The sequence below is a fragment of the Pempheris klunzingeri genome, chromosome 6, assembly GCF_042242105.1.
Source record: "Pempheris klunzingeri isolate RE-2024b chromosome 6, fPemKlu1.hap1, whole genome shotgun sequence".
Lineage (NCBI taxonomy): Eukaryota > Metazoa > Chordata > Actinopteri > Acropomatiformes > Pempheridae > Pempheris > Pempheris klunzingeri.
The window spans coordinates 226790-298878 of NC_092017.1; the positions used below are offsets into that span (position 1 = coordinate 226790).

At 41.5% G+C, this 72089-nt stretch overlaps 2 protein-coding genes across 2 annotated transcripts; one reads left to right on the forward strand and one right to left on the reverse strand.

Annotated features, from left to right (window-relative positions):
* Window positions 1–302: 302 nt before the first annotated feature.
* On the reverse strand, window positions 303–33358 carry slc1a7b (solute carrier family 1 member 7b). Its single transcript, XM_070832907.1, has 11 exons — window positions 33218–33358; window positions 20437–20516; window positions 12758–12973; window positions 7729–7771; window positions 7371–7602; window positions 7180–7279; window positions 5977–6210; window positions 4816–5010; window positions 1142–1276; window positions 898–997; window positions 303–563 (listed from the first exon to the last, which is right to left on the reverse strand). Exons 1-11 carry the CDS (start codon window positions 33356–33358, stop codon window positions 303–305), a joined length of 1737 nt encoding a protein of 578 aa, XP_070689008.1.
* A 23131-nt stretch (window positions 33359–56489) lies between these two features.
* On the forward strand, window positions 56490–63432 carry LOC139203232 (protein shisa-like-2A). The gene is made up of 3 exons (XM_070832925.1): window positions 56490–56671; window positions 61428–61564; window positions 63245–63432. The coding sequence occupies exons 1-3, from the start codon at window positions 56490–56492 to the stop codon at window positions 63430–63432; spliced, it is 507 nt and encodes a 168-aa protein (XP_070689026.1).
* Window positions 63433–72089: the final 8657 nt, after the last annotated feature.

Sequence of the window (72089 nt, forward strand, 5' to 3'; positions counted from 1 at the left end):
CATGATGCAGGTCCACACCTCGCAGGGCGAGTTTTAAGAATAAAATCATAATGTTGTCCTTTTGGTGTCATTAAGTCCACTGCCAGTGTGGTACTTGTTCAGTCTTAACAAAAGCATTTCACTGCTAACGACCATAAACCAAAAGTTTTCCCAAAAGGAGGCCTTCCTCTGAATTTCCAGGACAGGACCCGTTTTGACCCCATAATAAGCTGAGAGATGACACGTACACGTGTCCTTTGCTCTGAGGTTCTGATCAGCACATCTACACAGACGACCCATCAGGATGGGTAGCCAGGAGGAGGCTATACGTTGGTCTCAAGGCCGTTCATGTCAATGGTGCAGTGTTCTTTACTCTTCTTCAGGTGCCTCGGGGGAATCGGAGGCTTCTTCCTCTCCAATGGCGGCCGGATGCCCTCCTCCAGCTGTATCAGCCGGGCCACGTCGGAGGGGATGAGCTTGTGTTTGACTCCTGATGAAGGGGGCCGGTAGTTGCCGTTGTTGTTGTGGCAGTTCATCACTGGTGGGGTGTTCATCACGGGTTTGGTCTCACAGATCAAAGGCACCTGGGGGCCGACAGGATCGCAGGAAGGGAAACAGGAAGTGGAAGAAAGAATGTAAGCGTGTCAGGAAGGAAATAGACATTTGAAAAAGGTGCAACATGTTGAAAGAAGCTGGACAGCAACACACTAACCTTTTCAACCTTTTCCCAATAGTTACAATACTTTGAAAAGATATTATGTAATTTATTATTTCAGTAAACAGACAGAAAACATCCTTCCCCTCTAAACTAGTGTTCAGCAAATGACATGATATCATGAGGATTTCAGGAAGTTAGCGTTGCAGCATTTCTGCATAGAAAAGAACTCTTTCAGGACTGAGGCCACAATTAAGACTCACTCCATCTCCTTCTTTCATGAAGTCTTTCCTGCAAATGTGTGCCATGATGCCTGTGGCCAAAGCATCCCCCATTACATTCACCATGGTGCGGAATCTGTCTCTGCAGAAGAGGAAGAGGAATATGAATTTGGTGCACTCAAATCTGAAATATTTCAGGACACTTTGGCCAGTCAAAGAGCACATAAATAGATGGGACTCATGTGTTTTTGTATGATTAATGGAAGTGAACACACAAGCTACTTACAATGCCCAATCTACTGCAATGATGAGAGTGATGTCATCGGTTGGCAACCCAACGGACGTTAGCACTATCACCATGGTGACCAGTCCGGCTTGTGGTATACCTGCTGCACCAATGCTGGCTGCAGTGGCTGTGATACTAGAGGGAAGGAAGTACAATACAATACAATATCACAATATGACAGCTGTTGACCTCAGCAGTGGTTCCTGTTGGGTGCTATGAGAAGCCAATTACTACTATAGGTCACATACTACGTTCAGTCCTTTCCAATGGAAATGTTTAGTCATCTATTTTACTCCAACCCTATATTTTCTATGCTAGAAATGTACTGATACCTTGTTGTCTATATATTTATGCTATTTTGCCATCGTACATAGGTAACTGCTGCTATGTCTATGTATGCCACACAGATAATTAAGTAAATATGTATTGTTAACTGTAATCACAACCTTACTCTAATCTAAATCAAGTGTTTGAGTTACCTAATCCAAACATACCTAACCATAGTTTGGTTAACCATAATCCCCACAGTCGTATCCCGGGACATTGAGACAAATTTTAATTTTCAACATTTTTCTGTATCATGTCATACGTGTGATCAGAGTAATTTGAAAGATATAAAAACATATAAAATTCTGCACATAATCCACATAATGGGCTGGATAATGGGATCAATTATTATGAAAACCGAGCACATACACCCTAGACTCAATTAATGGAGTATATTATTCTTAATTTGTTCTTGGGATGTAATCAAAACATGAGGTCAGGTTAATATTTGTCCAAAACAAAATAAACTAATAATATCTCCATGGCAACTGTCAACAATGGCAACATCTTCTCTGATGTGAGATAAGTTTGTAACAGCAGAGACTGTGTGGAGAGTCAACTACATGTTGTTGTACATCTGATATCTGGTACAGATCCAGAGGTTCAGGATGGGATGATCCCACCAGTCCTGATGGTGAGAGACAGTGGGGGGTTGGGGTCGGAGGTCCAGCAGTGTCGTGACTGAGATGTGGTCGTTTATTGAGGCCAAATGGCTCTTTTCAGATAAGCGGATAGTTTCAATCTACAGTTGCTATATGGCATTATGGACAAACATTGAGCTGCAAATATAGGGGAGGCTGACTACTGTTGGAGAAAACACAACACTACCTGTTACAGGTTTCACAACACAACAGTATAAGATTTGTGAATCTGAATGCCTGAATGCACCAGGCCTGTCAGAAACCAAATGTGCTCCAACAGTATTGATGCCAGCTGGACAAAATATTAAGCGGTTTTCCTTACTGAATTGCTGATAACATTAGAGGGAAGTGACACTGAACTATTTTCAAGATTCATTCCCTGGTTTTCCAGAATTTCTTACATACCAGACATTTCCATCATATGTTTGTAATTCAGGACAGGGGGAAATACAATGAGTCTAATCGTTTGCTTTACAATTAAAGCACAACCTGATTTTCTATACTAAGACATTACAAAGAAGAACAATAAAGATTCTTTGTAAATACAGAAACCATTCATGGTTTATGCTGGTGACAATGTTGGTGATTTATTGAAAATTCAAGGCACACTGAACCAGCATGGCTACCACAGCATTTTGCAGTGACATACCATCCCATCTGGTTTGTTCTTAGTGGGACCATCATTTATTTTCCAACAGGACAATGAGCCCAAACACACCTCCAGGCTGTGTGAGGGCTGTCTGACCAACGAGGGGAGTGATGGAGGCTGCGTCAGATGACCTGACTATCACCTGACCTAAACTCAACTGAGATAGTTTGGGATGAGTTGGGAAAAGCAGCCAACAAGTACTCTGCATCTCTGAGAAATCCTTCAAGACTGTTGGAAAACCATCCCAGGTGACATGAAGCAGATTGAGAGAATGCCAAGAGTGAGTAAAGTGATCAAAACACAAGGTGGCTACTTTGAAGAATCTAAAATATAAAACATATTCTGGTTTGTTTAACACTTTTTTGTTTACTACATAATTCCATATGTGCTCCTTTATAGTGATGTCTTCAGTATTAATCTACAATGTAGAAAATAATTTAAAAAAGCTGTATATGTGAGTTGTGATATCTGGATAAGAGCCATAAGAAGACTGGCAAATAGAAAAAAAAACAAATCCAAGACACCTAAAGGCATCAGTACGCTGTTCCTCAGGGGTGTCCAAACTCCGTCCCGGGGCCCAACTGCGGCCCATGCTCCAATTTTCATCGGCCCGCAGGAAATTCTAAAAATGTATTGGAATGCGGCCCACACATGGAACCTGCCCTGGACTGTGTTGTACTTCTTAGTCTCACCACTAGGGGGAGTAACTGTCTTGAACGAGGCAGCTTCTCTATAAAATGAGTAATAGAAGAAGAAATGTGCTACAGGTGACCCAAAATGGCAGAATCAAGGAAACGTAAGAGAGCAGAAAGTTTGAGATGCGGTGTGCGATGAGAGCTCAGCTAATAACTAATGAAGATCACTTCTGCATTACGGAGGAGCTGCTTGATGTTAGCAGGCTAAAGAGCACCAGGACGGGTGAGGATGTGTTTGAAGCTGTGCCAGATGCAGTTGGCATGATCGGAGTTAAATGGGAGGAGCTGTGTGGAGGTACGACGGATGGAGCTCCAGCTGGGACAGGAGAGCGCAAAGGAATCTACGGTGTCCGCCGAGGGGCAAGAAAGTGGAGGTAACAGACTATTTCAAGCTTCCCTCTCTGATGCTGATATTGGTGTTGTTTTTGTTCAGTTATCAAGCAGAGTTTACCTACATTTGATTGATTTTTCCAACTTTAATCCACGAGAGGTGAGGAGATATACACCACCTCTAGTGGATTAAAGTTAGCAGCATAGCTCACTTCTAGTGAGTGGCCCAGCTCTTTGTATGTTTTTCTGTATGTGGCCCTCAGTGAAAAAGGTTTGGACACCCCTGCTGTACCTGAACTGCTTGTTAGATGGTCAAACCACATCTGAAATCTGCACCCTTCAAATAGGACTTAACTGGGCTGCATCCAAAATGTTTTATCATTTTCCAAGGCCGGATTTATACTTCTCTCTCAAACACCCTTTTTTTCAATTCTTCATATCATCATTATTCATTTCTATCCGGTATGTGTGTATGTTTATGTGTGAACTGCTGCTGACAACAATGTGAATTTCCCCACTGTGGGATAAATAAAGGCTTATTTAATCTAATACAACCACTTGTAAAAAATTATTTAGAAAAATATATAATATAGCAAAAATATGTGAAGAATGAGAATTATTTGTCACTCAAGCTTCCAAGCAAGAGACGAAAGATAGCAGCCAATAAAAACGTCAAATCTGTGTGGACCAATAAGGAGACTCATGACACATGAGACAAACAGAACCACCATATTTCCATCATGTTTTCCACCGTTTGAAGTTTGGCTGATTTTGAGTGTGGCAGTTGACAACAGGCGTAATTGGTTTTGCCTCGATATGTGTTTGTGCACTTACTGAACCCTTAAGGCAGGGTGAGAAGTGCCAGAACACTCAAAAAGTGAAGTGGACATGTAAACACCAGAGACATGGAGATATGGTCCAGTGTATTTCTGCTCTTAATTTCAAAGGATTCATTGCTTTAAAATCCCAGTGATATGTTAAGCATGTTAATGAGCTTAGAAGCACAGATGGTATGCAGCGTGGTCCACTGACCTGATGGTGATGATCTGGCCGAAGTCCAGCTCATAATTATTAACTTGTGCGATGAATATTGCTGCCACAGCCTCGTAGAGAGCGGTGCCATCCATATTGATGGTGGCGCCCACAGGGAGCACAAAACGGATGATGCGTCGGTCAATGTGGTTGTTCTCTAAGAGGCACTTGAAGGTTATAGGCAATGTGGCAGAGCTGTGGAAGACAGAAAAAGACAGAAAGCTCAAAACATTTAAAGGTCAGGCAAAAAAAAGGTTATATAATCTCCTCCTAATTTCCCCTGGGCATGTGTGTTAACAAGTGGTATCTGTTTATGATTTGCTGTGGTGAAATTAACTGCTGAAACTAACAAGAGGGGATGCAATAATGTTTTTCAAGACATTCAGCATGCAGCAGATGCTTCTTTTTTCTTTTTTGTTGGCTGATCTGAGTCCAGAACACATGTGTGATGATGGCTGCAGTGACAAAAACTAAAAATTAAATGCTACACACTGCATTCTCCAGTCTGCCTCAAGAGTAGGGATTGATTCCACATGTGAAGACTTTAAAATTCACCGGACCGTGCCAAAGGTTTGTGTGTGTTTTAACCAGTTCACGTCAATTCACACAACTTTACATCGCTGAGGAGCATTTTCCAGAGCATAGTGTTGTGTTGTAGATTTTCAGTTTGTCACTTTCCTACCTTCAGGCAGCCACTGGTTTTCATTCATGTCTGTTTGGGTTTAAAAAGAGAAATCTGCCACAGCGAGTATCATCTCTGCTAATGTGAACAAGCTAAAACACGCAAAAACAGACACTGTAATTTAAATTTACAGGTCAGTTTATAGAGGAGCTATATCAAAAGCATGTGCAAGCACACATGCAGACCTGAACACACACAGACGCACCCACAAATGGATAGGCGCCAATCTAATCAAATGCGTGGACTGCTCCTTTATGTTCGTGTCTCTTCCCACACACACCAGATGTTTTCTGATCTCCCAACTTCCCTTTGAGGCTTTTCATTGAAATGTCCAGTAAATGGATGAGAAAGGAAAGGATGTGTGGCATTAGGATACAATACAAATCACTGACTAATCTTTTCTTTGTACAACACATCAATACAAACAAAAAGGAGGTTAAAATAATTGAGTTTGTATATCCTCTAATCATTTTCTCTACCTGGAAGAGGTTGCCAGGGCGATGAGCAGGGCTTGCAGGATTCCCCGAATGTAAACGATGGGGCTCTTTTTGGTGATGAAGAAGTACATGGCAGGCAGGATGAACAAGCCATGCAACACCAGACCAAACACCACAGTGACAGCATAGAAACCCAGCTTTTTTCCCATGGCTGATGGGTCACTCATCTCTAGGATCTTACCGGCCACCAGGAACACGATACCAAACGGGAAGTACCTGACAGGACAAGGAGTATCTCAGCAACAGTGGCTGTCTAACAGTAGTTATACAACTGTTGGATCTGTTGGCCTAAAGACAGGTTTCCAAGTGACGTCATCGTCACATTGGCAATGCGGGATAGAAAGCAAATCATAAACCTCAACACTCACAAAAATGATTTCCCAAGAAGAAAACCTCCCTTTATTTTAGAGAAATCTGGTCAGGGCCCTGGATTATGATATGGTGGTGACAGTTTTACACAGAAACTGATCAAACTGAGCAAATAATATCTGTTAAGGAAAGTATGTAAGATGCATTTATGACTGGTTATGGCATATTCACAGTGTTTTTCAGCCTCTACAATCAATGCTTTGGTTGATCAGTTTGACACGTGTTTAGAGTTTCAGTGCGTATGTTGGTCACAGCTGACAGAGGTGACTAACGAATGGCTTTGGATGCCATCAGGTTGTTATGCTTAGAATTGTTCCTCTGTACTCTTTTGCTGTGTTGATATTACTTAGTGACAAAGCCATAAAACATGCTACATTGCTGCAAAGTTGACGCTGAAATGTAGCTCACGTACTCCTGGTGGTTATGTTATCATGGGCTTGTGTGCCATATTCATTTAATATCTTTGATTCCTACTAAACATGATTTAGTGTTACTTGCATTCTTGTTGGACAGTTATGCTAAGCTAAAAAATAATAATGTCATTAACTCTGTTGAATTGAGTTGCATATAAACTAGTTAGCCAAGGTAAGCAATATGCAGACGCTAATGTTAGCTAGCATGGCGTCTGACGGTAAAACAAAATGATATGATTGGTTGACGCTTCAGCGTGTCATTGAAGTGCTGAACAAAAGCGATCCCCGCTCAAATTTCATTGACAGTTTTGGCCCTCCTGTTTCATGTGCAGTCTTTCTTGTATATAAAAGGGAAACCTGTCTCTAGCTTCCTGAAATAAAATAGTATATCAAAAGTCATTACCATATAACAATGGCCACGATTCTGAGGACGGCCTCATTCAGGCTCTGGCAGAAGTTCACCAAGGCACTGCCATTTGGCCCCATCCTCCCCAGCATAATACCTGTGAACATTTCAGCACAATCTTTAACAACCTTTCTCAACTTATTTCTGAGACCAGGAGGTACATATTAGAGGACTATGCAGGTCTTTACCCATGGTGGCAGAAAAAATAACAATTCCAAGAACATTCATTCCATCGCTTGTTCCTTCCCGAGTGCGTATGAGCACATCAGGGGGTGGAGTCAGGTCAAGGGCGAAGTTCTGGATGTCAGTGCCATTATCATCCTGGATGCCATAGATTAGTGCTCGCCGCGTGGTGGACTCTGATTGGGTCTGACTCACCGTCGGCTTGGTTTTCACAATGTACTCGCTACTTGTTCGATACTATTGCCAGAGAAAAGAAACAGAGAGAGGCCAAGGCCCCACATTTAAGTCATAAAAACTCTTAAGTCTTAAAAAAAAGCTAAGCCTTTGAATATGAAAGTGCTTTGAGTGATGTAAACGTCTTACCTGCTGAAATGTGGCCTGGACTAGATTGGATGGAAACATGTTGCTGCAAGGTAAAAATACACACTTAATAAAACACTCAGCTGCATGCTCAAAAAGTAAGCAATCTATATTGAAACTGTATGCCTTTGGGGTTATTGATCTTTTCCCATCAGATGAATGTGTGTTAGTATACTGGGTTTTGTCTCCCTTAACAAACTGTACATTATCTTTTTCATATAATTAGATCCTTCTTCAATACAAAGCTGAAAAGAACTCAGAACTCAGGAAGTTCTTGCACTGGTTTACATGTAAAAGCAGTGAGTCACAATGGGCAGCTTCCAAATACAACATGCCAGGGTTTTGGACAATCTCACATAATACAGAGCAGGAGGCTGACACAGTGAACAGTGCAGCTTTCACACTGTGAGCTCTCCAGGAGAGGTGGTGGCAGGGGGCATAATTATTCACATTTATACAGAGAAACATAATGAAAACAAACAATCAAAACCAAATGAGAAACTGCAGTTCCAGGGTAAAACAATCTCCTGTTCTGTCATTTGATACAGTCCAGTGACATTCACCCTCCAGCCTAAACAAACCATGCTGAAATAAATTGTATGCTTGCTGTTTGACTGCAGCTGCTGAAGTTGTGCAATTCAGAAATTGGAGGTGCCAAATGTGCAAGCTTGACCTCCTCTCATGCTCCTGCTTATTTAGAATGATACTTTCAAATTCTACACTTTAAGAAAAACAAGAGGCAGGGTTCATTTGATTGGACCCAAAGCTTTCATCCCACTCAAGTATGGAGTTGTCATTTTAAAAGTCATTTTGAAAGCCATTCACTGCACTCCACCCACCAGACAGCCTGCTGTTTGGAGAGACGGGGATGTGTACAGTTAGATGGGGTTTGATGACACAAACAGATCATTTTATCTCTGCTCCCGACTTCATCAAAATAACCATCTACTGCACAGCTGTACAAAATATGAACCCAACTGCACACTGAATGTGGATCACTTAAATAAGACACTATATTTATAACTGAACAGTTTAAATGTGGGTATTTTACATCTTAAAATTTTAAAAGAAATGGCACATTTGTCCTCTTACAAATCCAAAGTTAAATGCACAATTCAATTAACAGTGAGGGTTTTCCTGCCACAGCCCCACGAGGTTTGGTATGAGCGGTAGATTATAGCTGTGGGATCCAAACCAGCACTTAAACCAAATTAGATTTCCTAAGAGTGGACCTATAAAATAATAAGATATAACCTATTTTCTAAGACCCGGCCACATCCATTATCCAGAGAAACTCTGTTGATACAGGAACACATTTTATGTTGTCTAGTATTGACTGGCTTGTATCCTTATTGAAGAATGTGGAGCTCAACCTCTAATGCAGAACAGACAGTCTATCTGAACCTGCAAAACCAAGGCAATTTCATGTGCACTCAATTACCATATGCTGAGACAACAATGGAGGCATTTCAACCCTTACTGACTATTATTATGACCCAGCTCATCAGATCTGGTGAGTCAGGTTCAGTGTTTTTTACAAGCTCACAGTACAGCCAATCCTTAGATCAGACCCAGAGCCAGCCCGACACCACACACAGTGGATATAGATTGATCCATTGATCAAAGCACAATTTAAATTCGTCCTCACGACAGAAAACTCCTGGTGACATTTACACTGATTATTGAGTCAAAGCAGGACTTACCTTGGGAAGCAGGTAAGTCAAAGCAGGTGACTTTGTATTGTGAAAACAATATGAAGTCACGGAAAAAAGTCAAGGAAAAATGGCTAAATGTCCCCAATAATGTAGGAGGAATAGCCAGAGAAATCAGAGATGTTTAATCAACCATAGCATAACTCTGCTTTTCAAACTATTACCCCTTAAAAAAGAAATTGTGAATTTTTTTCTCGTAATTTACAACTTTTCTTTTCAAATAAAATTTTTTATTATATATTATGACTTTTCTTTTCAACTTGTTGTGACTTTTTCTTGAAATATTACAACTTTTATCCCTCAGATTGCTTTTATAATGTTTTTGGAAGCATTTCTTGATTTAGCCAAACTAGTTTTGAGCACAGTTATGAGCTATATGGCAGATATAGTACAAATAAATGGGCAAAAAAAACCAAACAAGCATTAATAGTATGAACACAGACATAGAATGGCACAGTTGTCACTTTTATACAAAGGACAATTCAATTTTGTGAATATTTAATAAGTGGTCATAGACTAAACTGCTCTTCCTTAAGACTTCATTTAGGCTCAACAGAGACCAACAGATAGAATAGAATAGGACAGCACTGAATCATAACTTAAAGCTGCACTAATCAATATTGCGATCGGAATCATGACCCCAAATGAAAAGTGATGTTGGCCCGCTGCATGTGTAAGAAGGCAAATAGACCTTATGAAATATAGTGATGATGTATCAGTATTGTGTTTACAGCTTTTTGTTACAGGTTTAAGTTCAACTTAAGCTGCTACTAATATTGTATTCATCATTACCTTTTCAGCAAAAATGCATGTGTGAGCCAGCCCTGCTGCTAGATTTCAAACTGACTGCATTCTTAAGGTCAGATGCTGATCCATTCAACCTGCCTACACAGCTCTTTGCTGAGTGATTAATGGCCTGAACTTAGACTTCCACTGACAGCATGAAATGAAATGCTTGGATTAGACTACCAAACAAGTACTTACAGAGGCACAATGTATGACAGGTGACAGTTAATAGTCCTGTTTACTGATGCTGGGTCTGAGAAACAGAGTAACATCTTCTATTAAAGAAGATTAAATGTTTTTAGTCAACAATGAAGTCATCCCAGAATACGAGAACCGAAAAGCTTAGGACAACCAATGTTTTTAATCCTGTCTCAGGATTTGTGGCAAATCCACCCAGTCTGAAAAACTAGGATGCTAGGATGTGAGGATGACGTTATTATTTACAAAATGACTCTATGTGCACATGGGCTGAAGTGTGAGGTTTAAAGGGTTACGGTGTTACTGACCGCTAGACGTTGGTGGCATCTTACCTCCCATTCACCTCAGCTAGAATAAGACGAAGTAAACTCCATTAAAGAAAAGAAAAGCGGGGGGGCCACACCCCACTGACGAGGTCATTAAGCAATAACCGTGGTCCTCCTCTTAAACCACCTCACCTCTCCTCTTAACCCTTTCATGCATGAATTATGATAACCTCAGTCAGGATTTTTTTACTAACCCATATTTTATAAAGATATATTTACATGTCCAGTAGTTGAAATATAGCTACTGATGCATGATGTACAATTCAGTGGACATGTGATTAATCATAATTTCCTCCCAATAGAAAATCAATACTTGGTAAATTTAGCAATTGCATGACTCCTTAGATGTTACTTGATGTCCCCATATTTTTCTTACCTGTAAGGGTCTCTTTTTATAGAAGGTTTGAACAGAAAAAATGAGCAACTTGGTGTTTCTGGCTGTCTGTCGGCCATCTTGGTTTCACTCTTTTTTTTTTTTTTTCACTTGCAGTGTCTTCCCACTGGGTAGCAGTCAGTGTATGAGATGATGCAGTAGCATCCACTGTAGTGGCTGATGTGCAACGATGCCATCAAAACTCTTGCATATACAAGAAAACAGCTTTTGCATGAAAGGGTTAAACCACCTACTCCACTGTTTGGCCCAACTTTTCTAACCAACCATGCATGATGCTATCTTTGTTCCACCCTGTACCAACAGCCTGACCAGATGCGACCACTGCACAGCATCATTATCCCTCATCCTGCATTGTGACTGGCTACAGGACACTTTTCTAAAATGGCTGAAGAAAACAGGGAAGGCAGTCATCAGGGAGTCTAACAACCAAACTGTGCAAACGTTAGTTCAGGCTGCCTTTGCTGATTGAGCTACGCCCAATGTGGAGACTCGCAAGTCACCATTAAGTCACAAGCTATGTAGATTTAGGCAGAAAACAAGTGCAGAATATCGAATAAGAGCCTATGAACTGTAAAGCATAAGCTTCCTTTTATTCTCACTGTATTTACTTAGTGTAGGAGCTACAAAAGTTGCATTTGAATTAAATATGATTGTGAAGTCACGTTTTAAACCATAACCTGCATAATCTCATGTGTGCTGCGGTGTTACAACTGGCAACAGTCCACAGGCAATGTCTCTAAAATCACTCAAAGAATAGAATAACATAAGTAGCATGTTGTTTTCCAGCAATAAAATGCTACGTAAGGAGTCTCAAGAGGTCTGCCTCACAGGCAGAACTGCTCTTTCTCATCTTTTTGTTGACAACATGCCACAAATATCAGAATGACAGCGGAAGTATTGCCATGGGAGCGTGCTATGTGTACACTGTATGAAAGTGAAGAGAAAATATTTGGAGAAAATATATTTGAGGATTTAACAGCTAAAATGTTAATAACCCATTTTCAATACAGTTAACTTCTGCAGCTGCTCCAGCTGCGGCTTCATGCTTTGGGGCTTATTGGAGCACTTTATTCAGCACCCATTTAGACAGTGAAGTTGGAATCTCTAATCGTAGAACGTATTTCTATATGTTATCATCACTAAATGTGATGTATAGAGCAACATACAGCGTGTCTATGTATACATATACTGTATTTATTTACACATACACATGACAATTAAAATCTCCTGCAGCACAGAAATCATCCGTGTGCAGCTTTCAGTGGTTGGTAGTTCTGAGGACAGTGACTCACTGCAGCCCTCCCAAGCCCTTTGTGTTCTCTGCTAATTATCTTCTCCCTGATTTGAAGGAAATACAGACCACCATCAAGCCTTTCCTGTAGTCACTGATCAATGGAAACACTTGGCATGGACTTCTGCTGCCACATGTAGTTGTGTAGGGAGCCAGACATTTGAACAGCACATTCTCCATTTGTACTATTTCAGTCTGTGAAAGTGACTGACACAGTAATTGGCATTAATTTAGTGTTTACTCACACATGTTACAATCATGAACCAGCAATCAGTTATGTACGGTGTGCACGTGTGTAGGCAGATGGACGTTACGACAGCCTTACCGGATGAGGTCCAGCAGGGCGTCTGCAGAGCTCATGATAGGTTTGCTGCTGTCCTCTGAGTCCTCTTTCTGGGCTGCACCCCCTGGGTGGATGATGGAGACCATGATGATCCCCACAATCACAGCAACAAATGTGGTCCACAGATAATAAGACACTGTGATCAGACCCAGACGACTGGAACACTTGGCATCGAGGGCTGCTAGTCCTGACATCAAGCTGGAAGAAGAAGTTTGATGCAATCAATGCAATCCATAATGAGCAGCTTGGTAACAATTGATTCCTGAGTGAAGCCAATGCATTTAGAAAGAGTTTTACAACCCTTCCATTTATCTGAAAACTTCAAACATAAACCTCACAACAAGGTCTATCATTTCACACTCTTTGCCCAGTTTTAATGGAATTCTCAATGTTCAACTTTTCCTTTGAGAACTTGCGTTGAGATTGTTTTGCCACTTTTTCCTTCCAAGATCAAGAATGACCCCTACATCTGCATCTAAATGACAAGAGATGTCACCAGCAAAGCCCCCCCACACCATCGCACCTCCTCTTACATGATTCACGATGGGAACCACACATGTAGAAACCATTTTTTCTGTGTTTCACAAAGACATGCGGGGGTGAAACCAAAAATCTCTAATTTGGACTCATCAGACCCAAGGAAAGATTTCAACTGGTCTAATGTCCATTCCTTTCTTGGCCCAAACAGTTCTCTTCTCCTTGTTGTTCTCTCTCAGTAGTGGCTTCATTGGAGCTATTTGACTATGAAGGCCTGATTCACACAGTCTCCTCTGAACAGTCGCTGCTGAGACGTGTCTGCTACTTGAACTCTGTGAAGCATTTATCTGGCTCTAATCTGAGGCGCTGTTAATTTGCGGTGTCTGAGGCTGTTAACTCTAATGAATTTATCCTCTGCAGCAGAGGTAATTCTTGGTCTTCCTTTCCTGGGGGGTCCTCATGAGCACTTGAGGATACATTCAAAGTTCTTGAAACTTTCCAGACCGACTGACCCTCATGTCTTAAAGTAATGATGGACTGTTGTTTCTTTTTACGTATTCACTGTATAGAACTGTGTACCAACCCTGCCTCTGCTCAACACAACCGATGGTCTCAAACACATTGAAAAGGCAAGAAATTCCACAAATTAACTTTTGACAAGCCACACATGTTAATTGAAAACCATTGCAGGTGACGACCTCATGAAGCAGATTGAGAGAATGCCAAGAGTCATCGAAGCACAAGGTGGCTGCTTTGAAGAATCGAAAATATAGAACATATTCTGGTTTAACACCTTTTTGTTTACTACACAATTCATAATGTTCTTTCATAGTTTTGTCATCAATATTAATCAACCATGTAGAAAATAATAGAAATAAAGAATCCAAACTTTTGACTGGTACTCTATTTACTTATTCTAAAATCAAAGTAGTCTCAGGGTCTCGTCTTTATTTCTACCATGACAACTGAACTTTACATTTGATACAGCAGATTAAACAGATTCAACTGTTTCATAATGAAGGAGACATGGAAATTACTTTTTTGGCCAAATCAAAGCAAAATAAATTGTATTGACTGAATGCTCTTGGTGATAAATAACAATAGACTAATTAATTTTCTAATCTGTTTTATTAGCTGCGGTACCAGCAGTGTAAAACAGACTTGGCAGGCGATCAGGACCAAGTATTAAATCGTAACCCAGGGTGGTCTGTAGCTGCTGAGCATTCATCATTCTTAAAGTGCATGGATGATGTGCTGTGCTGCATTTGCTACACAGTTGTGTTGGTTCATATTACAGATTTTCTGAATATGTAGGTTCCCATGGCGACACAATGAATACAGTTTGCTCTACCGTAACTTGCACGGCTTTGCTTGGTAGCATTTTCCCTCAGAGAATATTGAAGGGAGAACAATGAGTGAAAGGGTGAAGCTTTTTATAGTTGATTTAAACCAAAACAATGAACACAACCTCCACCGCAACAGGTAAAGGTGTGCAGCATCAGTTACCATGGTGATCTAACCAGGTTAGAAGAGAGCCACCTTCCTCACAGTGAAAACTCTGGCTTTAAGGTCAACATGTTTTAGTAACCCATTAATCTCACTTCATATTATACCCCTCTGGGCACTGGCACAAGTCATTTTACATTTAAATTCACTTAAACTAGAACTGTCTCTGCTCTGTTCAGAGTCTCCAGATGATTACCTCTATTTATCTGCTTTAGTTAGGTTTCTGTTTATTCAGGTCAATTCAGCTTTCAAACAAATAGTGGCGCATCAGTCTTACACAGCATTTTTCATCAGCCCAATGAAGGAGTGCTCGGTACTAGAGCCGTGAAACTGCATATAGAGTAAAAGTTCAAAACAGCAACAACATTTTTCAAGAAAAAATGTCATTGTGAAATCACATGTCTGAGTACTGCCTGTCTCTTCACGGCTTTGCTTTATGAAGAGACATGGTCTACAGAGGTCCAACCTGCTGCTGCTGCTGCTTCTTCTAATCCATTCAATAATTCATCGGTTTTACCCACAATGTGTTGGACATAGCGTAGAACGTTTCGGGAAGCATTAACTTCACATCTCATACGTGAATAACCAGTGACCACACAGACAGCCGAGCTGGACTCACATCAGTGTGTGTTGGATTTCTCTTGTGAATGTAAGGATCAATGCCTAATCCCCCACTGCTTTCATTCAGGGACAAAATTCAACACACACACACACACACACACACACACAAAGCAGCTGTGCAGTATGAGTGAGAGTTTCCAACACAACACATGTAGTTAAAATATTAAAGATAGAAGGACTATACAGTATCACATAATATGAGGTCACCAAATCAAGCTGATCTGAGTTCAGTGTATACAAATATCTGAAGGTTTGTCATGTTAGCTCTTAGTGCTAATGGTATACATGTGTTCCATAATTAGTGACAAGTCAGACAATACCAGGTTCAGACAAAATGATCATATCTTGCAGTGACTTGGCCGAGAGAGTTGGGATGTTGGGACATTGTGAGGCGTCCCAGATGCAGCATTGGTTGTCGTCAGATATACACTACACAAGATAAAACCATAAATTGTCAAACCAGATGCACATTTTCATTCCCTACATCTGTTGGGTCAGGCTGTTAAAGTGCATCAGAGGAAAACCAATATTATACAACCTGTCTTCAGTATTTTGGATTTGGTTTATATACTTTAGAACCAATGCTATATACTCTAAATATAGCATGCACTTCATCTGATGTTGATTTTGTTATGTGGGCCTTTTTTAGGAGGCTAAACTACTGCCCCGTCCACAGCAGATTAGCATCCGTGCAATGACTCCTGCCAGTTCTCCAAGCTGGGAGTGTGCCAGCAACCGTCTACTGTCAGCAACACACAGACTACAGACAAGCTCCTCATACAACCCCACTTTCAGAGCTCGATTACAGGAGAAAACCAGGGCTTACAGAATATTAAGACTTTCTTTATTGACTGAAATTTTCTCAGAGCTGCAAAGGTGTTTTCGCATCAAAACATCAGTTAATTTGCATATTAATGAAGTAACAGATGGCCTCTGATCTCCGGCTCTGTTATTATCATTATCAGCATGATCCTACAGTCTGGGCTTTCATTAAGATAAAAAGGCTGTAGAATGCTTCTATCTCATTACATCAATTAGAGACTAAGTATAACTCAGCAGGCAGGATCAAATGTCAGCCATATTTGCTGAGGGCTGAGGATCCAGAGTCTGACTTCTGATTAACTCTGGTACAGGTAATAATCAAATGAAGATCTTTTAGCAACGAAATGTCCCTGCAGTGGCTAAAGGTGTTTAGTATTGTATATTTACACCGAGCTCCAGCTTCAGTGTGTCTTATTCAAAACATGTTACACCCATCTCCACACCTGATCCTACTGCTCTTCAGCAGCCTGGCCTTCCCTGCCCACCTCCTCACCTGCACCTCATCCCATAATCAGCCTCTCACTGGATATACCTGCTCAGGCCCATTGATCTGTGAGCTTTCCTACCTCTGTTTTGTAAATAAATATTGAATATCAGCTCTGCTACAGTTGTCTGAATTCCTTTACCCCGCTGCCTCCCACACACCGTCGTGACAATGTCCAAACCACCTAAACCGTCTGTTGATGTCTTAGTTTGGGGACCTTAAACATGTGTTCCCTCCAGTGCCAAACCTCTCAAAGCCAAACTGTGAAAGTGTTCTTGCTGACAAAGTTTGTGCATACATTCAGTGTTTTTCACCAGAATGCATTATGTGCAGCCTTGAACTTGTACTTTCAACCATCCTCACACTGTCAGTCACACACAAATGGTCCCGTGCACTGGTCTAACCAATGGGAGCAGCTCTGGGTTCAGTGGCTTGCTTAAGGACACATGGACAGAAATGTGATCGCATCCTGCAGCCAATGAAAGATCTGCTGTTTGAGCCAAGGCTGCCAGTTTTGGTGTGTAATAAGATGGTTTTGAATTCATCATACAGTGAACCCTAACCCTAACCCTAACCCTAACCCATATAGAAAAGCAGAGAACGACAATGCGTGATCATGACATAATTCTTTTGTTATTTGGAGAAATCGACCTTTGTTATCTTGACAATGAGATGATCGATCCAGTATTACCTGAAAATAAAAGTTTGTTTCCTCTTATTATTAATGTTTGTCACAGGCCACTTGGACCCACCCTCTGTCACCCCAGCAACATGAGCAAAAGGAGTCTATTCATTGTTTTCCTGCTGCTAGTGCGTTACTCTGTACAGAATCATGCTTTTTGTGAGCAAAAGGGACCTCAGTCCAGCCGTTGCTCCATGTTTAAAGATGGATTTAGATTAGCCATCATCTAAAAAGCTAGCACCATGGTTGTTGCTTTGTTACCTTCTTGATAAAATACTTCTGATCTAGATAACAGCATTAAAAAAATAATGGTGGGCACAGGCATTCTTGTATGAGGTTTGCCATTTTTTATTTTTTATTTCATTTACTACTATGGCCTATGTGAGGCTTGCTTTTTCTCTTGCCTCTGATTGGTTTGGTTTAGGAATGACCCGCCTCTTAATGGTTTGTCAAAAGGAAGCCCCACCCTAAAGCATACCCAGTGTTATCGACTATTCTCTTCTAAATGGTACCATAATTTATTAAACAAGCAAGATGCTGTATTGAAAACAAACTCATTAGGAAAGTGTTTACTGAGACTTCCACACAATCTGACCTCCTGGAAACAGTGGTGTCGCCCCCTCTTGGCCATTAGAGAGAATGCAGGTTTGAAGCACTTCTGCATTGGCTTCACTTGTCAGACCTGAAAGCCACGTCCACTTACTGCTGCCTGAGGTATCAGAATCCAGATGATGGTGTAGTGAAAAAAGGGCTGTCACATTTTATCCATAGTTTGGGCGTGGGAGACATTAAATATTTGGTCTATAATGGTTTGAATTCAAAATTCTCAATGCAAAAGCATAACAGGTCGTCCCTTCAATTTCACAATGATCCAAAAATACATTATCAGCTGCCTGTCATAAGCTTGTCACTCAAGTGAGGAAGTGAGTGAAAAAAGGTTTCCCGTTTGCCTTATTGGCCCCTCCTGCATTACGTGACTTTGTTTACTTACGTGCAGAGAACTCTTGTAACATCCTCAGGAATATATTCTATAAGACACTGTACTGTACACTTTCCTCACACTTTGGACAATCAGCTTTTTCTGTGAGTTCTTTCAGTGGCTGTCAAATAGAAAATCTACAAAAGCTGCTCAGCCCAATAATGCCTGACTATTTATTTAAGTTTGTTTTGCCTGGTATACAAATATGCTTGGTTCATTGTCTAACATGCCGGCATGGTTCATGAGTTATGCACTACTGTGTGTGATTTGTAGTGTGTTTTGTCTGGGCAGCCTTGTAAGCATAAGCTGTGGTAAATGGTAAATATTCGTATAGTGTCTTTCTAGTCATTTCAACTACTCAAAGCATTACATTTTACATTCACACATCATTCATTCAGGAGGAATCTAAGTTGGAGGAGACTATTCTTTCACACACATTCATACACTGAAGCTATGAAGCTATGCTTCAGGAGCATGGGGTTCAGTGTCTTCGACATGCTGACTCATAGCTGGGGGATCGAACCACTCTACCTCCCAGCCACCCCCTGTGCAGCCTGATCTCACACAAATACGTGATATATCCACGTTCTTCACTCCGTATTCTGTGGTGGTGGCACATTATGTGTTAGTATTATGTGCCACCACCACCACAGAAAAAATGTCAATGGAAATCAGCAACCCATAGAAGTTTGTGAAATAGTCACAAAGTTTTATCTATTGATTGATTGATGCTCATGGGGATGCTAAACACATTTTGTGATCAGATTTTAAATAGGCTATTTAACTGATTCTAACCATATTTTACCCATATTTGACAACCCACCCACTTATTGCCTATACAGACATGATGCCTGAGGTCAAGAGCTCTCTGTAATAGTTGGTCACATGTGTGTAGCCCCTCACAATGCTGAATTATAAGCCTTCAGAAAAGATCAAGGTTCAAAGGTCAGTATTGCACAGCAGCAGCCACATAGAACCTTCATACTGATATATGGGACTCACGAGGTCGAGACCTTTTTAATTATGTATTTGGTTTAGTTCTATGACAAATTTTCTCATTTCACGCACACAATGCATCCCAGACCTAGTTTCAGAGAGCACTTTGAAGACCCACTTTAGAAGATGAAATAAATAAAGTGGGTCCAATATTGAAATGATATTGAAAATTTCAAATGTATTCGCAGAGTGGAGTGGTAGGTTAATAGTTATGAAATGAAGAGACTTGAAATGAAATATTGACTTTACAAAGGAGATATGGACTGTACCATGGATAAACAAATGAGGTGTAGACCTGTTAAATATAGGAATTAAATGTGACGCGTGGATAACTAATTCAATTGTGTAGCAGTGGATGTTGAATGCATTTCACAGTCTAAAGTCCAGTGGACAGTGGACCCTCTGGTTTTATGCCGATTCTTTTTCGAGTTCGATTCATACTGGGTCAGCGCTGATGTGCATTGTCTCCAGGAAATAGCCATATGTTTACACGCACACTATCTAACACAGTCTACCAGTGACAAACTCTCACACTGTGTTACCAAACTGGCTGCCAGCTACCACTGGACAGCCGTAAACATTGTTGTATGTGAGTAGTGGCTGACAAGGGTTTAGTCAAAGTGGCCTTGGGGCTTCTGACCTCATCAGAGTGGGTTATGTACCAGGGAGTGGGCTCAGTGTTTGTTAGCCTGTGGATATTATTCCAGCTTACTGCAGACTTCTGCTTCAGTTTGATTGACAGCTTTTAGTGCTGGTTAGCGTCAATAATTATTAAATGCAACAAAGTACTGGAAGAGAGTTTTTACCAATCTGATCTTCATTAGCTGACTCTATTATGTGTAGCAATCTTCATCTCTTCTAGTGATAGTGATAAACAAATGTATTCATACCATTCAACATATTATGGTCAAATTTACTTCACTTCACATTCTGTTGCTGGTCACGTTTTTCTCACTATCCCTGAGAAAGCTATAATTTTAAGCCCCGCAGTATATGAATATGCACTTACATACAATAAATGAAAACTCCAAAGCGTGAATGAGCTGTTCGAGCTGTGAGGGTTATAACACAGTGCAGAAGACAGACATCAGTACCTGGACACGACAAGCGGGAGAATCAGCATCTTCAGCATCCTCATCAGCAGCTCTCCTGGGAACTGAAAGTACTTCACCTCCTGTCAGAAGGGGAACAGAAGAAGTGATGGTAAATGATAATAATTTGAAGAAGAGAATTAGACAGCTGATGAAAAACAACTTGATGTTATTCAAAAAAATAATGAACAAGAACAAGGCATTGTTAGTCTGGAGCACTGGCAGATGTGGAAATGAGTGCACTGACTACAACATCCTGGAGAGGACAGGGAGAATCTCTTATTCTATCAAGAAATGTCTGATTACAAAAGACCCATGAAATGGTAAGGAAATGAGAAAAGCTGATTCAATTCTTACAGTGTCTGTTCAAATCTATAATGAGAATCATTAAGTTCCAAAGGGGTGAATGAGACACTGGACTATTTTCCTTAATCTTTTGGCCATTATACCAATATTCTGTACTGGCATGGTAAATTAATTGTTGGATTTGTCTGAAAGATTAGATTTGTCATTGCGAAAGTGAGAATCAATAGTTAAAGGAGGCTAGGTTCAAATTTCTAATATGTGCCTTAAAACTGTGCATGCCCATATGGATATTAAAAACAAAATCCACAGCCCCCTTTCTGTGCAAAAATAAGTCCAAAAGTTCAGCCAAAGCAAATATGGATGAATCAAATAGGCGTCTACCAACTTATTCAGTACAAAATGCCTTCCTTTTATTACTATCCCTCCACCGCAGCACAGCGAGGAAACACTGTTTCACAAAGAGGCCGTTTGGTATAACCAAGGACAGAAGTGAACACATACTCTACACACATACAGTTTCAGTTTCAAAACAGATCAAGTATTTTTCTCATGTCAAACTACATTTTGTGCCTAATTTCAGCTCAGTAAGCAGAACATTTTCCTGAATTTATTGTGCCCTATGCATCTAATATATATTTTTTGTTTTCCTTCTAAGCTCGATATGAAAAGGACGCTTTCAAGTTTTTCACACAATAGAGGAGAACCTTTGTTATGCTTGGCTGTGGTCACAATTACTCAGACTGAAGCTGGATTTATACTTGAGTGTGAAATGATTACTATGTGGATAAGCTTTGCTGCTTATGTGCACACCCTAAAAATGTACTACTCACCAAGGCAACAGTGGTTATGAGGACACATGAAGAACTGTGATTGGTCAGCTTGGGCTGCTTGTGTTTGTTTGTTTGTTTGTTTGTTTGAATCAAGCTGCTGAAAAAATGTATTTTCTCCTTATAAAGCTAATAAGGCTATTGTGTTGCCTGTTTTCGCATCCAGCAGACATAGAGGAGCACTGGCATTTAAATAGAGTGCTAGAAACGGGTTAATGAAAATGTAAATGGTCTGTATTTATATAGCACCTTTCTAGCACCACTGAAAGCGCTTTGACATTAATCCTCATTCACCCATTCACAAATCATTCCTTGAGGAGGAATCTAAGTTGGAGGCGACTGTTCTTTCACACACATTCACACACTGAAGCTATGCTTCAGGAGCAAGGGCACTTCGACATGCTGACTCATAGGACCTTCTGATTGATAGACGACCCACTCTGCCACGTCTTTGTTTGGGGACCATAACACCAAAACAATGAGTCAAAAATAACTAATAATGTCTGTAGACCTGAGGAAAACTACAGAGTCTGGTGATAATTCTATGTCGGTTCATCACTGCAAGTGACATCTGCACATTACACAGCCATTTGATTCAGTGACAATATAAGAATATAATAATTAGCATAAATCCACCTTTAGTGCTATCAAACACAGCGCACAAACAAAGTAATAGGTGAAATGTAACCCAAGATTGGGTAGCACGATCAACCACAACCACCGTCTTGTAACTGGGTGGGACTTTCTGGCAATGGTTTGAATCATACCTGAAGGACAGAGACTACTTTTTGTCCAAAGGTAATTACACATCTAAATGGACAAAAATGATGTTGAGTGCCCCAAGGCTCCATTCTGGGGCCTCTTCTATTCAACATCTACATGCTCCCACTGGCTCAGTACTTGAATGTGTCAGAATTGTCTTCAATTAAACACAGACAAAACTGAAACTGTTGTTTCTGGCGGCACGGAAAAACGATTAAAAGTAAGCAAAGAGAGAGCTAAGCTCCAAACGGTAATGTTTAAAACCATAAATCAAGCCAGAAATCTAGGTGTGGCCATAAACTCAGACATTAACTTCAACAGCCACATTAAGACAATTAAGAAGTCAGCTTACTACCACCCAAAGAATATATCTGGGATAAAAGGATTTATGTCAATGCAGGATTAGGAAAAACTTGTCCATGCATCCATCTTCAGTAGGCTCGACTACCGTTTTTTTGTATATATTTGCTTACATATATTCTTTTTCTTTTGCACTATTTTGTATTTCTTTTGCACTATTCTGTATTTTGCACCTTCCGTTGTTTGCACTGTCCATGAGAGCTGCTGTATTTAAATTTCGTTGTGCTTCTTGCACAATGACAATAAAGGAATTCTGATTTTGATTCTGATTCTGATTCTGAAGAGTCCTCACTAAGACCAAGAAAGTAGATCATATCACTCCAGTTCTCAGATCTTTACACTTGCTTCCTGAATGTCAAAGAATGGATATCAATATACTGCTGTTAGTTTATAAAGCACTGAATGGTTTAATGCCAAAGTACACTTTTGATCTGCTACTTTGCCATGAACCTCTCAGATCACCTGAAACAGGCCTGCTTTTCTGTCGCCAGTGTCAAGACTAAACATGGAGATGTAGCATACAATTTTTATGCAACAATTTTATACAATCTTCCAGAAAACTGCAGGTCTATTGCAACTCCTAGCACTTTATTTATTGTAATTTCATAAATGTCATTCTATTTTAGCTTTTAGTTATTGTCTATTGTCTTGGCTCTTTATAGAGTGCTTCTGTAGCAATTTGTCACAACGCTTTTAATTTCTTACGTAAAGCATTTTGACTTTCCCCTTTGTTGAAATGTTATATATGATGTGATATATATATATATTAAATGTGTTATATATGTACTGTATGTTTGTCATATATTAATTTACATGTTACTTTTTTTTTTAGTATTTTCACTCTGTGCTAATCAAATGGATGTCTGCTCTGTCTGTTCTTCAAACATTATGTATGTATGTGTTGCGGATGAGTTGTGTAAAAAGCCTACAACCTTTATTGAATAAAACACAGTCCCAGTGCAGCTCCATGAACAAAATATATGATAAAGTGTTGTTCTGAATAAAAATGCAAATCCATGAATGCAAGCCACAGAACTACTGCTGTAGTGCTGTGTGACAGACAGACGTGTTCATCAACTGACTTTGTTTTCGAGCAAGAAATCCCTTTCCAGCGACTCCGAAGCACTTCTAAAGCAGGATAACAAGTCTCTCATTTATTCCAGTCACAGGCTTTTATTAGTCAAAAGATTGTGTTCTTTGCTAGAGACTTGCCTAGGTGGAGGCGATGTTTTTTGGCAAGTGACAATTTGTATCACTTTCCAAAGGAGACAGAAGAAGGTTATAGATATATAATAATAATTTAGAAGAGAGCCACAGTTTTATACAGATGGATAATTTGAAACGAATTGGAGAGCAGCCCTAAAATATCACAGGGAAAACTCCAGTGACATGTATGCATGGCTCAAGAGTGTTTGGTGACAGTTTGGCAGATGTCTGCAGATCTCACAGGCTTTCAGTGCATTTGTTTCACTACCCGCTGGGCTTAAAACTGGCCTCCATCCAGAGCAGCAGTGGAAAGCTGTTCTGTATTGGCCGTGCTGTACCGTCTCCTGCTGCGGCCACACCTCACATCTCCTCTCTGTCAAAATGAACTTGGCAGCATATTAAATGTCTGAAAAAGCTTCTTTCCTTCCAAGTCATCTCTGTGGTCGCAGTGTGGTTTAGGAGTCGGTGTTTGATGATCGTGCACTTAAATGAGTAACTGTCTGTCACACACTTGACAACACTTCATATGGTGGAGGAGACTGGACTGACAGTTTACATTCTCAGTGACTGAATGAGCCACACGCAAGAGATTAAACAGACTTTTCGTTTTGTTTTTCACTCTTTCAATACACTCCAGCTGCAGTTTTGTTAAATTCTTGTGACCTTGAAGAATTATTTATTGGCATAATGGACACACCAAAAGCTCATGATGCAGCATTGGTAACCAATGGCATGAGTTTTTGTGAGAATACAGTACTCTGCAAAAGTCTTAAAAAAAATCCATAGAAAATGTAACTGTTTATTTTTTTTAGCAACTTCAAAATCCAAAGTGAGCTAACAGAAGAAAAATCTAAATCAAATCAATATTTAGTGTGACCACCTTTTTCCTTAAAAAGCACCAATTCTTCTGGTCATGGATTTTTTAGGATCATAGCAAGGTATATGATTAACCAATTATACCAAACAGGTGCTAATGATGATCAATTTCATACGTAGGTTAAACACAGTAGTTAAGTGAAACAGAAACAGCTGTGTAGGAGGCTTAAAACTGGGTGAATAACAGTCAAACTCTGCTACCAAGGTGAGGCTGTAGAAAACAGTTTCATGTCATAGGTCAAACACCACAGGTCAACACAAGACTGAGCATAGTAACAAGACACAAGGTGGTTATACTGCGTCAGCAAGGACTCTCCCAGGCAAAGATTTCAAAGCAGACTGGGGTTTCAAGATGTGCTGTTCAAGGTCTTCTGAGGAAGCACAAAGAAACGTGCAACCTTGAGGACCATAGACAATAGTGGTCGGCTATGGAGACTTAGTGCAGCAGATGAAAGACACATTTTGTTTAATTCCCTTTGAAATCAGAAGATATCCAGCAGTGCCATCAGCTCAGAAACCTGTGGAACCCAGGTACACCATCTACTGTCCAGAGAAGTCTGACCAGGAGTGGTCTTCATGGAGGAGTTGAGGCCAAAAAGCCAAACCTCCGACGTGGAAACATGGCCAAACTTAACTATGCACGAAAACATAGGAACTGGGGTGCAGAAAAATGTCAGCAGGTGCTCTGGACTGATGAGTCAATATTTAAAATATTTGGCTGTAGAAGGCAGTTTGTTCCCTAAAGGGCTGGAGAGTGGTACAGTCAATGCAGCATGGTGGAAGTTCCTTGCACGTTTAGGGATGCACTTCTGCAATCAGGGAGGCATCTGATTGGCCCCAAATTAATTCTGCAGCAGGACAACGACCCCAAACATACAGCCGATGTCATTAGGGACGACTGTCAGCATAAAGAAGAACAAGGAGTCCCAAAAGTGATGGTGTGGCCCCCCCACAGAGCCCTGATCTCAGCATCATCAGTCTGTCTGGGATCACATGAAGAGACAGAAGGATCTGTGGCAGCCACCGAAAATCTGTGGTTAGTTCTCCAAGATGTTTGGAACAACCTACCTGCTGAGTTCCCACAGAAACTGTTCGCAAGTGCACCTGAAGAATTGATGCTGTTTTGCAGGCAAAGGGTGGTCACACCAGATATTGATTTGATTTAGATTTTTCCTCTGTTTGCTCACTTTGCATTTAGTAAACTAATAAAAAAAAAAAGAAAAAAGAAATGGTTAAATTTATATTTTTGAAAACATTCTTACTTTACAGCATTTCTTCACACCTGCCTAAAACGTTTGCACTCTTCATCCACGAAACTGAACAGTCACAGTGCAGTGAATGAAGCTCGTCAGTGCATCTGTTGTCATAACCTACATTATTGCTTTTATAGCTGCATGACTTTGCTGTGACTGCTGGAAATCCTCCACACTGATGAAGCTGCCGCACAAACATCACTGATCAGCAGTCTCACGGCCCAACCCAGTCTCTCAGAAGTGACCTTTTATATATGACTAATTTGCAACCAACTCTGTCACTGAAATTACATATTTTACCTCCATAATTAAACTATGTTTTAGTTGCAAATGTTTTTGTTGCCAAATTGCAAGTTGCAAAATGCTCACTCATGTCTTTCACTCGCTTTGCTATAATACTGTATCTGCTCATGCCATACATTAACCGCCTCCATCATTTTTAATGTTTAATGTTGTGCTTTTAACACCCACAGTCCATCCTGACTCCCTCCTTACAACTTCTTTGTGGTAAAACAAAGTTAGCCCATAATACACAGAGGAATTACATCCCCAATAAATCAGTTATCGCAGGTTTGAGTACAAATCCTGTTCGTGTCTGAAAGCAGAAGTAAGACAAAAGTCCACTGATGCATAAATGACACAGAACTATGTGGGTGTGCACATATGCTATGTGGTGAAGAGCAACTGCTTGTCAAGTTTCGTGAAATATATGGAACTGAAATTCAACAAAGTAAGTAAACATCTGTGTGTGTAAAGCAGAGCAGAGGAGCCGGGCCTCATAAAAATCAATCACATGTCTGTAACTTTGAGCACAGATTGCATGTTCACATTCATCCAAACAGCCGTGTTTCTCCTCCACAAAGCGAATATGAATTAACTGAACTTGCCACGGTGAAGGCTGGGAGAGGCCCCTGTATGTGTTACTCCTGCAGCCATTTGAAGACTTGTAAGGATGTCGAAAACAATGACTGGAGCCAAATTCAGACAAACTCTAGAAGAGCAACTACTGCAGCACACAGTGTCACAGATAGAGTGGAAGTCTAACAGGGAACAGACCTTCTATCGGGTCAGTGACCGGAAGCTAATGGCTAAAGCAAGGTCAGAGTCAGCATGACTTCAGTTTGCAGCAAAGTCCAAATTTAATTCTGATGAAAACTAGTAGGATAATATGCGGACAACACTTGCCAGGCATTACCCATCCAGATGAGCACACTTTTAAGAAATACATACTTAGATACGAGCCTTGGAGTCCTAAACTTTGAGTTTTAAGTTCCCATGGAATTTGGGACACAGTGACAATTTAACCGTTATTTCTATCTTTGCATCATTTGTCAGCCTTGAAGCCTGCAGCTGTCACTAATACTTTAGTAATATTATGACTTGATAGCTATATTATTATCATTATTATTATTATCATTAGTAGTAGTAGTAGTAGTAGTAGTGGTAGTAATAGTAGTAGTGGTAGTAGAAGTCCTAATATTAGTATTATTCTTAGAAAAGCTTGGATTAAGTAAGATGTGGCTGTCTACACCTACAGTAGGATATCTTTGTCATCTACAGCCATCTATCCCGCTACGGCTGTGCAAGAGGCAACCATCACTGTAAACACACTGACGCACCACTGCTGTGTCTATCCACTCATTAGTAAACACAGAAAAGTTGGGTATCGTATAGAGCTCCAGAGAGTGACAGTGAGGTAGGATGTCAGTGGAGATGGGAGGACGGTGGATTGAGGGGCTGCAGGGGAGGCGGGTGCATAATGACAGCTAAAGAGCTTTTCTGTTGGGCATTAAGCAGAGAGAGCTTAGTTTGCTGTATAAGAGCAGGATCAGCACTCGCATACAGCCGGCAGAGAAGGTTTGTCTCTGCTCTGCTCATCTTGCACTCATGCGTAGGGGTCACTGTGTACTCGCCTCTGTGTGTGTGTGTGTGTGTTTGTGTGTGTGTGTGAGCATTTGTTGTTTATGGTACATGGGGCAAGTGCAGCTGTTTTCAAAGGACTAGTCAACAGGGCAGCTGCAGTTTGACAGCTTTTACCAGCCAAGTGTGACACAAAATTAAGCAGCAGAATGTGAAACCACTGGCACAAAATATACAGTTAGTTTAAATTATTTTGATCTAAAACTACTATAAACAGGGAAAAGACTTGAAATGAAAAATCTTTCTTTTTTACAAGAGCATCCTGGCTAAGACAAAAGTTACAGCAAGACAGCAAGACTTCAGTGTACAAAGACTTGGATGAACAATTTTTCCTTATGGATACTTTAATAATAACGACAATGACATGATAAGGATAATCGTCCCTCTACAGAAAAACAAACATTTAATGGGAATTCATATTTACTTCTGATGTTCTTTTCAGCTGATTACAGACTGATGACAGGATACATCATCATACAAATAAAACCTTGAATTCTAAGCAATAAAACCTACTCTTGCTGAGATCAGTTCTGTTCAAACTCAGTTCAGTACAAGACTGCTCTGTATAATGTTGGCAAATTTGACAGAAATATTGCTTTACTGGATATTTGGCCTCACTGAGTCTGATCACTGACTTTATTATTCTTCTCTACTTGAGCTACTGTTACACAATATTCTGGCTTTCTCCGTCATCCTGTCACTGTCACTTGCGGTCACAGTGGCCACTGTTAAAGAGTTAAATACAACTCACTCTACACATATTGAAAAATAGATGCAGACACATACTTGTGTGGATTTGAAAGAGGATGCCATGTTCTTCTCTCTGTAAAAATGTGTTTTCGCATGTCCAATGGATTTAGGGAGCTTTTCTGCGTTATATAAACCTGAAAATTTCACTCATGCCCTTTGAAGTGAGCCTGTACCTTTGGCCGAACAGCAGCCACAGGTGACAAGTACAGGAGGGATGAGTAGTCAAGTAGAGAAGTCATAAAGTCAGTGACTGACTCAAAGCAACATCCAAAATGAAGTTTGTGACACCATCTGCCAGAATCCACTGGACTAAGTAAGGCAGTAGTAGTGAAAATGTATTGAATTAAGCAGTAGTGCATGTTATTACGCATAAATACATTATTTATAAGAGGAAGAATGGGTTGATTCTTCTTTCCAACATTACACTGCGGTTGTTTTCAGTGGTAAGACAGTGGTAGGCTAGCTTAAGTCACACCACTAATGCTGCTGCTGCTGCTGCTGCTTATGTAATCTGTGTAGTAAATCTCTGCATGCAGCACCACAAATGAATGTTCAGCTTTTCACTTAATGTTGGACTTCTGAGTCAATTCAACTTTCAGGAAGAGTAACCACAGTGTTCCAGGTGGAGGCTGCGCTCACAGAGTACTGCTGCCGTAGATACTTTCAGTGGAATACAAAAAGGTCTCCTTTGAGCTGAGTTGCTGTTTGCCAACAACAAAACAACTACTGCAGCTGTCAACAATGCTGCGATTCTCCACTGAACAATTGGCAATTCTAATTCATTTCGAACAATCTGACAAGAGAGTGCCCATCTAACTCCATGACTGAACAACCCAGAGACATTTCTCTTTACTGGAGATTATTTGATCAATAAATGCTGGGGTTATGGAATTGTATTTTTTTTTTTTTTAGTAATATGGGAACAAACAAGGAGCGGCAATTACTTATTCCAGCCTTGAATGAAGCCAACGATGCGTTTTTATCACTCTGCTGTGTAGAAAAGCGAACTGAAGAAGAGTCGAGTTAAGCAGACGACTCTCGTCTGAAGAAAACAATGCGAACTCACCAAAGTGAGTCCAGCACAAAAGGGGGTGATGATTGCAATTAGTGGTGCTTTTGTATGCCAAACATCACTGTAGTAATCTGTAAGTTCTTAGTGGAGCTGTTGTAATTAGCCCACCGTAGCGTTGCCTATGGCTGATCAAAACTGTGAGATGCCATTAAAAGCTCAGAGAAAAACCAAGAAGTGGAACTTGAGTCATGGTTATATTGTCAAACTTCATTTCCAAACATTTCCAACAAACCTTTTCATAAGGATCACAGTAACAAAGCAATTTTGACAGGAGAGTGTCATCTCTCTCCAGGACCTGTATGTGCCATCTGACCTCTTCAAACTACCCAATTCTCCTGCACTACATTGCTCCTCTGCAGCCTGCACTGACTACCTCTGGCTGCGTCAATCTGATTCAAGTCTTTGGTTCTTCCTAGTGTGCTGTGAAGAGCTCATGCCCGTTAGACCGTACACCAGAGCCTGTCCACTACGCCCTGCGGATTGCTGCGCCCTCACAATGAGGAGAGGCTGTCCTGTTTGCTGTCCTGGCTCCGCAATGATGGAGGAAGCTCCCCACTGACACCAGGACAGCAGAAACACCTTCCACCGCAGACAGAGAGCTCAGACTGCACACATCAAAATCTAAAATCAAACCCTTTCTTTGTCTCTTTGCACTTGAAGCATCTTTTCAGCTTATTTGATGATTTTTATGTTTAGTGTAAGGAACTGCGGACACTCAGAGCTGCAATAATGGGAGGCCCCTAGTTCAGCAGTCAAATCCCAATGCATTCAGTGAATGGCCTGCAGGTGGAGGTCGGCCATGTTCAAGCTGAATTCATTCAGACAGTTAGTCCATGTTGCAGTTCTCTCTCTGGTCTCAAACCCACAAGTCATCAACAGGTCTGAAGTTGACCTCAAGGGTGACAGGATGTCCATGTGCACCAGAGGCACCAAGTTCCAAAGCCCATGACGGACACATGTGGTCGATGTCTTGGGCAAATGAGACTTTCTCATCTGTCTTCAGTGCATCACACATACACAAAGCCTCCCTGCCTTCTTTTAACAAGAAAACCTTGGGCAAAATCCAAAGTATTGCCTTGAATCATTGATAATGTTTCTAAGAATGCCGAGAGGACTTCAACTTTGTTTATGTTTCTCCCACTGAAAGGCATATTAAAACTATTCCATACTAAACAGGATGGAATATGTTGTTGAGTGCTCCTAGAAAAGAAATTCAAAAACATCAGACTCAAAGAGCAGCTGAAGTGCACGTCGTATGGGTTTGTTAATGCCTGCCTGACTCTGGACGATAGAGGGACCAAATAGCACAAACAAAACTATTGTGGTTGCAGAGAGATTTGTTATTTGGACATTTTGTGTTGTACACTGCAGAAATGACATTGAGGGTTTCTTTTTTAGGCAGGACCTTCTGCAAATATAGTATATACATGTGGATGTACTTTCCTAAACTAATACATTCATGAGCTAATTTTCCAACTCACATTATTTTGTTTTTACACACTCGTGATTTGTGATTTAGGGAGGACTGATAGGGTGATGCATGTGTCTGGTTGTTCGACTGGTGTCTTTTCTTAGAACTCCAGGAGGAGCAGCTATAAGGAAAGAAATATCTTGTGCTTTCACTTCTTATCAAGTGGTTTTTACTTTTTAAGCACTAACACAAAGTACGTTTTTATAGACTGACAGAAATAGAAATGCATAATGCAATCAGTGTGTATTTTATTAGGTACACCTGTACAGTCTTATGCAGTCTGTTCTGCCATGAACTTGGCTTTTCTGATGCCCATATTGTTCAGTTTTTGTCAACACTGTCACAAAGGTGTTCATTAAGTTATAAGCAGTGAGGTTAGTGGTGTGCTGTGCTGGACTGAATTATATTCAGAGGTGTTTCTAATTTTCTGCTCCCCCTCATCTCTCATGTTGTCCTACCCTCCCATGGCCAATCAAATCAATCAGTGTCCTCTGTCTGTAGGCAGCAGCGACCCTGTTTGATAAAGACAGCTGGTTTTAGCTGTTTCTGTGCCCCCCCCCCCCCCCCCCCCCCCCCCCCCCACACACACACACACACACACACACACACACACACTGCTCAAACAGACAGAGCTCCACTGTGGACTCAACAATTCTGTCTGACTGGGCATCAGCAGCAGCCAAACTGTCTTAATGCGTTTATACTGTGACTGCAATATGTGAGCAACATGTAAGCAGCATTTAAAAATGTTTCATCTTATCTCACTTTTCTAATGCCAGGCACACACACACACACACACACACACACATATTGCCCACACTTCCTGCTCAGCTCCCACCCCTCAAACAGGGTGGAGGCCTCTATGATATGTATGAAAACATACAGGTCTGGGCCTCCTGTGCACCTTGTCATGACTGACAGGCACTCTTATTTGATGTACAATTAGAGAGAGCATTTTTCTGATTGGATAGTAATCCCCTATTGTGAGAGTAAAGGAGCCACTGGTTATTTTTAGGCCTATCTGAGAATATGCCAGAGCTTTAGTGAGGGGGTGATGGGAAAGGAAAGGCTGCACTTTGTTTATGCAGTGCCTCCATAAAGCTGCTTGGGGACATATATAAACATGAGTGTATCTACTGTAAGCTTGTGGGGTTGCTTTTAGCCTCAATTTGGGCATTGATGCTTTTTTTGCATCCTTCAATAAATCAACTAACAACCACTACACTCACACAGACACACAGACACACACACACACACACTCTGCTACTGCTTGTTAGGACTTTTATATTGTCTTTTTATATCATTGCAGTATGACAGAGAACAGGCAGACACTTGAGGCTTATCCATTATTCATTTACCGTGCTTTTATTGCTATTGCTATTGCTATTGCTGCTTATATAGATTATGAGAGTTCTCAGATCCTTCACTGCAGTAAAAATATCAACACATCAGTGTAAAAATATCTAGCTTAAGTTATAGTACAGAATCATCAGCAAATGTGCAAACAAATGGTCACTGCGACAGATATATTATCATATTAGCCAGTTTAGTCCAGTTGATAAATCTGAAGGTCTTGAGATTATAAATAGAGTAGGAAGGGAGGTGAAAAACAATACAATACAATATAAATTCATATTCATTCATTGCATTTGTCTTTCCTCAGAAAAACAAGTACCTCAATATCTGACTTAAGCACAGTATTTAAGTAAATAGACCAAGTTGCTTTCCATTACTGCAGAATTATAATACGCATGATATGCTTTTGGAAAACGAAAAGTATACATGAAGTTCTAGTTCATGCTCAAATAAATCACAGAGGGCAGTATTAGTGTGAAATGTAGTAAAGTAGGAGAATAAATGAGGAGAAGCACTCAGTGTAATGGTCTATAGGTGTGAGAGGCACTGGGAATCTATTCTGTCCCAAAGTCCATCTTTTGCCTGCATGACGCCACACTGGGTCAGGGGGAGGAGACAGACTGACCTGCTCAGTGAGGCGCCGTGTCCTCAGGAAGAATCCCAAAAGACACCCAATGACCACAGCCAGCACCGACATGATGAGCAGCCCATTCTGTTTGCACACGTTCTTCACCCTCACCCACACCGCGTCCAAAGCCACCGCCATCGTGAGTCACCTGTCCTGCGTCCTACCAGCAACCCATAAATGTACGCAGCCCAAAGCCTGAAATCCAGGTGTGAGGACAAAAAAAAAAACAGAGTTGATGAAGAAAAGCTCCAGGACCGGATTGGGATGCTGTGTGAAATATCCAATCCTCTGCGATGTTTTAAAGCACCTTTGAGCTCAGCATCCCTCTTGTCCTCTCGCTGCGGCAATCTGCACTAAGCCAAGAAGATCCTCTCACTTTCCAGGCATCCCCTCCCACCCTGCTCCACCCATCAGAGGTCCTGTGTGTGCTGACCCACCGCCAGGGGGATGGAACAGCTGGCAACCATGTCCCTGAGGGTAACATCACCAATCCTGTTAGTACGCTGCTGTATTAAACAGGTCTGGGGCTGGATTAGAGATCCATAAACAATTTGACAAAGGTTAGCAGAGCAGAACTGCCTCACAGGCCTTCTGAAGCCCCCGCACTGACAGACAACAGACAGATGTCTACAAAAGTACAACACAGAGCATGACGGTGTATGAACTGAAGCACTAACACCGTTGATGGATCAGTCACTCAACAGGTGACTCAGTAGCTTTAAATATTCTAGTTTAACAGCGGCAAAGACAACACATGCTGACTTTGATGCTGATTTCTTCTCTGATTTCTTCTCTAATAATAATACAGAGACACTGCTGTCTTGCACTGTCCAACATGCCTGTTTATGTGAGCACAGTGGAGCAGTTAGCAGCTGAAGAGCCAGATCTTTCCCTCGGGAGTTGATTGAGACCAAACCAGAGCTAAAAGAGACTGAATGTTGTACATTTGTCATAGTTCCAAATGAATGTTAGAGTTGCTCCATGGTAACTGTTTGCTCCCCAGAGCTTCCCCAGAGTGAATTATAAGGTGAAAATATGTCACTGCTGTGTTTACAGCTAAGAGCACTGTTTCCCAGTCCTGATTCAAATGATTAGCTCGTCATCAGGCTCTGCAGAAGCCTGATAAGGACTCAGGACTAAGTTGAATGTGTTGGAGCAGGGAAACCATGCAGGGCAGTGGGTCTCCAGGTGGGAAACACTGGCTTAGAGACAAAGGTCAGTGAATGCGGGTTTGAGTAAAGAAGTAGTCACATTGCTTTACTAATTTCTTAACAGCAAAAGCAATTTGTTTCATTATTTGTTACAATGCTTTCATTATTTATCTCCAGCTAAACTCCAAGTGCCCCACACCCACACATGGCACATTGTGTATTTAACACATTTAGAAACAGAACATAAAATATGATTTGAATTTGATTTGAAATTTGATTTACTGCTCTCCAACATCTAAACCCAGTGACTGCATGCAGCAGTGTTTCAGAAGTCCTGCTGCACGGTTTACTCTACCTCCACCTCTGAATAAAGCCAGCTGATTCCTGAGTGCCTGCTCTGGAGGGAGGACACGGGCTCCCTAATTAAAAGACAGTTCCAGCAACATAACATTGCTCTTAGGAAGTTGGGGGACTTGCAAGAAACAGATTAAGAAAAGCCTTTCACTCCCCACAAGATATCAAGCTTCAAAAATATTTCCCATAATGCAACTCGATAGCATGTCTTTGCAAGACTTTCACTGCCTGGAAAATGCACTTTATATATTATATATTATATATTTTTAACTCCACGTCCTCAGTTTGTAAGCGCTGATATCATCAGGGTGACTTGACAAAGGTCCACTAGAAGCACAGAAGATAGTGTAACGCTGTTCTCACAGGCTGAGTGGTGCTAAGTGGTCTTTAAAGTCAGACCCAATGATGCAGATGATGTAACTGCATGATAAACACTAGCGAAGACCTGAGGAATAGAGAGAAATAAAGACATCTGTGTTTAGCATAATGTACTTTGAATTACATTCATCCTTAATTAATTATGAGTACTACTGTTATAGTCATTATTATGTCACTACCATATGGTCATATGGAGTGCTTGTTAAAATAGGTCGGAGCTGTTCAGAGGCTGTTAGACCTGAGATGCCAAATAAATGCAAATTTAATATGTGAGGGGAAAGAAAAGCTGCACTGATCGGTGCTCCAAGCTCTTATTTCAGCCCAAAGCAAGACAATTGGCTCCAGTTTATTTATTCTAATCCTGAGGATGACAGCTGTGATTTGGCTGCTTAACCTCTCCTTAATGAAAAGATGATTAAGGACAAAGAGAAGAATTTCATTTAAATGTACCTCATAACAGCCAGACCACATTTATTCAGTGTTTGAAATATGGTTTGTAACATACTACTCACTGTGAATGGAATTAGTTCATTAGTTTAAAGCCCAAACACAATGTGACAATCAGAGACTATGATGATGAAACAAGTGAAGATGTCTGGCACAGAGGAGAACTAAAAGCAGAGCACGACTCTCTCTTTGCCTCTTAAACGTGAAGTTGTCTACGTCCATGTTTGTTCTTGAACAGCTGTGCTTTCTCTGAAAATGTTTTTGACAAGCCCAGGTCCACAGTAACAACTGTTACTTCACCCTAATTGTAAGTCTCCCTCCACTGTTTTGTGTTTAACACCAGCATACAACGTGCACACGAGATGTTGAGATTTGAAGCCTCTGGTGCAGACACACTGAGAACACACAGTGAAGGAGACAAACTTCTTAGATAAACAATATTTGCATATTCTGTATTTTTCGGTGAAAGAGATGTAAATTACATTTTGGGATGTTTTTGGTAATTTACCGCTTTTGTGGAAAAAAAAACACATCAGACACAAAGCAGGCTATATTTATGTCTACAAGCGTGTTAAGAAAATGTTTATTTTCCACATGGCTGATTACCTCTCACGCTTCTTTGCAATTTCTGAAACAATGGGTCCCCAATTGCAGGCAGGGGAAGACAAAAGCGGGCTTGTCATTCCAGCCAGGGACTGCTGGCAAGTTTGCTCAGCTCTACCAAGAATGTATAAAGAGGACTAGATACAGGAACAATGTCAGGCTCCGAGGCACATTTTACATAGTGGCCAAACTGTGGAATTTCCGGGTCCATCATGTGATGCCATTGGTCCCAAAAAGGCTTTTTTCCATAGACTTCCACCGTGTAAAAAATGTCTGAAAATCAGAGGATTTTTATTTTTTTGTGGGGGTACATCTCATAAATGGGAAGTGGAAGTTAATGTTTACGTTCAATAATTTATATTCAATAATTACCCAATCCAGAGTCGTTTTCATGAGCATGACGGAAGACCTGGGCAATTTCACAGGAACAGGAAAGAAAGCGCTATCCAGTTCTTTTTATACGTCCATGTAACTAGAGAGCTAATTAAGCTAACTTAGTTAGCTAGATGGATTTCAATGTGTAAAAAAAGGATCTTAGATATGCCCCCCCCCCCCTGGCTACATGCATAATACTGTGCTAAAAGACTCAAGCTGTACGTCCCAAGCAGATGCTCAGTGTCCTCACCATGATGGTAATAAGATGATGTGCAATTTTTAGTTTCACTCAGAATTTCCCACAATGTTAATTAGTTGACCTCATAATACTATGCCATACACTTGGTACTAATATTCATAATGTACTATTTGACATTTGGTATATAAAAAACATTTTTCTGCCAAATGACTGACTATTTGAGTCCAGGAATTTAGGAAATATTCATCAAATTCATGATTCATAATGATTCAATCATCATGCAATTTTCTTATCTCAAATGAAGGTCTTGTCTGGTATGATAATGAAGTGTGTGGTAAAAGCTGCGCATGCAGAGCTTGCAGCAATGTCCCAAACACATAAAGGGTCACAGTCACTAATGCCTGTTAAACAGAACACTTAACAGACCAGCTACCTTCATCAGATTTAACAAACAGTTCAAATCCATTAAAAATTCTCTGTATGAGCATCCTCGGCCAGCTGGTACTGAAGCTCACCTCCTAGTCCCTCACAAATAATCCCACTGCCAAAGGAAAAAATTTAAAAAATATCAATAATAGCACATAAAAGAAAAACTGGACTTGCACTTGAACAGAGGGTTCAAATGGCAAGAGGGAGCATTCAGAAAATCAGTAGATACAAGAATAAAATCTTACTTCAACATTATGTTTAAAACTCAAACGGTACAGTCCTCATTAGGCCTGTTTTCTGTGTGTGAGGAGATAAAGCAGAGCTATAGAATTGTTAATTATTGTCTGACTTGGAGGGAAATTGGCAACGGTTAATCTGTGCAGTTATGTATTGTTCTTAAGTGAAAACAATTCATTTAGTCAGTTGTGCTTCCTGTTCTTCCAACAAAGCACTCTGTCAGACGGAGATAGGGGAGCCCACCATGGGCTCCATCCAATCAGCCAAATGATGCACCCCAGTTGTATTCTGCCCTGAATAGAGCATTTGTAACACTGCAGCTGTGTCCTCATAACTGATTGTGTCAGATGACAGTCTGGATTTAAAGGATCACCTTCCCGTGCTGCGTGGTAGAGAAGTGGCGTGCATGAGGGCTTTACAGTTCAGATGGATTTCATTCAGTAATGTATATAGAAATGCTTTGGAGAATAGCCAGGAGATTAGCACAAAAGCATTTGACTGGACTTTGATATGTACAGTAGCTATGTCAGTTTACTGGCTTGTCACATGAGATCCATAACAGCTTCTCTCATTTGTTGGCACAGCTGTCGTCCACTTTTGGTCTGTGGCAGGTTGCAGTGATGTGGATTTTTCATTCAATTCAACAAGGGGCTTCAACAAAGCCCTCATCCTCTTTGTGTTGCATTCTACACAAGCCCAGAGCAGTCATAGTTGTCAATATTAGCACCCATTTAGCGATTCCAATTCCCTTCACACAGTCCCAAACAAGTTAAAGAAACATTCTCCGCAGTTAGATGGAGGAAGAGTTGACGGCTGGTCAAAATCTGTGCATCCTCTTGGAACATTTAGCCCTGGAAATCTGGTGGTGTGGCAACGACTGGAAGGGCTAAATACAGCCGGAGAATGAGCTGTGAATCTGTGTACCTAACAACCAGTCAGTGATACCCATTGTTTTTCTGGGAGACTCCTTCTTCTGTGTTTTTTAGGAGTATCATGCGATCGCACATAAACTGTAAAACTGATTTACTTTGTGACCACAAGCGAATTCACTGATCATAGTGATGCAATTTCAATTAATTGATTTTGCCACCAAATTTAGCATTTTAAAGACAGGCCTTTAGGATGTGGTTAGCCTAGCATAGCATTATAGACTAGAAAGCAGGGTGAAACCTCTAATCTAGCGCTGTACAAAGTTCAAACTTTGAACACCTACCAGTAGCTTTTAAAGCTCACTTATTAAGTAACATTTTATATCTTGATTGTTTAATTTGTACAAATACTGAAAAGTGAAAATGACATGTTGTGGTTTTACAGAAGTTAAGTGGTCATTCTTGGCGACTTAATCACTCTCCATTGGTTGTTTGTTTGCTAAGAAACATCAGAATGAGAATCATTACTTTATTTATCCCTTGGGAGAAATTTGGGAATTCGGAAATAGGTAAAGCTTGTAACTCCCTTTAATAATTTCATCTTTATAATCGTGTGTGTGAGCAAATCAAACATAAACATGTTGGTAGGTGTGTTTTTCGAAATTTGGATAGAGCCCTGCTTTATCCTAGGGGAGCTCTTGTCCTAGGTGAACCACGTCCTAAAGACCAAGTGAAATTTGGTGAAATTTACGACTCTTGGTTCCAGCTCCAAAGGTAAAAGTAATAAAAATGCCGTCAATGTTTACGCTCGGTAAGAAAGCATACAAGCAAATTTCCCAATACATCAAACTATTCCTTTAATGTCTTTGTAGACCATAAAATGCACCTAAGGCTGAAATGAGCCAGTGCAGTGTTAGTTTTTCGGTTGTCTGTCTAATAGGGGCCTGACGGAGCCTAACAGCTCTGATTCTTGCTTTTAAAAGTGTTTTTAAAACACAGTGTCCAGCCCTGAACCATTCTGTCTGCTGCACAGATTTGATTTTATTTATTTATTTCCCCCAGACAGGAGTTTTAATCTTTAGTTTACCCAAAGCTCGAGTGATTCAGGTCGCTTTGTCCTTCACAGTCTGTCCTCAGGATGAGACCATGTGTGCAGTAGTCAGGGCACACTGATTGAGTTTGTCGATTTGACCGCTCCCACCTTTTCATCAGGGCATTCGTCCCATTGGGCTTTGATTGCCGTTGGCTTGAGGGACCTCTACGGGACACTCACAACCCCTAATAACAATCAGACACACGCCCCCCTCTCGTTCTTTTGCCTTACTTATGGAAGAATCATGACAGGATTTGAGCAGCGAGCGCTGTGGCATGTTGTCTGTGTGTGCCTGGGGAGAGCTGCATATGTGTGAGTAAAGTATGTGCTCGTGCTGCAATCACATGTTTTGCCAGACTCCATGGTCGCTAATCCCTCTCTTTTGCCAATATTTCCACTCTATCTGGTTTCATCAGGCAGGGATTACACAGGATTAGACAACCTCCCAGAAGCTGACATGCATTCATTCATTAAAAACCCAAATGCAGTTGCTCACACGCCTTCAGCCAAAATGCACCAATTAGGTCCAGAGCAAGGACATGTCAAATCTACATGTTACATTGCCTCCAATGCATTTATTTCCATTTATTTCAGTAATACATTAATGTTTTGCCAAGATTGTCTTGTGTGCTCTCTGATTATATAACATAGTGGTGATGATGACAGCACTGGGGCCGGATGTCATCCGGGTGGGAGTGGAACTGAGGTACTACTTTAACAACCTCAGCCTGCTCTTTACCTCAGAGCAGCAGGCAGCAGGCAGTCTGCAGAGAGTGAGGCAGTGGCTGCCTGCTGCTTTGTGCCAAGTGGGAGGTGAGGCAGGTAAACAATCCTTTTCAAAAAGATTATAGCACACAGTTTATACTACTGCACTCACATACTCCGCAGTATAATTGTTCATGTTAGAATATTCTGAATCACTATCACTATATAAGATAAATTCACAAAAACACTATAAAAATGTTACACGATCCTAATGCCACAGGAAATGTTTACCCAAATATGTTGATGTCCAGCCTGAATTTAGAGGAAACTGAACCCATTTTGATGCAACCTGGACTCAACCAGGTTGTTTTCTCTTTTCTCACAAAGCCAGGCTCTCATTGTGCACAGCCAGGGCTCATTAAGCATCTGCCTGGGAACAGATGTCATTTCAAGTAAGCTGCACACTAGATGATTGACAGGTCTCTCCTTTAATCAGATATCAACTCAAAACCTGCTGACAGCTGCGTCTATAAATGCACCACTCTCTGGGCTAAGATTGGTCTTCGTTTCTGATTTGCAAGCTGGAAAATACGTGGCAAAGTCTGGAACGTTTGGCAAATTTCTCTTAAGAGGTCTACCAGAACCAGAACCAGAAATAGGATGTGCACTTGCAGAATTCCACTTTTTATATACATTTTTTACAATTACAATACAATACAATTACCACAAATTGGCGATTTGATCCCTGGCTGCTCCAACTCCACATGTCGAAATGTCCTTGTGCAAGACGCCTCATGCAGGAATTCATTTCAGTCCTGTATGAATGGTGCGTGAATGGGCGGATGAGGATGTAATGGAAAAAACGCTTTGAGTAGTCGAAGCGACTGGAAAGGCTCCATACAAATACAGGCCATTTACTATTTTATTTTTGATTCTTGATGATTAATTATACCTAAATGAATAATTGTTTATAACAATATTACTTGAGAGGGTGACGGTAAAGCTTGCCCTTGAGTGTAATATTGCAATTGTGCAACAGTTACCAACAAAATAAAAGGTGTAATTAAAAAGTTTTCATATTTCGCTCTCAAAATGAAAATCTTTTTGCCAGCGTTATATCCGTTTCCATGGAAACACGTGGAACTCTGACCGATAACTGACATGATTTAACACGCTATATAACTTGTGACAGAATGTGGAAACGCTTTTTGTACTGATTGAGGGCAATACTTGGTCAAATTTGAGTAATGGTGTCATGGTTTTCAGTCAATGATGTGTCTCAGCGTAGATCAGCGTACAACGTGAAAGAAAAAGCATTTCATCTGCGTTTTTCTTTCATTTAAAAATGGCACTTGAGATTGTAATATCTTGTGTGTAATCTGATTGTGTAAGAGGTGACATGCTAATTAAATACCACCACGTCTCTGTTCATTGACAGAAGCCTGAGAAGGAAAGTGTAAAGAAGAACAACAATGACCTCCCTCCACATCTTTACAGCTGATTTATCTTTGACAGGAATAATATCCTTTGATGATTTTCATACAAGGTCACAGGGCCAAGTTACCTTCAGACCATGGCCACATTTCTAGGAAGAATGAAATAATGTTCAGGCTCTTTTATTCATTGGTTTTCTTTGGGCCCTTTTTTTCATTTTTTTTCCTTCAGACATTGCTCTTTTACGTTTTCTTTTGCGCTTGTGTGTAGGCCTTGGTGGTTATCTTTCGGTAATGTTCGTTCTTTATGTGTGTATGTGTGTACTCTATATGTGTGTATTTTTTGGTAGAAAATGATAAAAGTTGGAAAATCTTAAGTGTATCAATTTATTAGAATTATCGAAAAGAGAATGAGGTTAAAAAGTGTTTGCTGTGTCTGGTTCTGCATCTGCATCTGCCTGTGTTTGCCTTTTTGAACGGAAAGTTTTATTCTTACCGTGAACAAAGTTACTTCTTCTTCAGCGACGATAAGCACATTTACTCTAGTATTGTATTCAAGTAAAATTTTGAGGTACTTATGCTTTACTTAAGTATTTCCATTTTATGTTTATGTTCTACAATTGAGAGGCAAACATTGTTCTTTTTACTCAAACTACATTCATCTGACAGCTTTGTAAACTAAAACTTTATACACAAAACCAATGACAAGGTTATAAAATAAGATGCTTTAACAGACTAAATTACCCAACAACATATAGTCGTTTAAAAAGTCATATCCAGCATGACATTAAATGCTGCTTACACATCCAGTAAAAAAATTATATTACACTCACAGCACTCTGAGCAACGCTTCTTTTGAAACTTCTATATCTTTTTGTTAATTCGTACGTGTGTTTGCTCCTGTAAAAATGTACTGTACAACTGTAATGTAAATGGACAACTCTTTTGTATTTTTACAGTGTGGTATTGATATTTTTATTTATTTCATTTGAAGGATCTAAATGCTTATTTTCACCTCACTTCCAACTCCCCATGGCATGAATCCTGACAAAAAGTCACAAATAGAAGTTATTTTTTTCCAAAACGGGGTTCTGTTTTTAGCAAACAGGAGGAAATGGTGCATTTATTAGGGACAATTTTCAGTGGCCACAATTCACATTTCCACAGGTGGTCCACAGTTGGTAATAGAATCAATTTCTTGCTGGTTTTGGTCTTTACAAGGGACTTGTTGACAAATATCATAATAATCAGGATGTTATATTACTGCCAGCCATTTCTTCTAATGAATAACCAATATCACAAATGCTTCCAAATTCAAGTGCAAGTTTTTATGTCTGCATAGGCCTGAATCCCCTCAGCCTGTTAAAAAAATATCTGTTCCTGGGTAACAGTGGCTGATGTGTTAATGTCTACATTTGACTCATTCAACGCTGGCGGTGATCACCTGGGCTTTGCTGCACTGTGACTGATGATGAATGAATGGTGCAGGCTCCGAGCCTCCGTGTGGTAACATTTATCTGCCATCTAAGCAACACATGTTGATGAAGCTATAGTCTTTCAAAGTCTGTCATTTTCATCTTTAACTCAGAAACGCCACATAGAGCAGCATCATCCTTCCATCCCCTTTGAGGCTGTCAAAGCTAGACCAGTGATGGAGAAATTTTGCCCTTTAAATATGGTGCCCCCATCAGGCTGATCAGCGTTACTGCTGAAATTCCACTATTCCTTCAATGTTTTCAATTTTACTTAAATAAGTACGAGTCTTATCAATTAAATGAATTAAATGGTAATTCTTACGGTGGGTGTTCCCAGAGAATTCATGTGTAGGAAAATGAAATAGAAACTGGAATTTAAAGATATATATTTTTATACACACAAAGACACACACAGTTTAGACTTGATGCTAACTGTACACTTCATGTCTTAGGGTGGAATGTATGAATCCTGATGCATAAATGACTAAATTACTCCATAACAAATTCCTAGATGATCATCTGCCATTGCAAAATGTGCTGTGGCAAGGTAAAGAAACCTGACTCATAAAGAAATCGTTTTTTTTTCCTGTAATGCTTCAATGCCTCTAAATTTCACTGTGAGATGCAGGAAAAGATCCTGTTAAAGACATTTGATGAGTAAACCAATCTTCCTGTGTAAAAATGCCTTTTTTCGAAAGGTACTTTTACTGAATATAAGTAGATGGTAAGAAATGTTCACTAAAATGTCAGCTATCATCGTTTAAAAAAAAAAGACTGTAAGCGCTGATTATCAAATTATCAAATAGGACATTTTAAAAAATGCTCAAAATGTGAGTGCTCCTAACAGTTAAGACCTTACTGAGAAATGCTGGGTTTGCTGGGTTTGCAATCATCATTTCAGATAACGATTAGAAATTATTTTGGTCAAAATATAACAGTTCCCCTCTGGAATGGACAGTGTTTTCCCTTAATGGTCACTGTCCCTCACTAGGGAAGCTTCTGTCCATCTGCCCAGCAAAATCAACACAGTTAAGTTCACGGTTCTTCCATTGTTGTTTGCATAGCATGACATTTGTCAGAGCCAGCACACTGTTCCATGCTGAGGATGATGCTATTCTCAGCACGGAACAGTCATGTGACATTTGATGTATCACGACTGGGATATTACATTCGAGTTAGTAATTGTGACCTTTAATATCAGCTCCTTCATTTAGGCTGTTGCCTTTGTTCCCCAGATCTTTTACAGCTCCTTTTTCATCCCTTGGTATTTTTCCAGATTCTCATCTTCCTTCTTCCTGATGTTGCAGTTACTTGGGATCATCACTGCCTTCTTCTGTTGTTTGTCAATCACTGCGATGTCAGTTAGCCATCACCAGCTTGTCAGTCTGGATCTGGAAATCCCGCATAATTATAGCACGGCCATTCTGAACCACTTTGTTTGTGTCTTCCATTCTGACTGTGGGACTTCCAGTCCACACTCAGTGCAGATGTACCTGTACGCTCTGCCAGCCACTTGGTTATGGCGTCCCATGTACGTTTTCCTGCAGGCATCTTACACCTTGCTATTATGTGCCGGACTGTTTCAGGAGCATCTTTGCACAGCCGGCACCTGGGGTCCTGTCTAGTGTGGTAAACCCCGCCTCGATGGATCTTGTGCTAAGTGCCTGCTCTTGTGCTGCCGTGATTAGTGCTTCTGTCTTTTAATCCAGCCTTTTCCAGCCACTGGTAGGGTTTCTTGATATCAGCCACCTCTTCTGTCTGTCGGTGGTACATGGTGTGTAGGGGCTTGTCCCTCCAGGAAGACTCATCTCCTCTCGTGCGTGGTCCGGTTTCTGCTGCCTGAGGTATTCACTTAGCAGCTCATCTCGGGGGCCATCGTCCTGATGTATTTCTGGATCTTGGGTGTTTCATAATGGACAGTGGCTTTGACGCTCACCAGTCCTCTGCTTCACTTGCTCCACTTAGTGTACTGCACTTGGGATGAAACCCTCCATGCATTGTGAGGAGCTTGTCTTGATCAGTGTCCTCTATATCTTCCTTTGGCCAGCTTATCATACCAGATACCAGGTATCTGCTGACTGGTAGGGCGCACGTGTTGATGGCTCAGACCTTGTTCTTCCCATGCAGCCGACTTTTCAGGTCCTCCCCTACTCTGTGGAGGTATTTGGCTGTGGCTGACTTCCTGACGACCTCCTCATTGTTCCTATTGGCCTGCGGGATCCCAAGGTATTTTTGGAAAGTATATTTGGATCACACTGAGCACATGCAACAGATGTGAAAGAGTCTGGAGACGCCGTGGTGAACGTTATGCTGCCTGCAACATCATCCAGCATGACCGGTTTGGCAGTGGGTCAGTGATGGTCTGGAAGGTCACACAGACTTCCACTTTCTAGCCAATGGTACCCTAACTGCTGTTAGGATGAAATCCTCCTTACGCTGGTGCAGTGGGCCCTGGGTTCCTCCTGGTGCAGGACAATGCAGTGGAGGACAATGCATAGGCAGTTCCCAGATGACGAAGGCATAGATGCCATTAACTGGCCATCATGTTCCCCAGACCTGAATCCAATTGAGAACCTTTGAGACGTTATGTTATGGGTGCATCCAGTGCCGCGAAGTAGCGCCACTGTTCAGGAGCTCACTGATGTCCTGTGTCTTCATCAGAGTCAACACGGACAAGGACATGAGCCAAACAACATCCATCAAGTGTGACAAATTAGACATGACAAATTCAGTTCGCTAGGACTTAAGTGATGCTGCAGAACCATTGTCAATCTGTCAATCAGTCTGTCAATATATTAAGCAGCAGCCTTTTTTCTGTTCTTTGTGTATTGCAGTTTTCTGTTTAGATTTGCATATGTTTGAAGCTCTTTTTTGTTTATATCTTATCCTTATCTTACCCTAAAGCAGGTATTGTCATTCCACCTGTGTTTAATGTAAAACTGTTGGATTGGCCGGTGATAGCTTTAAATTCCACTCAGAGAGGCACGAGACAGATGCAAAATGCAACACACCAATGTGGCATTTATTGTTTTCCATCCAGACACCGTAAAACACCATGCACCATTAGCTTTACTTTTTGTACCTTTGACACCCTTTGACAACTGTAAAGATAATTCAGTCAGTATAAACACCTAGAAAATCAAACAAATGTATGGACAGGGAAACTCCAAGGCCAATGTATTTTCAATACAAGCATCTAATCCCTAATAGCCATTTTCACAGCCGTTCATCACATTTCAGTGTCGTCAGTTGACTTCAAAGCACCATGTCCACCTCTTTATTCTGAGTGGAGGCACGAGAGCCATCGGTGATTCATCTGCAGATGGCCTCTCGATCCAACACCTGACACAAAGTCTTTATGAGACTCTCACACTGCCCTATTCTACACTCAACGAGTGAGTGAACAAGAGATGGAGTGACCTAGAGCTGAATGTGAAAGCCAGTCTCAGAAGATGGGAATAAGTGAAGCACATCTATCGAGATATTGCTTTGCCTCTTCATAGATCTGTGAGTATTGGCCTCTCTCTGCCTGGCGAATAAGGAATCTTTTGAAACCAAGCTGGGCCACATTCCTGACTGCACTGAAGATCCCCTGGGCAGGGCCACCATGCCACAAATAGCAGAAGCTCCTCCACATTCTCAGTTTCTCAGTGGCTTTGTGCTGGGGACTTCTCCGGCGCTGTTAGAGTTGACCTGCTGACCTAAGAGCAGAGCGCCTTCCTCTGGCAGTGAACACTCACCTCACTTTGTAATATAACAATATAATAATATAACAAACACGCTCACCGGGACTTCTACCTTTATTTACTGCATTTATTCATCGCATCTCTGCAGAGTCCCTACAAGTGATTTTTCCTTATCTTGTCTTAACCAGATACTTATCTTGTATAATTTACTATAAATTTCTATGCCTCTCTACGTAGTTGAGACCGTTTCAAGGTGTTTTATTTTACATCACACAGCTGTCAAGGTAGAGCTCATTATAACCGTTTACATAGTGTTGGGTAATTTAGAGGCGCCCTTTGTCCACCCACACAGGCTTTTTCACACAGCAGAGAATGAGAACCGTCCTGTGACAGAGGAAGGGGGGGGGGGGTTGCCACGAACCCATGCTTTAACAGTGTACTGGCTGTGAATTAACCCTGAACTGACTTATCCAAAAAAGTTCCGGATGATAACGTGATGAACGCTAAAAAAGACTGATAAGTGACAATGATGAAGTGATGGAACCCAAAGCCTGCCTCTGGGTAGGTGTTGTGTAAAAGGCCTCACAATGACTGCCACAAAGTTAACAAAGAGCTTCTATCGAGCTTCTATATACGTTCTGAACCCTCTATGAACCAGTGATTAGGACAGAAGGGTCCTGTCCGAGCGACCCCGTGGTCTCCCTCACTCGTGGACCCCTGAGGTCCAGGCCAGACTGATCAGACTTAGACTTAGACTTAGACTTAGACTTCTTTATTTTATCCCCCATAGGGGGAAATTTTCTTGTTACAGCAGCAACAATATGAACAGGGACAGTGAAAGAAACAAAGCAATAGAAAAGACAAAAAATAGCAAATATAAATATAAATATAAATATAAATATATGGATTGTGATGAAATGAAATAAATATTTACACCATAGGATATTTACAGGAATGGAATGGCATGGATGGTAGGCAGTATATTAACATCAGCCAGTGATGCTGGTGTTATAGAGTCTGATGGCTGATGGGAGAAATGACCTGCGGTAGCGTTCCTTCTTGCAGGGTGGGGGCCTCAGCCTGCTGCTGAAAGAGCTGCTGAGGGCCCCCACAGTCTCATGCAGGGGGTGAGAGGGGTTGTCCATGATGGACTTGAGTTTCATTAACCTCCCCCTCTCACCCACCTCCTCTACGGAGTCCAGGGAGCAGTCCAGGACAGAAGCGGCCCTCCTGACCAGCCTGTTCAGTCTCTTTCTGTCCCTCTCTGTGCTCCCTCCTCCCCAGCAGACCACTGCATAGAGGACTGCAGACGCCACCACAGAGTCATAAAAAGTCCTGAGCAGAGTCCTGCACACTCCAAAGGACCTCAGTCTCCTCAGCAGGTGGAGACGACTTTGGCCCTTCTTGTACAGGACGTCTGTGTTGTGAGACCAGTCCAGTTTGTTGTTGAGGTGAACACCCAGGTATTTGAGGGTCTCCACCCTCTCAATGTCCAGTCCCTGGATGTTCACCGGTGCAGTCTGGGATGTCTTCCTGCGGAAGTCAATCACCATCTCCTTTGTCTTGCTGGTGTAAGAATGAGTGAAGTCTGTATGAACATTCTTCCATTTCTGCTATAAGTTTAAATGTGGTTAAAGAAACTGTCCAAAGTGCCCACAGATCAGTTAATGCTAATTAATGTGTTCTCTTGTCTAATGGTGTAACCCACATGTTCATGAACATCCAAGGATGACCAACTAACTAATTACAGCTTTTGAGGATGCTGCTTCAAATCCTGTGATAACACTGCAATTCACCAATGAGTGAGAAGACTCAGGAAGTCCATATAATTAATAATCTGTGTCTAATAAATTAGAAACTAACCAACAGTATATTCAATCCAGGTCTGTTTAATCTGTGTCATGTGATAACAAGAGTAATGGAAGTTAATGCAAACTTGAGAATGTTAAAGATTAGGTCCTTGTGTGTCATGCCATTTAGGAAATTATTTTGGTAAAGACTTAATGAATATATGTATTGGAAATGAAATATCTCGATTCTGTATACCATGCAGTATTAGGAATGAAAATGGATTTGGAACATAGTGAATATGAAACAGAAATCTAATTTAGTACGTCTAAAACTTTTAGTGATGACACAGGCGTTCCTCTGTCAGAGGAGAACAGGCCCCTAAGATGCAGAAGATAAAACCTCTGTCTTCCCTTCTGTCATTGCTTAGCCCTTCTTTTCTGCTTTGCCGTTTTTATTTTTATTTTATTTTTATTTTTCCCTTTTAAGTTTTACTTTGTTGCTTCTAATCTTTGTGCCTGCTACCTTCAAGTTAAACTTTTGTAGACCGTTCTTCTGAAGTTATAGCTGATCACTATGACTGAAAGTATAACGGAGTTTTCTTAAAGTCCTCTTAAATACCGCCTGAAACACCAGCCAGAACCAAGTACTTTTGATAGCAACTCTCGTTTTTGATAACTCTGAACTGTTGCGTGTGACCAGCGACAACTTTTTCTTAGTGAGCTTTAAATGAGTTTTGAAGCTGAGGCCAACATCAGATCCAGATCCAGATCCAGCACCCTGCCTAGTAAGAGCTGAACGCCGCTGGCTGTCCTGTAGTCCGAACGGACCGACAGACACCACCGCCAAGAACCAGCACATCCTGATCCACCAGAACCTTCAAGTTCCTGAACCACGGTGCCGAGTGAACTGACCGACATCGCCAAGGCCCTCCAGCCTCCTGGCTCAGCCTCCAGAGAGAGCTCCTCTCTCTCCTCCTCCCCTGACAGCTGACCCTGCCTGTGTGACTGCGGACCACCGCTGGATGCATCGCTGCTGGACCAAAGGCCCACGTGAAGTATAACAGCTGGTGCTAGTTCACAAGTTGGTGTCAGTGTAGCTCTGAGATCTATCTAAATCTGCAGGGAGAGTAGTCAGTGGATCCTCTGTGGTTCTAACTACAACGTTCTTAAAGTCAGACAGGTTCCCCTCGTCCTCCGGTACAATCCGTATTCAGTTTCATTTCACTATCACCAATCCAAAGGTTTATCAGCAATGTTAGTCTTCTGTCTTGATTGTTGTCTGTCTAGTGTCATTTCTGTCTCATCTGCCTTTATAGTCATTAGTGTTCTATGTTGATATTTAGCATTTATTAATAAAAAGGTGTATTAACCGCCACTTCACTGCCTGGATATTTCTTCATAACAAGGTCTAAGAGGATCAATGCCACTGAGAACTTACACATTTAGAACTGAGACTGTTTAATGTTTAATGTTTAATTCTTATGGTTAAAGACCTGAAGCCATCTGTGCGAATAAAATAATAAGTTGAATTTCCCGTCCAATGACGGGTGGTGCCCCTATTGATACGAGAGCTTTCAATTAATTAATTAAATGGTAATATCTCCTACATTTTATGGTGCCCGCGTTGTGAAGCACCTATACTTCCTACATTATTGGTGCCCCAGTGAGAGGTATACTTTCCTACATTTATATGAGGTGAACAGAATTCCAATACATATATCCAAGGCTGTCTCTGCACCTTCCTCTAGTGAGCCTGGTGCAAAGATTTCCTGTTGAAACCAACCAACCAGCACTAGTTTGTGGTAATTTGATAAAGCATTTAGGAAAATGCAACACTAACCAGGAACTCATTTCACATCCATTCACCATCTTACTGAGGGGGCACAGAACAGCTGAAGATTATTAATCGACCGACATTGATGAGTACTGATGTGGAGCTTCGTGGTCTCATATAACTCATTTACACCTATAGTATACACACACTGACTGCAGGAAGCTGCAGAGAAACAGAAAGAATTAGTGAAGCTGCCGAAGAAAAATTGGATTTCATCACAAGAAATATCATTAAGTTCAAGCTGCCGTATGCATTAGAAAGGTTGTATTAAAACATAGATATGGTCTCTTTATTTTTGATGCAACGCAGTAATAGAAATACAAAATATTTTTGGAGCGATGTGTTATTGTCTCCCAGTCCTTACATCCACCCTGCACTGTTTAGCACTGTAAATGGCAAACATGGATCACTCTTGGTTTAAGAATATCTTATCTATAGGGGTCAAGACTGTGTCCATAACCAATGAGTATTAGTACATCCAAAACACACCAAACATATGAGAAGAAATAATAAATGTCTTAAAGCAGGGGTGTCCAAACTACGGCCCATGGGCCAACAGCGGCCCATGGTCCAATTTTCATCGGCCCGCAGGAAATTCTAAAAATGTATTGGAATGCGGCCCACACATGGAACCTGCCCTGGACTCTGTTGTACTTCTTAGTCTCACCACTAGGGGGAGTAACTGTCTTGAACGAGGCAGCTTCTCTATAAAATGAGTAATAGAAGAAGAAATGTGCTACAGGTGACCCAAAATGGCAGAATCAAGGAAACATAAGAGAGCAAGTGAGTGTGAGTGTAGACGCGGTGTGCGATGAGAGCACAGCTAATAACTAATGATGATCACTTTAGCATTACGGAGGAGCTGCTGGATGTTAGCAGTCTAAAAAGCACCAGGACGGGTGAGGATGTGTTTGAAGCTGTGCCAGATGCAGTTGGCATGAAGGGAGTTAAATGGGAGGAGCTGTGTGGAGGTGCGATGGATGGAGCTCCAGCTGGGACAGGAGCGCAAAGGAATCTACGGTGTCCGCCGAGGGGCAAGAAAGTGGAGGTAAGGCTGTTAATTCGAGCACCAGGGCTCTAGCACAGACTATTTCAAGCTTCCCTCTCTGATGCTGGTGTTGTGGGGGGCAGGGGGGCTAAGTCGTGGCTCTGTGCTGCAGCGGTTTTATTCCCTGAGATCAGAAATGGAGAGAAGAATGAAGAGAGAAGCTTAGCTTATTAAAGCTAAAACCTCTACAATGGCTTCTCCCTCTCCCTCTCAGTCTCCTGCTGTCTCCTGCTCAGTGTGCCATATGTTCAGTTACTCCTCGGCCTCCTTTAGTGAAACTGGTACCTGTAATAAATGTAGTTTATTTGCTGTACTGGAGGCGAGGCTTAGTGAGTTGGAGACACGGTTCCGCACCATGGAGCATAAGTCAGCTGTAGCTAGCCAGCCCCCAGTAGCCGGTGCGGGGCCGACCTAGCTTAGCTCCTACTCCCCCGGCGGTTCCCGCGCAGCCGGGAAACCAGGGCGGCTGGGTGACTGTCCGGAGGAAACATAGCCCAAAGGAGAAGCCCACAGTGCCCACGGTTCTCCCCACTGAGCGACACACCCGCTGAGAACCAGACTCTGGTCATTGGAAGCTCCATAGTCAGGAACGTGAAGCTAGCGGCACCAGCGAACATAGTGAAGTGCATCCTGGGGGCCAGAGCGGGCGACATAGAGTCAAATTTAAAACTGCTGACAAAGGCTAAACGTAGATTTGGTAAGATTGTAATTCACGTCGGCGTTAATGACACCCGATTATGCCAATCGGAAGTCACTAAAATTAATGTGGAGTCGGTGTGTAACTTTGCTAAAACAATGTCGGACTCCGTAGTTTTCTCTGGTCCCCCCCCAACCTGACCAGTGATGACATGTACAGCCGCATGTCATCATTTAACCGCTGGCTGTCGAGGTGGTGCCCAGCTAACAATGTGGGCTTCATAGACAATTGGCAGTCTTTCTGGGGAAAACCTGGTCTCATTAGAAGAGACGACATCCATCCCACTTTGGACGGAGCTGCGCTCCTATCTAGAAATATGGTGAAGTTTATTAGTCCTAAAACCTGACAATCCAGAGTCGAGACCAGGAGGCAGAGCTGCAGTCTTACACACTTCTCTGCTCCTCCATTAGAACAGTCACCCACCCAACATCCTATAGAGACTGTGTCTGTCCCCTGACCACTCAGATCATTTAGATCTATTAAGTCCAACAGGAGAGGAGTTCAGCATAAACATTTAATCAGAGTTAATACCACCATTGATACTATGAAACAGGACAGGAGAGTTAAATGTGGACTTTTAAACATCAGATCTCTGCCATCCAAAGCTGTTTTAGTAAACGATCTGATATCTGACCATGAAATTGATTTATTGTGTCTGACTGAAACCTGGCTACGTCCTGAGGAGTATGTTAGCCTTAATGAGGCCACTCCTCCCAGTCATATTAATACTCATATTCCCAGAGATTCTGGACGTGGAGTTGCAGCAATCTTTAACACTAGTTTAATAGTCCAACCTAGACCCAAACTCAATTCTGCCTCCTTTGAAAGTCTTACTCTTAGTTTTTCACACCCAACCTGGAAAACTCTAAAACCAGTGTTGGTTGTCACAGTGTACCGCCCTCCTGGTCCGTACTCTGAATTCTTAACTGAGTTTTCAGAGTTTTTATCAGACTTAGTCCTTAGTGTGGACAAAGTGATTATAGTAGGTGACTTTAATATTCATGTGGATAATGATAATGATGGTCTCAGCACTGCTTTTGTCTCACTTTTGGACTCAATTGGCTTCTCCCAGAGTGTAAATGAACCAACTCACTGTTTTAACCACACTCTTGACCTTGTTTTGGCTTATGGTGTTGAAATTGAACAGTTAACAGTCTTTCCACATAACTCTATTTTATCAGACCATTACCTGATAACATTTGATTTCTTGCTACAGGACTGTGCTCTATATGACAGAGAGGTCCTCACTAGATACTTATCTGATAGTGCTGTTGCCAAATTTAAGGAGGTGATTCCTTCAGTATTTCAGCCAGTGTGTCCCTGTGCTGTGGATGATCCCCATGCTAATCTTAATCCAAATTGATTATCTGGTCGATAGTGCTGCAGGTTCACTGCGAATGGCACTAGACTCTATTGCCCCTCTAAAAAAGAAGAGAATTAAAGAAAAGAGACAAGCTCCCTGGTATAACTCCCAGACACGTGAGCTTAAGCAACACTCACGAAGGCTAGAAAGGACATGGCGGGCCACCAAAGTGGAAGAATCCCGTTTAATCTGGCAAGATAGTCTTAAAACCTATAGAAAGGCCCTCTGTAATGCCAGGGCCGCCTACTACTCCTCATTGATAGAAGAAAATAAAAGCAACCCTAGATTCCTTTTTAGCACAATAGCTAGGCTGACAAGGAGCCAGAACTCTATTGATCCTTGTGTTCCCTTAGAGTTCAGCAGTAATCACTTCATGATAATGAAGTTAATGATAAAATTCTAACTATTGGGGACAAAATTCAGCACCTTCTGCCCTCAACAGGGTCTGATTCAACAGGGTCTGATTCTATTTCAAACTTAGGAACCATAGAAACAGCAGTTACACCTGATGTGTACTTGGACTGTTTTTCTCCAATTGATCTTGCCGAATTGACCTCAATAATCTCCTCATCTAGATCGCCATCATGTCTCCTAGACCCCATTCCTACTGGACTACTTAAAGAGGTCCTGCCCCTAATTAACACATCCTTACTGGATATGACAAATCAGTCTTTACTAACAGGCTATGTACCGCAGTCCTTTAAAGTAGCAGTAATTAAACCTCTCCTGAAAAAGCCTACTCTTGATTCAGGTGTGTTAGCTAACTATAGACCTTTATCCAACCTTCCCTTTCTCTCCAAGATCCTGGAGAAAGTCGTAGCTAATCAGCTGTGTAATTTTTTAAACTGTAATAGTCTATTTGAGGATTTTCAGTCAGGTTTTAGAGCGAACCACAGCACAGAGACAGCACTGGTGAAGGTTACAAACGACCTCCTTATGGCATCAGACAGAGGACTTCTCTCTGTCCTGGTCTTGTTAGACCTGAGTGCTGCTTTCGACACCATTGACCATCACATCCTGTTACAGAGACTGGAACAGTTCATTGGTATAAAAGGAACTGCATTAAGCTGGTTTAAGTCCTATTTATTAGATCGATTTCAGTTTGTACATATTAATAACGAATCCTCTGTCCACACTAAGGTTAGACATGGAGTTCCACAAGGTTCAGTGCTTGGACCAATACTCTTTATCTTATATATGCTTCCTCTGGGTAATATTATCAGGAAGCACTCCATTAATTTCCACTGTTATGCAGATGATACACAATTATATTTATCAATAAAGCCAGATGAACCCAGTCAGTTGGTTAAACTTCAAATCTGCCTTAAGGACATAAAGTCCTGGATGAGCAGCAACTTTCTGCTGCTAAATTCAGATAAAACTGAAGTTATTTTGCTCGGCCCCAGACACCTCAGAGACAGCTTTTCCACTACCATAACTGCTCTGGACGGTATTAATCTGGCCTCCAGCTCCACTGTGAGGAATCTGGGAGTCTTATTTGATCAGGATTTGTCCTTTAACTCCCACATTAAACAGATTTCTAGAACTGCCTTTTTCCATCTACGTAATATTGCCAAAATCAGGCCCATCATATCCACTGATGATGCAGAAAAATTAGTCCATGCATTTGTCACTTCTAGGTTGGACTATTGTCCAACCTAGAAGTGACTATTGTTGGACTTATTATCAGGCTGCCCCAATAAGTCCTTAAAGACTCTCCAGCTGGTCCAGAACGCTGCTGCTCCTGTTCTGACCAGAACTAAAAGAAGAGAACATATTTCTCCTGTACTGGCTTCTCTTCATTGGCTTCCAGTAAAATCTAGAACAGAGTTTAAAATCCTTCTCCTTACTTACAAGGCTCTTAAGGGTCAGGCCTCATCATATCTTAAAGAGCTTATAGTACCGTACTACCCCACTAGAGCACTGCGCTCCCAGAATACAGGTCTACTGGTGGTTCCCAAAGTCGCCTGCTGGACTCTTTATTAGATTGTTTGTTCGCTTACACTTGTTTATTTCAGTGAACTTTGTAAAGCACTGTGAGACACTCTGTTGTGATATTGGGCTATACAAATAAAATTGAATTGAATTGAATTGAATTGAATTGAATTGAATTGAATTGAATAGAATTTACCTACATTTGATTGATTTTCCAACTTTAATCCACTAGAGGTGAGGAGATATACATCACCTCTAGTGGATTAAAGTTAGCAGCATAGCTCACTTCTAGTGAGTGTCCCAGTCCTTTGTATGTTTTTCTGTATGTGGCCCTCAGTGAAAAAAGTTTGGACACCCCTGGGTTAAAGCCATCATCAGCATCATGCTCTAGGGACAGTCAATCCACCACTTTGGTCCAGACTGAAATATCTGTAACTATCTCATGTGGATTGGCATGAAAGTTAGAACAGACATGCCTGGTCCCCAGTGGATGATCCCTGGTGACTTTGGTGATCCCCTAAACCGTCACTTTAGCACCTCCAGGAGACATTTGTAGTTTTGAGGTATCGGCCGGATCACCATGACATCTACACACTCTTACGTTCATGTGTCTGCCAGCATGGAAATAAGTAAATAAGGCTCTGATCCCTATGGGCATAGCTTTCCATGGGGGTGTCACACAAACAAAGACAGTGTGACAGTATCACTATTAGAGAACCTTCATGGACTAAAACGATCAGAATAGATTACTCACCTTGTGTGTAGCTCTGGGGTCCCGTCATCACTTCCCCTGTCTTTTTGGTACAATCATACTTTTGTTATCTTTCCTTGCCTGGTCTTATTTGTTAACATCTGCCTCCGACCCAGAAACACCACACAGGCTCAGATAAGGCTCAGTGAGTGTATTAATTATATAGATGTCATCAGCGCTAGTGAATTAATATAGAGCCTCATAATTCATGGATAGAGAGAGAGAGAGAGAGAGAGAGAGAGGGAGGGAGGGAGGGAGGGAGAGGGAGAGATGGGTGGAGGTTCAGTGAGTCTCTGCAGCTCCAGGATCAGGACCAGACCCCTCGTCGCAGCAGCGGGAGATGAGCGGCGTGAGAGCGGCTTTTTCTGTGCGCCACACCGCGTCCGGCTGCCCGTGTGCGGGCACAATGTGTCTGATATGAGCTCGGACTGCGAAAGTTATTACAGCAAAGAAAAAGTGTTCGTGGAGAGCTTCACGTGTCCCAAAGCGGACGGTGACACCACGGCACTTTTCTGCTGCGGGTTCAGTGACTTGAAGTACTGTTGCGATGACCCCAAGAGCTTTTTCCCCTACGAATATGGATACATGTGGTGGTTAAGGTAAGGGCAGAGAAACGCATAGATGTTTGCCTTTTTTTTTTTTTTTTCCTCCCCCATCAGGATGCGTGGCAGACATGTCAGCTGCCCCTGGATGCTGACTGTCATCAGGTTTGATTTCTCCTGCACCTGCTGCAGACACAGGATCACATATGAGACTTTGTATGTAGCAGCTGGAGCTTTTAAGAGTGGAGAAATCATACAAGTTGGGTTTGAAAGCACAAAATCTGTTGCTTATGTCAGTGGTTTGTGTTCAGAATCCAGCATATTGATGGCATTTTGCAGTCAGTCCCTGTCTGGCTTAATTAGGCTCACTGGATGTAAAAAGTGGGAGGCTGAAGACAAACTAGGATGCCTTTTGACTCAGAAAACTGCTCATTATCTTGATGGAGTATTTTTTTTTTAAATTCCTGTAAAATGTGAATAGTTTCTTGATTTCTTTAGTCCTCTGTGGGGGTAAACTGAATATCTTTGGGCTGCGGACAAAACAGGAAATTTGAGGATGCTATCTTGCTACACTGATGGACATTTTTCACCATTTTGTGGCATTTTATCTCTATTATAATTGGAAAACTAATCGATTAACTAAGAAAATGATTGACAGATTAATCACCAGTGAAACTAAGCGTTAGCTGCAGCCCTAGAAAAAACACTGATGGCCCTCAAAAAGTCCTGAGACCTTCAGACTCATGTGGAATCAATGAGTAGGTGACTTCTGACTGTTACCTTTCAACAGCAGATTGTCAGATGTGGAACAATTCACAAATGCATTTGAAACTCTCTCACACCGTTCCAAAGGGACAATGTTGTCTCTCATTCAGTCGACTTCACACAAAGACTTAGATCCACCTTTTTCTCTGCACAAACAAAAATCCATTCACCTCCGTTCGGTTTGGGTGGCAGGATTTTGTGGATTTGGCAGAACTGTAAATGAAACCAAAATTAGATGTCACTAAAGGCAGGTGGGGTAATAAGCTTTTGGCGAAGTGAGCCTTTCAGTGGTCACATAGAAAATGCATCTGAAGGAAAAAACTACATGGGAATGTACAGTGATGCTGTTTGAAAATCAGAACATTCACTCTGCAAAACATTTGTGATGCTCAATATTTTATTATCCAATTTGATATAATATTTGAATGTACATTTGTGAAGCTTTTCAGTGCAGTGAAGGTGTATTATTGTCTCTAGCGGGCTTTTTATCTGTTTTTTAATGTATTACATTGTAACTCGTATAGCGTGCAAGTAAATTATGTCTGTAGCCGACCCTGGGCAGCATAGAGCACTCTGAATTGCCCTGAAACATTACTGTGTGCTTTACTAATCTCCAGGTAGCAGCAGGTGCTCATTTGATAAGGCACAAATGCAGAGTGTGCACTCTGCCGCTCAGACTTGAAGCACAAAAAAAAAAAGTTGTCTGTATATGTGCATGTGTGAGTAGGCACGCAAAGGGTCAATCCTCCAGTGTTGTAATTTTCATAAATCATAAAATCTCAAAAGCGTGTTCTGCCACTACCTGTTTTCATTCAGTACGGTTTGAGACAGTGGTGGAGGAAGTATTCAGGTCCTTTACATCAGTAAAAACACTGACAACACACTGTAAAAATACTCTGATACTTAAAGTACTGCGTTGAAAATGTTACTGAAGCAAAAGTGTGTAAAAGTATAATCCGGAACGTGTAGTTAAAGTATTCAAAGTAAAGCAGAAAAGTGACCCCTGTGTCTGTTGTACTATTATATGTTCTGTCATTAGATTATTGTTCGAGGATTCAAGGATTCAGGGAACTTTATTTGTCATACCAACACACGTTTACACATGGGGAGGTACGGAATTACGTTCTCAGGTCCCATTTTAAGCCAAGATAAATATCAAATAACAAATAAAATATAGAAAATAGAGGTCCTATATAAAATAAAATAGAAGTACTTGGTGCAGGTAGGTGTGTGGGTGTGTGTGGGGTGGGGGCGTGGGATCTACAGAGCACCACCAGAGTTCAGCAGTCTAACAGCTTCTGGAAAGAAGCTGTTCCTCAGCCTGGTGGTCTTCTCCGGATGCTCCACAGCCGCCTGCCCGAGGGGAGAGGGTCGAAGAGAGTGTGCGCAGGGTGGTTGGGGTCCTTCATGATGCAGATGGCCCTTTTAGTGCATCTGCTAGTGTAAATGTCTGTGGTGGTGGGTAGGCCGCTCCCCACAGTCCTCTGTGCAGCCTTCACCACCCTCTGCAGAGCCTTCCTGTCTGCAGCAGAGCAGCTGCCGTGCCACGCGGTGATGCTGGTGCAGAGGATGCTCTCCACCGCACATCGGTAGAAGCTCCACAGGACTGAGCTCCCCAGTCCGGCGCGCCGCAGCTTCCTGAGACACTGGTGGGCCTTCCTGACCAGGTGGGAGGTGTTGCAGCTCCAGGTGAGGTCCTCGGTCAGATGTACCCCCAGGTACCTGAAGCTGGAGCTTCTCGTTGATGCAGAGGTTGTTTTCTCTGCACCAACCCACCAGGTGCTCCACCTCCTCTCTGTACGCGGACTCATCGTTGTTGGTGATGCGTCCCACTACTACTGTGTCGTCCGCGAACATATGTGACATATGATTCATCATTCATGTAAAAAACAGGATCTTTCTGTAGGAGTTGGTTGAGGTGGAGCACAGTTCGATCTATTCATTCTGTATTCATCGGCTGATTATTTTCTCCATCACTCCACTGATTGGTTGGTTTGTAAATATTCAGAAAACAGTGCCAAAACCTGACACAATGAGCCAGAGCCCACAGTGCTGTCCAACCAACAGTCCAAACCTCAGCATCATTAGAAATACATTTAAATCACTCAAATGTTTTTAAGGGAAAAAATGGTTTAAATAATTATCAAAATAGTTGCCAATTAATTTTCTGTCAGTTACATCAGCTGTGAACATTGTACAGTATTTTCCTTTGAGATGTGGTGGAGAAGAATCTTAGATTACTATACTTGAGTAAATGTACTTCCACCACTGGCCTGATGAGTGTTAGTGCTTCTAGAAAGTGTAATGTACATGAAATGGTAGCAAGCAAGGGAGAAAATGTTAATTTCTCTGAGTCACATGAATCACACAAGATGTTCTTTACTAAGTGGTCTTTATGGAGACTAAATGTACCATAAACACAAGCTAGCTGTGCCATAGACTGTTGTAGTCTCCCATGCAAATGAAAGGAGACAAGCACCTGCTGCCTAGTCACAAGATGACTAGTTCTAATTGACAATACCCCCCCCCCACACACACACATACACACACACAGGCCTTGATATCTAGACAGCTCCAGGTTCCCCGCTCACCCACATCAAAGCTCACACACACTCAGTAAGATCTACAGTAAGCTTGTGAGATTTAATGATTTACTTTAGAGGGTGGAGAGGCTTCTTCCAGCAATTGTAGTTTCCATATGTGCAGTAATAAATGGTAATGGTAAATGGTCTGTATTTGTATAGCACCTTTCTAGTTATTTCAACTACTACTACAATCACTTTTACATGACATTCACACATCATTCATACAGGAGTAAACTGTTCTTTCATACTCATCACTCATTCACACTTCATACTCATTCACACACTGAAGCCAGCAAGGCTTCAAGAGCAAGTTGGGTTTCAGTGCCCAAGGACACTTCGACCCATGTTGACCCATAGGAGCTGGGGATCGAACCCCCGACCTTCTGATTGAGGGACGACTGCTTTACTTCAAGCTATTTCACTTTATCGACTTTTATGTGTGCGTGTGTGCGTGTGTGTGTGTGTGTGTGTGTGTGTGTGTGTGTGTGTGTGTGTGTGTGTGTGTGTGTGTGTGTTTGACCATTTGGATGTGCAGAAGAACTCAGAACATGAATTAACATTAGAGCCTGACCAATGCTGTCGGTGTGTCTGGAGATTTACAGTGGCACTAAAAATTATTCAACCCCCATAGCAAATCAGTTGTATTGACAAAATGTACAAAATTGATCATGCATTTGATGTGTTCTATCTCAAGCACACCTGATGCAATGCATGCTAATTTGCAATGGGGGTTGAATAGTTTTGAGCTCAACAGTAAATAATCACTAAAGTTATGCTGCGCTGCTATAGTTGGTGCGTAAATGCTCAGAGCCTCTAGAGAGAGATCACTGGTATGGGATCACCCCTTCTCAACCCAACCACTGTTGATCAGAATGTTAATTTTTATGACAGGATTAACCGTGGTGCTCGCAGATATGACTGTAGTCCCTGCATAAGTTCTTTCTGCGCGTCTTTACACTGTCAAAGTGCTGTCGTCTGTCTGCACTCTCTATGTGACATGGATTCCATGCAAGTGGGACATTCTGGTATTTTGTATTTTGTGTTGGGACATATTGGAAATCTAAATAGTTTGGAAGCACAGGTACTGGAATGCGCTGTAGATCTTCGTCAGGCATATTAAATAATGTGCTAGTATGGGTGTTGGAACATGGCAACAAACTCACATCTTAGACCTAAAAATAACAGATGTCTAGAGAGCTGTTTTTCTGAAAGATTCCAAAGCATTGCTCTCTGTAAAAGGAATATGGTTATTAGGGAAATGTGCTTTTCACTTACTTACCAAGAGCTATTTAAAATTGATGCCACCCATGTCCGTGCATTAAGCGAGGAGGTACAGCCAGAAATATAGCAATATTTATCAATCGTGATCAGTGAATACATTTTAAATCAATGCAGTTGGATACATTTACTGTGTGTTATTTATTATTCTGATAACCGTGCTATATCTTTGCTCTGTTTTATAGTCTTGGAGCTCTGGTGGGTCTTTCTGTAGCAGCCGTGGTTCTTCTGGCCTTCATCATCACTCTCTGCGTTCTCTGCTATCTGTTCATCACCACTAAACCCAGAGGTTTGGACAACGGGCTGCCGCTCCGAGCACCAGGTACTGACTGCAGCTCTGTCTGTCTGCAGAGGGCATTCTGCCAACACATCAATGCAAGGAGCAAACTCATGACATTTATTAATTACTTGACCAAAGGTTGCCACTGGGACTAACTACTCAGCTAGCTAGCGAATGAGTAACGTAACGCTAATGCAGGAAATGTGCTGCAACATTTTGCACAGATGTAAAATTACTAACAAAAACTCTTTGACTAAACACGGTAGCACCAGTAATTGACTTCCACTCATCAAAACTCGTAAACTCAGAGCTTTCATAAAATTTCTGCGTCCGAAGTAGTGAATAACACAAGAGGGGGGAACACGGTAAACACAACCCCATTTAAAGGTACCAAAACACCAGAAGAGGAGCAGAGAGCACACAGCTGGAAGGAGCTCGGCAAACAAACTTTGAAAAGACCACCTATATTCAGGAAGGTAGTATCTGTAACTGTTCAAGTGGGAAAAGGCACCATGAAAAAGGAAAACTCACTTTTTAGGGACAAAAATAGAACAATAGATGTTGAGATCTGCTGTTTTTTAGTTCGACTATTAGACATTTTGCAGAGGGATTTTTTTCCATTGATCAAGCATATGGGGAAAAAAGAGGTGTGATACTTAAAAAAAAGATATGTATTCAGTTTCTTATCCAGAGTTAAATGAGAAGATTGATACTACTCAGTGCGTTTTAGGATGTACAAAGCTGGAGACAAATGGCTAGATGTTAAAACAGAATATTTTGAAGGTAAATATATAGTTTTGTAACAATTTGACTTTTGCTTATTGGTTTACAGTTTGTCTCTCCAGTGTCACCATTGCTTCAATCACAAAAGTGCTCTGAAATATGTCTCCTTCGACAAGAAGTCATTGCATATACATTGTCATTATGTTATTTTTTATAGCCCTCATACTATTATGCTGGAACTATTTAAGAAAAAGTACACCCATCACCTTAAACCTCCATGTTGAACGGACCAGATATAATATCTTCTCACAAGAAACTGACCAACTCTGATACTTACTTACTTTACTAACAGGTTAATTACCGTTAGATATACATAGTGTGCAAGAACAAAGCGTTACACAACATTACACAACATGAGATGGTGTTATTTAACCTGTAATAGCGCTGTCACACTGCGGGTCATGTTACGTAAAGATGTGATTTGGCTTCAGCTCCACAGCCTGCTACTTTGAGTTGTCCTTCAGTATCCTGGGACTGTGTGATGTAATGCAAACTCTGGTTTAAGCAAGTTTCTGTGTTTTGCATAAGTGTTGGGAATGAACTTAACTCTGTAAGAAAACTGCTGGTGTTTAAAATGCTGAAACATTCACAAAAATTGGGGTATTTTATTTCTTTGGCCTAAAAACATTCACATTAAAAAACTCTGCACACCCCTGTTCCACCCACACAGCCGTTGTCACTTATAAAATTTAACTCAGGACTGTGTGGGGCATAGCCAACTTGATTTACATCTCTCCCACTCTCCTGTCACAGGAGACAACTCCCAGTACAGTGAGTTAGGTGATGTAACATGATAGCCAGCACAGCTTCAACCTGAGGTCTGATCAGGCAAAACAACCCAAAACACCTGCAAAGGTTTACTGTACCTGTATCATTCTCAGTCTTTAAAAATGACCACAACATGCACACACGTTCCTGAGTGAACTCTCTGTCTTCCAGGCTCCACTTCGAGTCCACAAGGACCTGGGCCGAGTCAACCCGGCGCCCCCGCTGGCCCTCAAGGCCTCAGGAAGCACTTCCTGAGGGGCAAGCTGGACTGTGACAACCAGCCCCCAGACCCTGACCGCCTTTTCCAGCGTTGCTTCATGGCTACTGTGACATCTATCAACGTGGAGGGTCCTGCGTAGAGCAGTGGACTGTTTGACAATTTCACCAGCTACATTTACCTGTTCAGGCACAAAGAGAGAATTTAGCCCAACTTGTACATGAGTACAGGGTGAGATAGATTTTGATTTCCACATAATCAACATAGTTCTCAACATAGCTTAGTTCAGCAGAACACAACTGCTATGAAGTTCTGAAAAAATTCATCTTAAGAAAAGCTGTAGCTGTAGAACAAGAGTGATGCAAATGTGATCTCAGTGGCTTTACATTTTGCATTTATTAGCTTTCGTTTGGGGAGTCATACATTTTTGTTAATGTTTAGCCTCTATTGTACAGAATCAAAGCAGCACAGAAGTGGTTTTCTCCTGACATACAAAACAAAACTCTAATTGCACATTTTAATTGGAACTTATCATCATTGTAGGCAGCTTGAAGGAGAGTCACCAAAATAAAGCAGCACAATTATGAGCTGCGCTGACAATCAAATACTTTTACGGTGTTAAATCAGCACAAGGAAGTCTTTGGAAAATGGTGTTTGCTGACTGCAAAATCACAAGGATTGAATGCTTTTAATTGGCTTTTAGAAGGATGAGATGAGCTGAGGTATCCTCCGATTTCCAGGTCCAGAGCTTGTTAGCACCCGTTGGTCCAGCATGTCATGTTTCTAGAAAGCAGAAAAGAAATGCAGAAGTCATCGCTTATGGTCAAAATGAGATCCACTGAGAGACAAACTCAAGCCACTCTCTGAATGATGAATAGCAAGTGACTCAGAAAGACTTTTGATGTCCCTGAGAGCCTGATTGATTTTGACAAACAACAAAAACTGTCGACGGACCTGCTGAGCATAAATCACAGAGGGCACTGAGTTTCCCTGCATGCCGCGTTGCTGCTTTCTCCAGACTCTGCTTTTAAAAAGTGAAGGAGGAATGAGGAATGACAGGAGTTAAAGTAATACAGTAGGTTAATGCACCGGAGATAACGAGAAACATATATAAACACCTGGCTTACAGGGCCACTCGGTTCAGATCAGTTTCCTCAGCATGACATCTCAGATAACCCTGATGATGTCATTGGGGTCTTCTCCTACTATCTACTGAAAGATCTTAACAACTATGAGATGGATTCTGATGAAAGTTTGTACAGGCCTTCGTGGTCTCCAGAAGATGAAGAGGAGCCTCTGACTTTTCCTCCACCGCCACCATGAGGTCCACATTTATGGGTTTGTGCGAAATGCCTCAACAAGTATTTTACGAGTTGCTATGACATTTTGTACACACTTTCATGTCACCCTCAGGAGTAATTAACCGCTTCACTTTTGATCTGGCGCCATCGTCAGGTCAGGGTTTTAGTTCTAGTACTAGTACTAAGTCTAGTACTTTGGACCAAATGACCAAATGCCTGCAAAATACCAACACTCCCATCAGCATCAGCTGTTCTTTGTTTAGTGCTAATTAGCTGACGTGCTAAACATTATACCTTCTTGTCATCAGCATGTTAGCACTGTCATTGTGAGCATGTTAGTATGCTAATAGCATGTAGCTCAAAGCACTGCTCAGCCCATAGAACAGTGGACATCCCACAGTGGATGGCATGACATCCACTGTGGGATGTAGTGTAATGTAAACACGTTGATCGCCCCCTGGCGGCCGGCTGCAGTATAAGTCATAAACCCCGCCCCCCTCTATGTTAGTGGATGGGACATGTGCCAAACCAAAAAACAGTAGACGTCAAATGCATCTTACCCAAAGGTGCTGTCTGTCATTTTATCATTTTAGGTAGTTCTTACCACACTGACGCCCGTTCAACAGTTATTTTTTCTGTTAACTTTCCTTTTTATTGGTGATTTCATGCTATAAGAGGGAGGTGTGACGTCATGATTGATAGCTGCTCTGAGTGAAGAAGTCCTGGAGGCACTTGCAGACTCATTTTGAATCTTTCTATAACAGTGATTGTCTGTTTCAAACCATCAAAACATCAGAGTTGGTCTGCAGTGCTTGTGATTGAGTAGGGCGAGTGTATGGCCGCTACCTCGATACTGCAGCCCGGCTCCAGCCCCCGTCATATCGGCAAAGAGTCTGGCTCCAAATAGCGTCACCAGCGCAAGATGGCAGCACCCACATTTTGGCTTCATTTTTGTAAAGGGGGAGGAAATGGAGATTCTTTATAAACTGGTCTGGTACAGCCTCACAGAGCCCAGCATCAGTCTCGTGTGAATACTTGCTTGAAGCTCATTCACAGTCAAAACAAGAACAGATTCGTTGTGGCTGTGCTTAAGTTGTTTTAGTTACTCTATGAAGCACCTCCAGTTACCTTTATTTCCTGAATAGACAGAATAATGGATACTCTAAGAGGAAGAAATAACCTCTAGGAAAACTGATACAAACAACATTATAATTAGTTTCCCTATAATTGAAGACAGAAAGTCAATTAATTAAATGGAAATGTGAATATTTATAGCATTTACATACTGCACACCCACAGGTGAATTTCACACTGCACAGGTGTGAGCTGCTCTGACAGAAATAGCCTGTTGTGTAAAGATAAAACAGGCTCAGTGTCACAAAACAGGTGGCTTAAACCTTTCCTTTTGGTGTGAAATATTCCTTTAAAGTTAGAATCTAATATAAGCTATGTGCATAAAATAAGTGTGATCAATGAGGTAAAGATACACTGATGCCCATACGGTTGGAATAATTGTTCAATACCCCCAATTTAGTTAAAGCCTGAATACACAGTTTGCAAAGGTTCATTGTGGTTTAAGTTTCACTGTGATCTGTTTGGAAGAGTTTGATCAATAAAGTTGAGAAGATATAAACTTTATTTATCAAGAACAAATCACATTGTCACAATCATTTCATGAGAAGAGGTGAAAAACACTTTAGTCCAACTTTATGGGCAACAGTGTCTATATATGCTCATTGTTCAACTGACATTGTTGGAAGGTGCTGTAATGGTTGGAGCCAAAATGAGGAAAGCTTTGTCCCATGTGCAGCCATCGCTTCTGTGCCATGTTTAATGTGAAAGATGTAGAAGGGATAGAAGAGTGAACAGTTCTGTGTTTTTTCTTTGATGGTGTTTGATGGTGTGTTTGTGGATTCTCATGGCCGGTTCAGTTTACATGTAACGTCACTCTCCATTGTTAATGAGTTTGTGAGATTTTGAAGCACGTCATCAGCACAGCTAGTTCTATTTACTATCTTTGGTATATGGCAGCTCAAGTGCCTCTTACTGATAAATGTTTATTTTCCAAAGTTATTAAAAGTTCTGAACTGAACATGCTTGACTCTTGCTTTGATGCTTCACTTTGATCGTGCTGCACCTCGAGCACCGTCTTTAAATTCAACTTTCTTTTTAAAAGAGAATCTGTATTGAATTTTAATAGGTAAAATATTCACAAGAGTGTAGGCGGACATCTAGTTCATATCATAAATACTAAATCATTCACCAGGCAATATCATAAAGTGTAGAGTGTCTATAGAAGTCATTTTGTATCAGCGCTTAGTTCATTGTTACCAAAATCCATTGACAAAAACAATGATTTTACCTCACAGAACAGGTAGTTGCTGTCTGTTAGTCACACTCCTATTGTTAGTGCTGTAGTCACTGCTAGTACGTTGGTTGCTGTTTGTGTTGTCTCTCTGTCTCTCTGTCCAACCTCCACCCAATGTGGGTTAGGGACCTGGTCCTGCTGTGCTGACTGTCTCTCCTCTCCTCTCCTCTCCTCTCCTCTCCTCTCCTCTCCTCTCCTCTGCTCTCCTCTCCTCTCCTCTCCTCTCCTCTGCTCTCCTCTGCTCTCCTCTCCTCTCCTCTCCTCTGCCCTCTCCTCTCCTCTCCTCTCCTCTCCTCTCCTCTCCTCTCCTCTCCTCTTCTCTCCTCTCATCTGCCCTCTCCTCTCCTCTCCTCTCCTCTCCTCTCCTCTCCTCTCCTCTCCTCTCCTCTTCTCTCCTCTCATCTGCCCTCTCCTCTCCTCTCCTCTCCTCTCCTCTGCTCTCCTCTCCTCTTCTCTCCTCTCCTCTCCTCTGCCCTCTCCTCTCCTCTCCTCTCCTCTCCTCTGCTCTCCTCTGAGACATAGTTAAAAAACAGAACATTTGTCCATCACAGCACGAATTGTGATGATATTTAAAGAAACTGATAATTACCTTTTACATGAGAGAGCTCTCTCTGCATGCTGCCCCCTCTCCCCCCTCTCCCCCTCTCCTCTCCTCTCCTCTGCCCTCTCCTCTCCCCCCTCTCCCCCTCTCCTCTCCTCTCCTCTCCTCTTCTTTGTGTCTTCATGTCTTTTCTTTTCTCCTCACGTCTCTTTAATGCCCTCTATTTCTATACCCCCCCCTTAATGTTATCCCACCTTCCACCACTGTAAACTGTGCACCTCTGCACTGAGAGCCTTGTTGCTGCAGACTCTTCATGGTCTGGGGGTGGGGGGGTGTTGACAGACATATGAACCTCCTTGACATCCTGTTAATTCTCTGCACAGAGGAGCTTCACTGTGGGGGGGGGCGTAACACGTTGTAGATTCACTCTATCCCCCCCCGATCACACTCTCTGTGCAGACCCCCTGCCTGAGTGACAGTTCAATCTAATTCAGCTCAGGTCAATTCTAACCAATTAAAACACCATTTCAATTCAAAGACATTCAAAGACATTTAATTCAAATACTCAAATACATTCAAATACATTCATTTCAAAGCAATTCAAGTGAAATAATCAAATAAGGTCATTAAATTAAATTCAAACATTTTAAGTAAATTCAATTTAAAAGAAATTTAATTCAATTTAGTTCAAATGAAAAAAACTGAGGGGCAGCACGGTGGTGCGGTGGTTAGCAAGAAGAAGAACCACAGCAAGAAGGTTCCAGGTTCGAATCCTGGTTTGAACCTGGAATTTGCATGTTCTCTAGCGTGGGTTCTCTCCAGGTACTCCGGCTTCCTCCCACAATCCAAAAGACATGCAAGCTGGGTTAACTGGTAACTCTAAATTGCCCGTAGGTGTTAGTGTGAGTGGTTGTCTGTCTCCGTATGTTGGCCCTGTGATTGGCTGGCGACCTGTCCTGGGTGTACCCTGCCTCTCGCCCGAAGTCAGCTGGGCTCCAGCTCCCCCGCGACCCTGATGGATAAGCGGTATAGAAAATAATGGATGAAAAAAATTGAACTTAAACCCACATCCTAGAACTTGCTCTTACCTGAGGACACACCTGCAGGCTCAGCAGCCCTCTTCTGCCACCTGCTGCCTAATAGTCTTGTCCCACGTTGTCTCAGGGCCTCTGCAGACCGACACAGGGCCTCTGGGGGCTCTGGGGGCTCTGGGGGCGACCATTAGTGTTCAGAACATTATCTTAATTATTACTGAATGAGCATATGAAGGATTGGGCTGTTTAAAGTTCATGATGGACAGCTGTCATGACTCTGAAGCAAAGTGTCAGTCAGATGGAGAATGACATGTCAGAGCCTCACATCTCTTTGGCCCTGTGGACACCAACGTTTGTATCAGAACAAATGATTTCATTCAAATGGAACCTGACAACCGTGTGACAAACAGCAGCCTTCTTCAATGAATCCAAACAGTTTGCCAAATGGGCATCAGCCATTTTCACAGTCTGCACTTTTTCTGGAAGAGTCTCTTCTGACACTTGTTTTTCACCACGAGTGTTCGTCAGGCCATGATGACATAAAACGGACTACGTTTTGTGCAAATATCCCAAACATTTCAAAAAAGAGTTCATTATGAGCCTATAGGCGGAGGACATTCAATAATAGGGGCTCAATACTATTGTACCTGAATGCATCACGTAGCGGTTAGACTTATGGCCTCACACACGTTACAAATAACATTAAATGAATAAACCTTATTTCTATTAGTATTTAATTCCAGTTGAAGCAGACACCTGGAACACAGTCTGTATAAAACAAACCACTTGTGGTTCCCTCATTCAAACTTGGTCACTGCAGTCAAACGTCAGTCAGAAACACTGAAAAGGTCAAATATCGCCAATTTTCACAGAGACATCAGTGGATTTAGGAGGTTCAGAGAGTGTCGGTGCTAAAACCCTTAGAAAACATCGTGGGCTTAAAAAGTATGAATCTTATGTCTCTGTGAAAAAAGTCGGGTTTAAATAAATGGGGAAAAGGTCACTCTGTGGTCGACATAATCCAGAGGCCTACAGAAACAGTGTCAATGAGTCACAAATGAAACAGGTTAGGAGCCACCAACAACAATCTACTTTGTCACTGGTTTTTAACTCGCCACTGTTCTACAGGCGCTTCCACCGTAGAATCCTGACACGGATATTTAAACCCAGCAGAGTTGCAGTTTCATTTGTGAAAATGACCGAAGATATGCTCCCTGAAACTTAACTCATGGCAACAAAATTCGTGCGTCTGCTGTGAAAGGTGCACGGTGGTTAGAGTAGAACTCTAGCAAAATCCAGAGGGAGGACGAGGACGATTGTGTAGGAGATCGTAAATATGACTATGTGGGATTTACAATCACTCAACAACCGAGACACACACATAGGCAGGATTTACTGTGCGAAAAAAAAAAAGGACCTCAGCAGTTTGTCAAAAACTTGGTTACTGGCCTGACTGAGAGCCTGACTGAACTGGCTGTAGATTAGTGCAGGCTGCTAAAACATACTGAGGGCATGACTCCAATCAATCTGAAAATTATGAAATGATGACCATGAAATACAATTAAATAGATTTAAAAGAAGTAACCATAACATCACCAACAATAAGTGAGGAGGTGTTTATCCACAGTAAGAGGCAAGAACAGCATATAGAGAATACAGTGAGCACATACCAAGGCCAGGATGCTGACAGCATGTAGACAGAGGAGCGTGATGACCTAAGCTCTGGGACACTCATCCCAGGACAGCATCAGATGGTACTGGGTGCCTCCTGCAGAGGGAACCCCTGGTCTGTCAGAGGGGATGGTAAAACTGAGAAGTAGTGAGCTGAGGAATAAGATGCTGTGTGGTTTTATTGTCAGGTGTGCTGGACTATGCTTCTGCTGTAGAACAATGGGCCAAAGACATTACCTGAAATGATCTGATGATAAATGTCTTTTTTTTTTTTTTTTACAACACTTAAAACTAAGTGTAGTAACGATGGATCATCACAGAGAAGTTGATCCCTTGTCCTGAGTGTCTGTCACTTATAGAGACCCAAAAACACAGATGAAGTCGTATTTAAGAAATGCTAATTTGTCAGCAAAAACAGAAATAACTACATAGTCATGTTTCCTCTATGTCTTCAAACAGCTGCTACAGTGGTCCCATTCACAGAGGCACAGCACCAACACCACTGACTGACTAATGAATAACTCTAGTTATAGAACATAAGTACATGGACTATTACAGGTTTCTACTCATGGATCAACAAACAGATGCAACAGTGTATGTATATATGTATATATGTATTAAGTCAGGTACAGTAATCAGAAATTAACAAAGTGAACGAGCTGGTGAGGAAGGCCAGCTCAGTGGTTGGACTGGAGCTGGACAGCCTGGAGACAGTGACAGGGAGGAGGACGAAGGACAAGATCAAGGTCATCCTGGAAACCTCCTCTCACTCCCTCCACGATGAGCTGTGGCAGCTGGGCAGCTCACTCAGTCATCGGCTCATCCCACCCAGGACCAAGATGGAGAACCCCCCCTCCAACAAACAACACTCACTGATCCCCCACCTCTTGCACTGGACTGACTGAAATATGCACATAACATTCTATATATATTAACTATACTATTATATGTTTACATTACATTATAGTAAACTTCATTATTATATTATACTGAACTATCATTAATATGGTTGTTATTAGAACTGTCACCATCATTATTATTATTATTAATATTGTCATATTATAGTATATTATTATTGCTACTAAACTAGTAGTTATGGTTGATGCTACTTTTTTATCTTGCACATATTAAACCCATTCCATATTGTTACACTGCTTTTCCACATTTGCACTATTCTTCAAACGTGCTGCTACTTACATGTGACGCCACTTTGTTTCATGAGATAATGGGGCACTTCTGGCTCAGGCACATGGGAGTGGGTGCACTATTACTTGTGTAAATTTGTTTGTTTTTTCTATTGCAATTTTTGTATTCATATATCCTGTCTTGGCTGTTGCAACACCTGAATTTCTCCCATGGGGATCAATAAAGGATTATCTTATCTTATCTTATCTTATCTTATCTTATATTATATTATATTACCTTACCTTACCTTACCTTACATTACATTACATTACATTACATTACCTTATCTTATCTTATCTTATCTTATATTATCTTATCTTATCTTATCTTATCTTATCTTATCTTATCTTATCTTATCTTATCTTATCTTATATTATATTATATTATATTATCTTAATCACCACAATCTGCTTTACGAGAAAAACTAGTCAGGGAAAAACACATCACCCTCATGTGGGCATAAAAAAAGCAGATACATTTCCAAAAGATCCATCAGAAAATAAATCGTATTAGCATCAGTGTGGAGGGAAAACAACATGTACACTCAATCCCAAATAAAGGAGGGATGGTGAGATCTAAGGGAGCAAACGGGAAAGAACTGCTAACAATGAGCAGAATGAGAAGTGGACAACCTTAAGTGTAGATCTACACTCTCAATGATGATAAAACATCTGAAGAAGAGAAGGTAATAAATACACA

Bases quoted from the DNA above. Each gene is read 5' to 3' on its own strand.
- LOC139203232 (XM_070832925.1), top strand. From the start codon at position 56,490: ATGAGCTCGGACTGCGAAAGTTATTACAGCAAAGAAAAAGTGTTCGTG. The intron at 56,672-61,427 runs GTAAGGGCAGAG...TCTGTTTTATAG, and splicing joins GGATACATGTGGTGGTTAAG to TCTTGGAGCTCTGGTGGGTC. The intron at 61,565-63,244 runs GTACTGACTGCA...TCTGTCTTCCAG, and splicing joins GCTGCCGCTCCGAGCACCAG to GCTCCACTTCGAGTCCACAA.
- slc1a7b (XM_070832907.1), bottom strand. From the start codon at position 33,358: ATGGCGGTGGCTTTGGACGCGGTGTGGGTGAGGGTGAAGAACGTGTGC. The intron at 20,517-33,217 runs GTCAGTCTGTCT...CCCTTCTGACAG, and splicing joins CACGGCGCCTCACTGAGCAG to GAGGTGAAGTACTTTCAGTT. The intron at 998-1,141 runs GTAAGTAGCTTG...CCTCTTCTGCAG, and splicing joins ATTGCAGTAGATTGGGCATT to AGACAGATTCCGCACCATGG.